The 71942-nt window shown below is 46.3% G+C and overlaps 3 protein-coding genes and 1 pseudogene across 3 annotated transcripts; 1 reads left to right on the top strand and 3 right to left on the bottom strand.

Moving 5' to 3' along the window:
• Window positions 1–16976: 16976 nt before the first annotated feature.
• On the bottom strand, window positions 16977–25220 carry LOC127328370 (F-box only protein 13-like; annotated as a pseudogene).
• Window positions 25221–32078: 6858 nt separating this feature from the next.
• Window positions 32079–33833, top strand: LOC127342140 (uncharacterized). Its single transcript, XM_051368083.2, has 6 exons — window positions 32079–32276; window positions 32356–32532; window positions 32617–32979; window positions 33067–33165; window positions 33259–33381; window positions 33456–33833. Exons 1-6 carry the CDS (start codon window positions 32253–32255, stop codon window positions 33726–33728), a joined length of 1059 nt encoding a protein of 352 aa, XP_051224043.1. The 5' UTR covers window positions 32079–32252; the 3' UTR covers window positions 33729–33833.
• Window positions 33834–35513: 1680 nt separating this feature from the next.
• LOC127314594 (exocyst complex component EXO70A1-like) lies at window positions 35514–40055 on the bottom strand. Its single transcript, XM_071820556.1, has 12 exons — window positions 39813–40055; window positions 39375–39580; window positions 39099–39278; window positions 38862–39000; window positions 38568–38780; window positions 37420–37625; window positions 37103–37303; window positions 36916–37015; window positions 36676–36803; window positions 36391–36582; window positions 35627–35723; window positions 35514–35540 (listed from the first exon to the last, which is right to left on the bottom strand). The coding sequence occupies exons 1-12, from the start codon at window positions 40053–40055 to the stop codon at window positions 35514–35516; spliced, it is 1932 nt and encodes a 643-aa protein (XP_071676657.1).
• A 22123-nt stretch (window positions 40056–62178) lies between these two features.
• Window positions 62179–63380, bottom strand: LOC127342136 (receptor-like protein 2). The gene has a single exon (XM_051368070.2). It carries the CDS (start codon window positions 63290–63292, stop codon window positions 62489–62491), a length of 804 nt encoding a protein of 267 aa, XP_051224030.1. The 5' UTR covers window positions 63293–63380; the 3' UTR covers window positions 62179–62488.
• Window positions 63381–71942: the final 8562 nt, after the last annotated feature.

Below are 71942 nucleotides of genomic sequence, written 5' to 3'. Positions count from 1 at the left end.
AATACTTCACTAGTTGAATTATAAAATAGGCATGAGGTATGGCAGGGTTCTTCTTACATTCCAAAGTGATACTTGGATTGAAATCCAAAAGGTGATCTAGGGTTTTAGTAGTGATCACCCAAGTGATACACCACTAGGATTAGGTATGAGCATAAGCTAGGGTTATGCTAAATTGGCTAGGGTTACTTCTCCTTTCTTAGTTTACAATTCTTGTATCAAGGCAATGCTAGGTTTGTCCCTAGTATGAGGATAAGCAAGGTTTAAGTACAATAGCAATACTCCTCTACACAAGGCATGAGGATTGGCCTGGGTTTAACTACTAGTGATATACTTATTATTTCATGTGATAGATAAGATCTATTAATCATATGGGTTTAACTTATCATCTATATCTACAAGGTATAATCATGCATTAGACAAGATCCACTCATTCCTCACTAATCCCTCTTTAATATTCTCCTCATCACACTCATCCTAGATTCTTACTTAAGAGGTGATGATATGATCCTCTAAGTATATGGTTTGCCTAGGGATTCTACCTTGCAATCTTCTGTAGCTTGTTCTTCAGGAAATCTAATAAACCTGCATCTTGTGGTATGCCTCCACCTCCTAGCTTCTTCATCTTGATCCTAGCTAATTCACATGGAGTGGCTCTATGTGTTTGTTCCCATGTATCATGGTACTTGATGAGCAAATGGATGAAGGGTGTGGCTCTATTTATAGGCTTGGGCAAGCTCTAGTATCATGACACCTAGGTGGTGACTCTTGTGTTGGTTTGATGAGTAAGGTGCTTGGTTGTCATGCCCTCATCCATAGCAATCCTTTGGGCATGAGGTGGCAAAGCTTGGAAAGCAAGTCATGTAGATATTTTCATCCTATGTGGCATAGAGATTATCCTCTCATATGATTTATTTTTAGATAGCCAAGTGGCATTTGGTACTAAATATCTTGTGGATGGTTTTATACTTGTGAATAGTGCACCATATCATGTATGATTGGATTTATGTTATAATATTGGTCAAAAGGTAAAAGTTGAAGGTTATTCCTCAATTTTGGATAGTTGGGTTTGATTTCACCAAGGCATGATCATACGAGTTTCAAAATACTCATAGTTAGTTTTATTCAAATAGTTTGGACTATAATTCGTAATGTAAATGGATTTAGTTTTATGATATTCCATATACTTAATAAGTTATGATTTAAATAAGAATGTGTGGCTTTTATGCACTTTAGACCCTGTGGTTTACCTTATTTGGTAATAAGTTTAGAAGTGAGTTAATTTACACACAAAGGTAGTTGCTAACTTTTAAGTGTTAATAAGTTAGGGTTTGATTCTTAAAGAATGTGTTGTTGTAAATATAATTCCATTTGATCTAATCCATAGATCAAATCATCTCTACCCAAAACAAGGTTTGAACAAAGATCACAGTGAAGATTATAGCGCTTGACTTGATGATCTACTTCAGTTCCAGCAAGTCAAGTGAAACTTCAGTTACTGTGGTGAGTTTTATTTGAAGCGCGAAAATTCCCCGGATTTTCTATGCATGAATGCAATGCACACTTTGGTGTTCTCTCATTTTACTGCCTCTAAACCTGGGATATTACAGCCTCTCCCCCTTAAACTGAACTTCGTCCCGAAGTTCGAACGCTCTCATGTTTCGGAATGTTGAAATGTCTTGAACAGATCACCATCCTTCAACTTCATGGTGATCACACTAGATATAGTGGAATATATCTCTTGTCCAGATCCTTCCTGGAGTCTTCTGATGTCTGGCACTGATACTTTCTTTTATTCTATGATTTCTTCCAACACTCTAAGCTTCTTGTCTTACTCTTCAAAGATTCTTGGATTAAAACATCTTATTGTGTTAATGGACTTTACTAATAGTTGTGGTGACATCTTCCTATTTGGGGTACTCAGAACTTGGTTCTACCAGTGCGGTAATCCGGTACTGCGGTGTAATATGGTACTACGAGTTACCAGCTGCGATACTCAAACCTTAATTCTAAAAGATTCATTTAAGGTAGGGTATTGTTTTCCCTTACTACCATAACGAAAGTAATGGTACTTAATAAGGTGTTTACAATAGGCATGGTCCTGGTTGTTTAGTCCTACGAATGGATTAGACTCATTTAGTCCATCCAATCATGGCTTCTAGTTTATACTAGTTATCCTCTTTTTGGTTTCTTTAGATTCCATGAAAAGAATCTTTCTACTAGGCTTATGTTTGGTCAAACTTCTTCGTCTTAAGCCTTCTTAAGCCTTGATTGTCCTTCGACATCTTCTTCAATCAACTTCATTATCTTAGACTTACTTGAGGTCTTTTACTTCTGAGTAATTATAACTTACCCACTCAAGTTAGGATCTAACTCTTACTTCCTTGAGATATGAACCTCGGATTCTGGTCTGACATCCTCCTGAGAGTACTTTTATATGGGTTCTTCCCATCAACCTTATAAAAATAAGATTGGACTTCCTTTCACTTCAGACCTTCTTCTTGGTACATCATTCTCCAGATATTATATCTTAATACTTCTCATTCAGCCTTCCTCTCCCCCTTGGAGTTTACTAATGATCTTCCAACTTCCTTTCTTCTAATCATTAAACTCCAAGGTTAGGTAGTTGGTTTAAGTCTGGTTTATATTTTGTACCTTTCTTAAGTCTCACGAAGAATTCTTTGCGGTGTATCCACACAGTTGTGGGTATCCATTATGAATCCTCCGACTAAATATTTACCAACTACGAGATACCAGCTGTGAAATACTAGCTGCGGAATCCCCCTTTCTTTTAGGGTAAAGAAATGTTCAGGCTGTGGGCTATCTGGTACCAGCTGCAGACTACCTAGTACTCGATGTGACTTATTGGATACCAGCTGTGGCTATGTTATGGTTTTAGGTAATATCTACCTACCAAATTTGTGGCTACTTTTATAGTTTTAGTCAAGATATACCTCACTTCACATACTTTCTCTTCATGATTATCCTATATCAGTTGCGGTCTTATTATACCAGCTGCGACTTCACTTGTCTATTTTCCTTCTTCTAGGGTTTGTTTTGCAAGATAACCACTTGTTGATACTATGAAAATAGTATTGTAAGTGACTTCACTTGCATTCCCTTCTTCCAGAATGAATACGGCTCTACTTCTACAATTCCATATTCACTATTTTCTCACTTTCATGATACTTCCATGTTGAAGTACTCCTTGATTAAGGATAGAAGTGAGTTTGATTGGTCCTTCCTTTAGAGTATTGTGGTTGCTTCCCACAACTTTACTTCCTCCTTCTAGTGAACCTTCATCTTGTCTTCCAACATCTTCATAATTCGTCACTTCCTCACACGAATACCTTTACCCTCTAGACCTATAACATCAAGTAAGAGCTTGATATTGCAACATGCATTTGCATATCAAAGTCAAACTTCATGTATGGATCTAGTCAATCAATAAAAATCCAATAAAATCCAAGAAGATTCAGCTTTGTGCTTATAATACACATCCTTATACGCCTGAATATAATAGTTGGGTAAGACATCCCTAAACATCAGGTTCAGATGTGTAGTATATAACACCACATAAGATAGGTTTAAGTTGTGATACTTAGCACAAATACGTGAATTTCTACTATTTGTCTCAACATTTATCTTAATTGCACATTTGCAATGAGACAAACTTGAAACAAAATGGCCTGGGATAGTTGAAGTTAACCTAGTTTTCTTTGGAAGTACTAAAAATAGTATACCATATATATGTGCTATTGAGGACTACTTCCTATAATACAATTAGTTCTAACATGTCTACTCTAAACACAAAGTATTTAGAATATACCACCTATAACTCCAAGATTTCTCTATGTGATATGCACTAAATAAGCCTTCTTTAAATTAAGGACTATGGTTCTAACATACTTGGTACAGTTATTAGGATTTTAAGGCCTAAGCTTTCGAACTATTCCTTAAATCCTACTCCTCATCATACTTCTGTTAACTTACTTATGATGTTCTACTCCCTCACATCATGATTCTCAAGTGAATCATATATGATTACCAACCTTACCATGAAAAGTATATCTGTATAACTCCTATTACTCTTCCTTACCTCCTATGATTGGCTCATCATAGGTATGTACTACCTTATATAACTTATCTTCATTACTTAACATCAGTCATTTGACATTTTAAAAAACTCTTACTTAGCCATACTATGTCTTGGTATACATCTTCCAATAGGATATCTTCCTTATGGTTGTATCCTCTCTTTGGACTACCATGTATTGTATACCCAATGTGGTCTACTACCATCCATTATCTTAAGCTTCAATGGTGTTCTAATTATTTGGAATGAAGCAAGTTAACTAATCAACTGTACTTAAGAAAGATAGATAAGAAAGATTGACTCAAGTGTGTCAGGATTATTCTCAAGTGAATACCCATCTCAAGTCATAAGAATAGTTGGCTTAGCACAGTTGCCTTAACTAAGACACTTCCTATAGACACTACCAAACCTATAGGTCTCCTTTAAAGGGTTTTAATCCTAGGGTCAAAGCATTTGCTCTGATACCAGCTGTGGTGACCCAGCGTACCACTGCATGGTGTAGTACACAAGTCGTTGACATAACACAAGTGAAACACCGTTCCACTCATATTACATCTCTCAGAGTGGTACAACAGAAACATATGCGAGTCCAAGGTATGTCTATAGAAGTACAAACGAGCTGTTTACATAAGATCAACACAACCTCCTACTTTACAGTGAGGTAAAACTTCAAATAAAGCTCCAGAAGAACGACTCGTAGTCTATCTTATTGCTAACTTAAGTTCAAGAGCTACTTGGCTTGCTATAGAAATCTAGCTACTTAGGTGCTAGGATTACGGAAAGGTTCCCTTCTATTACTAGTCTAGGTTTCCGTAATAGCTGATGCAGAAGTTGACTCCAGTGACTTCTTTGATTGGATTCTTCATCTTGTGGCAGTTGACTCCTTTGTATTCGAGTTCCACGGTAGTTTCTCCTTCAGGGCCTTGATCTAAGAAGGGGGTTCAAACGAGATAGAATGAGTACGAGCGTACTCAGCAAGTTCATATTAGGAAATATGTGTATCATGCACTAGCTACAGCCATAGACCAGAAAGTCATAGGCCAATGCAAGTTTTTGTAATCATTTCTTCAAAAGGTTTATTTTATTCTGAAAACTATGCCCGTCAGTCTTCACAGGTTGACTAGAACTTCGTGGAGTTCCTTTCCTGCCGCGTTCGCAGTTCCCTTCCCGGAACAGGGAGTGACAGTCACAATTCTTGATACCCTCTGCAGAGGTGCGTTACTTTACCCCACAAGAGATCTTAACCATGTTGCCGGCCGAGAGTATGTCCCCGTCCACACTTCCTTTGGTGTGAGGCCCAGTATAAGATCCAAGCCAATCACTGCCTTCTCCGCGACCCTGCAAACCCACCCTTTTGTCCAACCGTACACCTCTAGTAGACTTCCCCCGATAATACGGCTTTACTCATGGTGTACTCCGGACAATCCATCATAGATCGTAGAGCCATCATCACTAATGGATGGGGATTTAAAAGGCTATCCCAACCTACGGCAGTGCCTCCAACACCCCGCCGGCTCTACCAATCCGTTGGCGTGCAGAAGGGAAAAGATACAGCTGACTTCCCCAGAGCCATTATAGATCTTATGGATAACGCGATATGTACGGCGCTAGAATCACTGGACGGCATTGGTACTTAGTCCTAGATGAGTAGTACCCATGCAATGGAACCTCCACCATATCAACACATACCATGGTTCCATTGCCCACCACATAGTCATATTCATAATTGTAAAATAATACTTTGCTTTTCAATGCATGAGTGATAAGTATAGTACTTTGCATATAGTTTGATACAAATAATCAAATGACATGAGCAAGCGATGAACTTGCCTTTCTTGACTGCAAGATTATGCAGGCAAAAGCTTCGATATGTGATAACTCCAAATTCTGAAATACCATCATCGTCCGGTAAGGACAATGTTTAAAGAACTGGCAAAGATGCTATAATGCATAGTATGAGATGCAATCGTCCCGAGCGTAACCTAACCTCAATGATTTAGAATGTATGAGTTGTAAAGAGTTCTTTAGGGTTGGTTGCACTTTTAAGATGGTTCTCAAACAAGGTTCTTATTAGGGTTTGGTTATATTAGCATCATAATCAAGTGATAAGACATCATAACAATCATACACATAAAGAATAGTGGTGGAATAATATATAAAGAACAGTTGTCAATTTTAGGTTCTATAGAACATGGTTGATGATTACTTATACTATACTTCAAAAGAATAACTTTTGAAGAACATGTTGATTAAGAAATAATGAGTATTTCAAAAAAGGATTAGGGATTCTAAGGTTTGATTGACATTTGTACTTCAAAAGAATAACTTTTGAAGAACAGGTTAAATAAGAATATGAACTACTATACATAGGAGCTATGTAACTCTAGGGTTTACTATTGAGTTCATTTAGTTGCACTACTAGGAACTAGTTGGTTCTTAACTTGGAATGGTTTCTATATAGCAAGTATTGGTAGGTTTATTGCTATGGTTTCTCATATACATCATATCAAAGGATGGTTATTAAGATGGTTCAATAGGTTTGCTATTATGTTTACTATGGTTTCATATTTGCTTTACTAAATAATCTCTAATGGTTTCTAAGCTAAATGACTTATCATTTCCTAAGTAGGGTTTAGTGGAATAGGAGCATGTGATGTGAATTGTTACACAAGGTTGGTACTAGGTTCATCATTATGGTTCAACTAGGGTTTGATGGTTGAGGTTGATCCTAATGGTATGGTATATAGGAATTTTGATCAATGGTACTAATCCAATTAACAAGTTAGGGTTTATATCTAGGTGATACTAGTGAATCATATAGGTTTTAAATTGGAAATAAAGACATGAAATGATAATCTCATGTGACTTGGTTTATGCTAATGGATCATAAGCATGCATTCATTGGTCACATAGTATGGTTCTCTATGTAAGGTGAAATTCACATGATCACATGTGATAAGCAACTAGGGTTTTAGGGTTTAAAACATTTTGACATGATCGCCTAAAATAATGGGATCCAGATTCTAACTTATAATAAAACTAGGGTTTCTTAATTATGATACAACTCCTAAAATTATAGTTGGACATATAGGTATAGTAACTAATTACTTTGAATCAAAATTAAGAATGGTTTAGCATTTTCTTAATTTCCACAAGATTTAATAATTAGAATGATTCTTATTTAGGTTTAATTAAGAATCAGGGTTTAATAATTGTTATTAGGGTTATAAAATAATTAACTTGTTAACTAAAGATGTTTAAGTAAATAATTGTTGAGCTACCAAAATGATATTGGCTTTTAATATTCTTGCTTTATTGCTATTTAAAGAAAATAGAAAATAGTAATTTGCAACTAGGGTTTATGAATTACCACTAATAATTAAGTTAAGGCAATTATGGTAAATAAAATTAATCTTAACATTTTAATTAGTTACTGAATAGTTAAAATTTAAATTTGAAACTTCACTAATTATTGAATTCAGTTTGCATTTTAAACAATTAGAAAGACATAATTAATAAAGATAAAAATAAGTGAATTTTTATTTTGACACACATTTTTGTTTTATATTTTATTTGAATAGAGTTTATTTTTGTGAGCATTTTGATATATTATTCATATTTTTCTGAGTTGAAATGAATTTTGTATGATTTTACAAATTTTCAGCATTTTTCTGGAATTTGAAATAAACAAAAACTAAATGTACCGGTTCGTTTTCTACCCATACACGCAGACAGGTGGGGCTTTGACCAGGTCAGCTGCCACGGGGCAACGACCAAGTCAAAGTGCTCCCGGGTCCCACGGCCACGTCACTCTTGCCAGGCGGCTTGACGCCGGCGGGCAGTAGAGGACGGCGCCGCCGATTTACGACCCCCGGGGACACGCGACTAGGCTTAATCGAACGAGAACAACAAGGTAAAGCTAATGGTGATGACGCTTTTCCAAAAGGAGCAGCGGAGCATCGCCGGCAACATGCTTCTGCGGCGGTGTGCTCCGGTGAGATCCCGAAACCGAGATACAGAAGAATCTAGGATGCTCAAGTGGGCTCTAAAGATGCGCTGGCTCACCCTGAGGATGATGGTGTGCTCGACGGAGGCGTTGATGGTTGGAGACGACGGCAAGTCCATGGATTCCGACGAACCCGAGCGGAAGGGATCGAGTCGATTTCGCTGATAGGAAGCTTCCCCCTTCGATTCCTTCTGCCAGGAGACTCTCTGGAACATGGTGGTGCTGCTCAGCTACCTTCTGGACCCTGAGGTGGCCTACAACTTTGAATTCATGCTCGACTCCGGCGAGGTACTGTGGAAGATAGCGAGAGATTGAGAGGGATAGAGAAGATCTGGAGGGGTGGATGAGATCAAGAAGTGCTCGGCGGTGTTTTCCCCCCTATTTATAGGCTGAGGCTAGGTCAGCATCGTCTGTGCATCGCCGGAGACGGTGCGGATACGGTGACGAGGATGAACATGAACTGGGCACGAATCTTGGCATATTTGGGATAGGCTCGGACGTGAGGAATATTGGAGAAGGTTCTGGAATGTCTGACGACGTCCAGGGCGTCCCTATCCATCCACGGTGAGGTGGACGGCTTCTCCTCTGCGCTGTCGACGCCGGAGAAGAGAACGAAGCTCGTTTTCTTTTTCATCGAAACGATACGGTACTTCGGGCTGAGTTTGTTCGTGGGCTGGGCTGGTGTTGGGCTAAGGCTAGTTGGCTTTGGGCTGCTGTGGTGCTGGGCTCGACCGAAGAGGTAAGTCTGGTAAGCCCCTCTCTTATTCTTTTTCTATTTTCTGTTTTTATTTTCTGTTTTCAATTTGATTTGAATTCAGATTTGAATTCTGTTTTGTTTTGCAGGTTTTAAATTACTTGATTAGCAAAACAATTTGATAACCATACTCACTGCCTAGTTTTGATTGTTGTAACAAGTATTGAAATATTGATTAGATGGATATTTTGTGAGGTCATTCTAAATTGAGAATATATAGGGTTTATATGTTTATTTCAATTATTTTTATTTAAGAAACCAAATATAGTTCAATGGTTTGAAAATTTATAACCTCTGCATGATAAACTCATGATTAGGTTTTACTAGTACTTAGTAATATGGATTGTTCACATATTTTAATTATGGCTAGAGTTTCATATAATTGGTAATGAGGTTGGATTTTATGTGGATAGTTATTTCAAAGGGTTTAAGAAGATGATTTTGATATTGGTTTCACTCTACTCACCAAATGATATTTAGTCCTAAATACATATGGCTTAGTTTATAGTTGTGATCCATGATGCACAAGTTAGGACATATTATTTTATGTGGAGTGGAACCTATGTGAAAGGTTTAGGGTTTTGGGTAATACTTCACTAGTTGAATTATAAAATAGGCATGAGGTATGGCAGGGTTCTTCTTACATTCCAAAGTGATACTTGGATTGAAATCCAAAAGGTGATCTAGGGTTTTAGTAGTGATCACCCAAGTGATACACCACTAGGATTAGGTATGAGCATAAGCTAGGGTTATGCTAAATTGGCTAGGGTTACTTCTCCTTTCTTAGTTTACAATTCTTGTATCAAGGCAATGCTAGGTTTGTCCCTAGTATGAGGATAAGCAAGGTTTAAGTACAATAGCAATACTCCTCTACACAAGGCATGAGGATTGGCCTGGGTTTAACTACTAGTGATATACTTATTATTTCATGTGATAGATAAGATCTATTAATCATATGGGTTTAACTTATCATCTATATCTACAAGGTATAATCATGCATTAGACAAGATCCACTCATTCCTCACTAATCCCTCTTTAATATTCCCCTCATCACACTCATCCTAGATTCTTACTTAAGAGGTGATGATATGATCCTCTAAGTATATGGTTTGCCTAGGGATTCTACCTTGCAATCTTCTGTAGCTTGTTCTTCAGGAAATCTGATAAACCTGCATCTTGTGGTATGCCTCCACCTCCTAGCTTCTTCATCTTGATCCTAGCTAATTCACATGGAGTGGCTCTATGTGTTTGTTCCCATGTATCATGGTACTTGATGAGCAAATGGATGAAGGGTGTGGCTCTATTTATAGGCTTGGGCAAGCTCTAGTATCATGACACCTAGGTGGTGACTCTTGTGTTGGTTTGATGAGTAAGGTGCTTGGTTGTCATGCCCTCATCCATAGCAATCCTTTGGGCATGAGGTGGCAAAGCTTGGAAAGCAAGTCATGTAGATATTTTCATCCTATGTGGCATAGAGATTATCCTCTCATATGATTTATTTTTAGATAGCCAAGTGGCATTTGGTACTAAATATCTTGTGGATGGTTTTATACTTGTGAATAGTGCACCATATCATGTATGATTGGATTTATGTTATAATATTGGTCAAAAGGTAAAAGTTGAAGGTTATTCCTCAATTTTGGATAGTTGGGTTTGATTTCACCAAGGCATGATCATACGAGTTTCAAAATACTCATAGTTAGTTTTATTCAAATAGTTTGGACTATAATTCGTAATGTAAATGGATTTAGTTTTATGATATTCCATATACTTAATAAGTTATGATTTAAATAAGAATGTGTGGCTTTTATGCACTTTAGACCCTGTGGTTTACCTTATTTGGTAATAAGTTTAGAAGTGAGTTAATTTACACACAAAGGTAGTTGCTAACTTTTAAGTGTTAATAAGTTAGGGTTTGATTCTTAAAGAATGTGTTGTTGTAAATATAATTCCATTTGATCTAATCCATAGATCAAATCATCTCTACCCAAAACAAGGTTTGAACAAAGATCACAGTGAAGATTATAGCGCTTGACTTGATGATCTACTTCAGTTCCAGCAAGTCAAGTGAAACTTCAGTTACTGTGGTGAGTTTTATTTGAAGCGCGAAAATTCCCCGGATTTTCTATGCATGAATGCAATGCACACTTTGGTGTTCTCTCATTTTACTGCCTCTAAACCTGGGATATTACACTCTCCTTCCGTCCTAGCCTCGGCATCGCCGGGCCAGCGATGATGGAGACGGATCTCGCACTGCTCCTCCTCAAGGTTTGGGATCACGGCACCAAGGGCGGCGGCCCTGGATGGCGGTGGCACCGTCGACCTGGTGGCAGGTGGCGGGCGTGGTCCTAGGGTCTCTCTTGCGTGAAGAGGAAGACCTACCGGAGGCCTGGACTCGTGATCTAGCCGGAGTGTTGAGTTCCGGAAGGCTCCGCCGGCAGATGTAACAGTGCTTTGTGCCTGGAGTTTGCTGGATCGGAGGTATTCGGTCGTGCGCACCCATGCGTTTATTCCGACCGTTTGGTTCTGAAGGGAGCGGCGCGAAGCTCTTTTTCTGTGTTGACATCAAGTAACTATGGATCCATGATGAAAGTCGGAAGAAGAGAATTTCATGAAGGCCGGAGGGGAGGACTAGCTAAGGGAGGTTCAAGTCTCCGCGTTGTTGAGGGGCTTGCTTGGTGTCCGGACTTCACATCAGCGGTATGAAAGTGGGGGCGACAACACATGTGAAGCGCAGAGTCCTACCTTTCAGGGTGAAAACCCAAGGTCTGGCCTTAACTGGTTGTGCCTGGCAGTGACCTTGGTGGAGGCATTGTTTTGAGAGTGGGGACTATCTTCAGGGTGAAAACCTAAGATCTTTGATCGGGCGACGACAGTGTTGGAGCACTGTTCCCTTCTTGGAGGCGTCGTTTTTTGGAAAGTCTGCAATTCAGGTGTTGTCATGGTGGTGGATGTATTGCTGTTGTTAGGTCCGTGTTACTGTAGCGGGACTTTTGTTTCTTAGTTTTCTTTTTCTTTTTTTTGGCTGTGTGCATCCGTAGTGCCATTAGGGTGGTGCGTTGTTGCAGAGGCTGGGTGTAATTGGTATCTCTCGATATTAATATATTCCCTTTATCGAAAAAAAAAGCTGAACATTCTTACTGAATGTGCCCTGTGATTTCTATGCATCGCAATTGCAATACCCAAAGACTAAAATTGGAACATGAACATCAATTACAGTAAAGTATTTTCTGCTGGTGTAAAGCTCGATTGCTGAAAAATGAGGAAACAATTTCCCGCAACACACCCGAGTGTTAGCTTACTTTGATGTGTTGCAAGATCTTATATTGATTTTTTTTGCATATCTAACTCCGAGTCTCCATCAAAAGGAAATGAAATGGTACTTGAAAGTACTCACCTGAGACATGGAAAAGAAATAAATAGGCCAACCGTAGAATATTCTATTGGTTAAGCAGAAAGATAGTAGGCCAGGATTAGGATTGGAGGAATCGAAGGAATTGTAATGTGACACATTTGATGACGGTGGAACCATATTCGTCCTATCCAGCTCACCGCGGAACCAGTAGCCGATAAACGTGAAGTAGGCGTTGGACGCGAATCTGGAAAACACTCTAGCAAATTAGATTTCCAAGGGAGGGTGAAGAGATGTGATACCGAAGATGAATAAGAGAAGGGGCAGCTCACGTGGATTTTGAGATGACAGTCGGAGGAGGGTCGCTGCCATCTATAATCCAACCAATTTGGAGGGCTTGAGGGAGCAGTACATCGAATCAGGAGCGACGTAAACGGATGCTGAGCGACTGTTTATGTCCGCCGTGACCGAAAATGCGTTTGGACTCTCCTCCAGCGGGGCGACGCAAAGTGGCCGGGCCATCCGCGGTGATGCAAACCTGGCCCATACCCGGTCCTGCAAGTCAGGGACAGCGAAATCGACCGCTTCGATTTGCTTCTTTTTCCTCCTTCTTTACTGCACTAGTGCGACGCCACCACCCCAACCCCACCCGCCACAGCGCCGCAGTACTCGCCATCCGGCTCGGTTGTCGCCGCGCGGGAGAGCAGGATCGTACTCGGGATTGTCTCCGGCGCGTACCTGCCTACTGTTTTGGGGCCAAACGTTGCCGTTTGCGCCGCCCTTCCGCGCCGCCCACGATCTATTCGGTCAATTGCGCCGGTAGGTTTCTTCTCCTGTTTTCGGTGCTACTGTGCGCGGCCATTGATCCACAGTTCGTACCCACGCAGATGGAAATGTTGTAGATGCTGCAGAAGTTCCGCGCGGAGGTCGTTGACTCCTCTTCCGACGAGGAGTCCGATCAGTCGATGCAGACATTGGCAACTACTGCGGCCTCCATGATCCGCGAGTTCACTTCAAATCAGGGGCCGGTGCACCGGGGCTCTGTCAAGGACCGCTCAAAAAACTTGCTGCGCAACAGAGTGGAAGGGCAGCTCCGGCTCCACAAGGACTACTTCCACTCAGGATTTGGTGTGCTCCAAGCTCGGTGGACAATTGTCCATCACCCGGCAAGAACATGGTCGCTGAAGACCATGCATGAGGTGATGACATGCTGCGTGATCATGCACAACATGATCATTGAGAACGAGCGTCCTGATGGCCGCAATGAGAACCACTGGAATTTCCAAGGTGAGCTAGTTGTGCCACTCCCTGGAGATTTATCTTAGGAGAACTATCTGCATATGAATGTAGAAGTCACTGACGAGAACGTGTGCAAAAGGCTGCAGACGGATCTGATTGAGCATCGGTGGGCATTGGCTGGTCATGAAGACCATGCCTAGAGGAATACCATCTTATTTTCGTGTAGAATTTTTAAATTTTGGATGTAAGGACTATGACTTCATTGAAACTCTTTATTTTTTTGTTTTCAAACTTCATGCCGATGCGGAAATATGTCGGCCCGCTGGAGGCACCCCCAGAAGCAAACGGACGCTGTTGTGGGTATACTTCATGGGTGTACCATCGACAGTGCCTAGATCCGGCAAGCCCGGGTGGCCCACAGATGGTGATGTGGCATTTGACCCATCGGGCGGCCCAGTTGCTGTAGATCGTGAAGGATGAAGTCCAGCCCAGGAGCAGAGAGCCGGATCCCAACCGACCTACGAAGGAGGCCGGATCCGTGGAGGCCCGTAAGGTATCCGGATCCGGTACGACATAGATGGAAGGTGGATCCTTGACGTACACGGTTAGACATTGTACCGTAGTTAGGCAACTTGTAATCCGGCTAGGACTCTCCATGTAAACCCTAGATCTGTGCGCCTTCATAAGCTAGATCCTAGGAGCCCTAGAGGCACAACCACAACTCATTGTAACAACACGAAAGCGCCCACATAATTCCAGACAAGCAGCAGTAGGCCCTATCTTCGAGCAGGTGTTCCAGAGCTGGGTAAATCGCGTACCACCGTCCCGAGGACTCTCCGCCCTATGGCCCCTACTTCTTCTCCCCCTCGTGAGGATCCCTCCTCCAGGGTACCGTCGAATAGGCAACGACAGTTGGCGCCCACCGTGGGGCCTGCGGCGTCAGTAGGCCGGAACCAGGAGGGTTCCGCCCTAGGAAGCTATGACGAATCCATCGCTGCGGGGCGTGTCCTTTACACTGGGAACTTTCCGATCGTCCCACGGGACGAGTGCTGGATTCCGGCTAGGACCGACCCCATCAAGCTCTCCATCGTCCCAATCAGCGGCATTCACATCTTCATCGGCGAAACCGTCGATTCCGACGGAAACGCCCTGGTAAGTAACGCTGACGCGACCGCCGCTGAGCAGGACGCAGTCGCGAAGATCCGATCTGAGATGCTGGAGCTTCCTATGGAGGATTCCGCCTTAGATCTGGAAAGTTCAAAACCCACCCAATCCGCCCCGGAGCAGGAAACAATGGTGGAAGACCAATGCAGATCCGCCTGGGTCTCCCATGTGTTAGAAAAGCAAAGGTGTCACTTCGTACACTTCCTCGCACATACCGCTGGAACTGCTCTTCCTCAGGAAGAAGCCGGACCCATGCAGGATGAGGCTGCCGGAGCCGGCAACGCCCCGGAACAGCAAGAGGCTATCGGAGAAAGCGAAGCCCCCGAACAGCAAGAGGATGTCGGAGATGCAGAAGAATCAATCCTCGGCAACCTAAGTCCAACTTCCGACGATGCTTCATCCATGAACACGGAGGAATTCAACAAGGACTTGAAGGAGTTAAGAGGGCGAAGAGGAAGCTGAAGCGGAATCTGCTCCACCTAAGCAGGTCCTAGCGACCATAACTGGGTTAGGCGAGGATGCTGACGAAGAAGAGACTCCTACCGGCGTAGCCCTCCCGAGACCGTCCACTTCGGATACTCCGCCATCGCGACCTCGTCGCCGCGCCGCGTTAGAATCCGGAGAAGACAACATCTCTGGGGACAAGGATTACCTGACCCCGGAAGAACTCCTGGAGCAAGCAGGCATAGGATCCTTAATTCACACAGAAGTACTCAACAAGCCTATAACTCCGGAGGAAGCCGCAGATCCGGTAGCTCTAGAAGCTGCAAGAAAGGAGATGTTGGCTACCGCCAAGAGAATTTCCACCACCGCAGTGGCGATGCTCGAAGAAAGGCAAGAGGCTCAAGAAGTAACGGATGTTTCCTCCAAAGAGAGCGCGAAGCTGTTGACTCCTTGCAGAAGGCCAAAAAACTCCGAGAACATTGGGAGTCTATGATGAAGGACGCTCACAAGGAAGCAGACTAGATCCGACGGGACGCCATTAGCCCCCGCAAGATCACCTTCGCAACCCCCTCTAATCAGCAGCCACTCACAACTCCAAAGGAGAACATGCAGAAGGCCGCGGAGATTCTGGCCAAGAACAATGAGGAAATCGACATCAACTACCTCCGCACACTCGTCGCTTCAGCGGTACGGCAGCAGAGCAAGGCAGACACTTCGCGCAAGTTGGAATCTAACCCAGAGTTATGCGTGTCCACTGCGCAAAAGGACGCTCCAGAAGCAAACACCGCGACGACGAATCGCGCACCGGGTCCTCGGAGCGCAGAAGGAGAACCAGAGAACACCAAAATCAGATCCTCGTACCGTCAAAGACGCCTCCGTCAGACCCGAAGAAGGGAAAGGATGCGATGTACACTAGCAGGGACAAGTACCGGAACCCGTCACCCCCGCCCAATGGGTACCCGCGTCCTCCACCTCCTCGCCGCCGTAGTCTAGCCGGAAACACTAGACCTCACGGGCCTAGTGGAATCAACATCCGCGACAACGTGGTCCCTCAGAGGAACAGGAACAGGGAGCGCACGCCGGAACCCCATCGGAGCCGGAACGAGGAGCGCGACCCGGAGCCTCGCAGAAGCCGGAACGATGCAGGCGACCAGCACCATGGTGAAGGTAGCCATCGAAGCCGGAGTCAGCAGCGCGAAGGTCGAGGAGAATCTAAAGGCGGAAGCAAGAGGTCGCATCGGCCCCCTCGCAGGTCTCCCTCCCCACCACCTAGCGGTGGAGGCGGAGGTGGAGGCGAAGGCGGAGGCTGGAGATCTCGCTTGCACACAAAATCCCCCCGCAATGGCTCGCGTGACGCGCGGGAACATCTCAACGAATACAGAGCTGACTACATCGGCCCAAAGTGCTTTGGCAGGATGATCCGAGAGGAACCAAAGCCAATGATGAACCTCAAGCTACCCGGAAACCTGAATTATTATGATGGCAGCGAAAGGCCGGATACCTGGATCGAGGATTACTACAATGCAGTATCCTTCGCCGGAGGAACCCCTAATATAGCCTACCGCATGCTCCAGCTGTACCTTGTGGGTCCAGCCCGGATCTGGCTCAGCGACCTCGAGAAAAACTCCATCTTTTGCTGGTTCGACCTGAAGAACGCCTTCGAAAAGCACTTCAGGGGCACCTACAAAAGACCTGCCACGACAAGCGACCTACATGCATGTATCCAGAAGAAGAGTGAAACATCAAGAAGCTTCCTCACCCGTTGGTTGCAAACCAGGAACGAGTGCGAGAACATTGATAATCGCACAGCTATGCATGCCTTCATAGGTGGATTGCAGAGGGGAGGACTGCTGCGGCACAACCTCACCTGCTTGGTCAATGCGAACAAGTTGACTTTGGATGACATGATCACCATCGCCAGCGATCACACCGCCGCCGCCGACGACGCAGGAGGAGATCTCGCAGCCACAGTCATACCCCTGCATCAGCAAAAGAAGAACCATGATAACGGCAGCAACAGCGGCAGCAAGCGAAAAAATCCCTCTGATGACCAAAGAAGCAGCGGATCCGACTTGATCGCCATGGCTTTCCAGCGAGGAGGTCAAGGAGGCGGAAGAGGCCGCGGCCGCGGAGCCGGAGCCGGCAGGGGCCAGCAACGTGGTGACGAGGTCACCGCTCCGGAACCCGCGCTCCCCAAACTTACGAAGAATACAGAGACATGCCTTGCTTAGCCCACATTGATCCGGCTACCAGCAAATCCTCTCACACCAATCGCAACTGCAAGTGGATCAATGATCTCAAAACTGACCCGGAAGTAGGATACAAGCAAGTCCGCAAGCACCGTCCACGCAGCAAAGGAGGCAAGGGCAAAAACAAGGACAAGAAGAAAGACAGTTCCGAGGCGATGGACGAGGACGATGCTTCGCCGGATCCCAAGGAAGGATCCGCAGCTAACAAGTTCAACCCCTTCGTCAAAAACGGTCTTTCTCGCGTCCGCCGCGCGACGCAAACGAACGCTCACGGACACCGATTTGCGTAGCGCTGCCCTTATGAAAAACAAGTGCCCACCGTCCTCCTCCTCTCCCCACCCAGTCACACAAGAGGCATTTTGTATCTTCCAGTTTCGTCCCACGCCTCTGCAGATTTAATTAATCCAAGTGACATAGTGATAGCTATGATACGAGCAACTCGCCATACAAATAGTGCAGATTTACTCCAAGTGCCTTAACCTGACAATAAATTCCGCAAGGACGAGACATGTAGCATTATGATCAACACATCTATGGTGAAGTCAAGGTGAGCTTCCGGCATATCTACTGAGGGGATCATTTTAATGTTTAATCTTCACACGAACAGACCGTTGCTTTTGTACCTGTTCGCTCTATTGTTGATGGAAGACTATGTTAGTTAATTAGGCACAATTTTTATGATTAATTTTAGAATATTAAACATAACGACGACAACTACTAACATGTGAAACTCGAACATACTTGGAGGACTTTCTCGACGGACATATCGAGAAAATGGTGGTGCTTCTCGATGCGAAAGGGCTCAAGGATAGGAGGAAGATGCAGCATCCGGGATCCAAAGTTGGATGGCTTTACATCCCTTGGAACCGCGCTTGGCCACATCATTCATGTGAGATTACTTTGAGGTACCGACATGTTTGGCTGATCTCTTTCGTCATCGATACCAAATGCGTCGATCTCTTTTCAATTAGATCTTCAAAACTTGCAAGGCGAAAAAACTAGCTATTTTAACGCAAGAGGAATGCAGCCAGGTTGCCTGGAATTAGCGCGCATCAAGATATATCCACGGTGATGAGAGTCCTTGCTTATAGCTTTCCCGCCGACTACACCGATAAGTATCTACACATTGGTGATTATACGACCCTGGAGTGTGTGCGTAGGTTTTGCAAGGTTAATAATTCGTGTCTCCAGTCCGAAGCATCATATAGTTCCCACTTAAGAAGATACAGTGAGGTTGATAGCGATGAATGAGGCTCGAGGTTCGCCGGTAATGCTTGGCAATATTGACCGTATGTATTGAAATTGAAAGAACTGCTCGAAAGTTTGGAAGGGGATGTATTGGGGCAAGAGTCATGATGTACAAACACAGATAGAAAGACCAGACACGAGCACTCTCTCTATTTTTTTGCATGCTGGGTGCCCTGCTTGGTACTTGAGGGCTCCATAACAATCCCTGCTTACGTCACTACAGGAATGGCGGGATACGCCGACGGCCAAACCCTACGCCGAGGGCTTTTTATCGGGGCCGTCGGCGTACGGCCTCGCCGGGGCAGCGCCGGAAGACGCCCGTCGGCGTACACTTGCCGTCGGCGTAGAGGATGCTACGCCGAGGGCAGCCGTCGGCGTCAACCTGGCCCTCGGCGTAGGCACTAGCGTAGCTGCTGCTCCATCGGCGACGCGACGGCGCGCTCACGGCGTCAGGCTAGACGCCGAGGGCTACCCTCGGCATAGGGCATGGCCCCCCCTATGCCGACGGCCACCCTCGGCATATAGTTTTTTTATTTTTTCTTTTTTTTCTCTCTCATATTATTTTATATTATGTTTCTATTATTTATTTACTAGTATGAATTATGTAAAGAAAGGTTCTATTTTTTAAGAATTCGACGATGCATTGCATATATGTAGGTCCCACGGGTGACGCTCTTCGCAGACGGGTCAACCGGAGCCACTAGGCTGAACTTCTGCTATCTATCTACATATGTCCTTAAACATTTAGGAAAAATTCCATTGCTAACCCTAACTCCAACCCTAACCCTAACCGAGGCCATTCCCGCCCTAGGGTTTCCCGCTTCTGCGGGCCAACTTTCTATTTTGCGAACATTTTGGTAACCCTAAACCTCACCCGGATCCTATCCCTAACCCTAACCCTAGGGTTAGATCTGCGGGGTCCCCTCCCTAGGGTTTGGCTAACCTTGCATGTGCCCGGCGTTGACGATTTCCACATACATGGGCTAGCACTTGGTAAAATCCAGGATCTGTATGTGCAAACTCCCGGCACGGCTCAAACGGAGCCTATTTTATGGTAAAGTATGCCCAACCTATGGTTTCCATGTACATATGTCCTAAACAAAGCAAAACAAGTAAAAAAGTCCATTGGTAAACCCTCGCACGGAGAAAGCTATAGGGGTAGATCTGCGGGGTCCCCGCCCTAGGGTTTTCCAAGATACAGACCACCGGAGCGTCGGAATCGCTGGAAAACTTGTGTGTGTCCACATGGAATGCACAAAAGTGATTTGAGATGGTTCTATATCCAAGGCTACCCCCCCAGGTGTGTCCGGCTTCTCGGACAGGGGGTTCCTACACTTAGGCAGATTCTGCGTGTATAGGGGGGAACTCCCTCGGAGTTGAACCGGAGAGAAACTTGGGATCATATGTGATCATCCTAAATGTTTCCACATGTACCTATGACCTAACCAAGCTCAAATGGAGGCATATGCCCACCGGGGGACCCCCGATGGGATGCAGTCAAAGGGGTAGACCGCGCGGTCAACAGAACTAGGGTTTCGTCGGAAATCGAGCGTCGGATCTAGGGAATGGCCCCAGAACTTGTGTGTGTCCACATGGCATGCACAAAAGTGATTTGAGATGGTTCTATATCCAAGGCTACCCCCCAGGTGTGTCGGCTTCTCGGACGGGGGTTCCTACACTTGGGCGGTTACTGCATGTATAGGGGGAACTCCCTCGTACGTGAACCGGAGAGAAACTTGATATCATATGGGATGATTTTTGTTTCCACATGTACCTATGACCTAACCAAGTTCAAATGGAGGCATATGCCCACCGGGGGACCCCCGATGGGATGCAGTCAAAGGGGTAGACCGCGCGGTCAACAGAACTAGGGTTTCGTCAGAAATCGAGCGTCGGATCTAGGGAATGGCCCCAAAACTTGTGTGTGTCCACATGGAATGCACAAAAGTGATTTGAGATGGTTCTATATCCAAGGCTAACACCAATTAGTCACCGGATTCTCGGACAGGGGGTTCCTACACTTGGGCAGATTCTGCATATATAGGGGGAACTCCCTCGTACGTGAACCGGAGAGAAACTTGATATCATATGGGATGATTTTTGTTTCCACATGTACCTATGACCTAACCAAGCTCAAATGGAGGCATATGCCCACCGGGGGACCCCCGATGGGATGCAGTCAAAGGGGTAGACCGCGCGGTCAACAGAACTAGGGTTTCGTCAGAAATCGAGCGTCGGATCTAGGGAATGGCCCCAGAACTTGTGTGTGTCCACATGGCATGCACAAAAGTGATTTGAGATGGTTCTATATCCAAGGCTACCCCCAGGTGTGTCTGGCTTCTCGGACAGGGGGTTCCTACACTTGGGCGGTCTGCATGTATAGGGGGAACTCCCTCGTACGTGAACCGGAGAGAAACTTGATATCATATGGGATGATTTTTGTTTCCACATGTACCTATGACCTAACCAAGCTCAAATGGAGGCATATGCCCACCGGGGGACCCCCGATGGGATGCAGTCAAAGGGGTAGACCGCGCGGTCAACAGAACTAGGGTTTCATCGGAAATCGAGCATCAGATCTAGGGAATGGCCCCAAAACTTGTGTGTGTCCACATGGAATGCACAAAAGTGATCTGAGATGGTTCTATATCCAAGGCTACCCCCCAGGTGTGTCCGGCTTCTCGGACAGGGGGTTACTACACTTGGGCGGTTACGCATGTATAGGGGAACTCCCTCGATCGTGAACCGGAGAGAAACTTGATATCATATGGGATGATTTTTGTTTCCACATGTACCTATGACCTAACCAAGCTCAAATGGAGGCATATGCCCACCGGGGGACCCCCGATGGGATGCAGTCAAAGGGGTAGACCGCGCGGTCAACAGAACTAGGGTTTCGTCGGAAATCTAGCGTCGGATCTAGGGAATGGCCCCCAGAACTTGTGTGTGTCCACATGGCATGCACAAAATTGATTTGAGATGGTTCTATATCCAAGGCTACCCCCCAGGTGTGTCCGGCTTCTCGGACAGGGGGTTCCTACACTTGGGCAGATTCTGCATGTATAGGGGGGAACTCCCTCGTACGTGAACCGGAGAGAAACTTGATATCATATGGGATGATTTTTGTTTCCACATGTACCTATGACCTAACCAAGCTCAAATGGAGGCATATGCCCACCGGGGACCCCGATGGGATGCGATCAAAGGGGTAGACCGCGCGGACAACTTAACTAGGGTTTCGTCAGAAATCGAGCGTCGGATCTAGGGAATGGCCCCAAAACTTGTGTGTGTCCACATGGAATGCACAAAAGTGATTTGAGATGGTTCTATATCCAAGGCTACCCCCCCAGGTGTGTCCGGCTTCTCGGACAGGGGGTTCCTACACATGGGCGGTCTGCATGTATAGGGGGAACTCCCTCGTACGTGAACCGGAGAGAAACTTGATATCATATGGGATGATTTTTGTTTCCACATGTACCTATGACCTAACCAAGCTCAAATGGAGGCATATGCCCACCGGGGGACCCCCGATGGGATGCAGTCAAAGGGGTAGACCGCGCGGTCAACAGAACTAGGGTTTCGTCAGAAATCGAGCGTCGGATCTAGGGAATGGCCCCAGAACTTGTGTGTGTCCACATGGCATGCACAAAAGTGATTTGAGATCCAAGGCTACCCCCCCAGGTGTGTCCGGCTTCTCGGACAGGGGGTTCCTACACTTGGGCAGATTCTGCATATATAGGGGGAACTCCCTCGTACGTGAACCGGAGAGAAACTTGATATCATATGGGATGATTTTTGTTTCCACATGTACCTATGACCTAACCAAGCTCAAATGGAGGCATATGCCCACCGGGGGACCCCCGATGGGATGCAGTCAAAGGGGTAGACCGCGCGGTCAACAGAACTAGGGTTTCGTCAGAAATCGAGCGTCGGATCTAGGGAATGGCCCCAAAACTTGTGTGTGTCCACATGGCATGCACAAAAGTGATTTGAGATGGTTCTATATCCAAGGCTACCCCCCCAGGTGTGTCCGGCTTCTCGGACAGGGGGTTCCTACACTTGGGCAGATTCTGCATATATAGGGGGAACTCCCTCGTACGTGAACCGGAGAGAAACTTGATATCATATGGGATGATTTTTGTTTCCACATGTACCTATGACCTAACCAAGCTCAAATGGAGGCATATGCCCACCGGGGGACCCCCGATGGGATGCAGTCAAAGGGGTAGACCGCGCGGTCAACAGAACTAGGGTTTCGTCGGAAATCTAGCGTCGGATCTAGGGAATGGCCCCCAGAACTTGTGTGTGTCCACATGGCATGCACAAAATTGATTTGAGATGGTTCTATATCCAAGGCTACCCCCCAGGTGTGTCCGGCTTCTCGGACAGGGGGTTCCTACACTTGGGCAGATTCTGCATGTATAGGGGGGAACTCCCTCGTACGTGAACCGGAGAGAAACTTGATATCATATGGGATGATTTTTGTTTCCACATGTACCTATGACCTAACCAAGCTCAAATGGAGGCATATGCCCACCGGGGACCCCCGATGGGATGCAGTCAAAGGGGTAGACCGCGCGGTCAACAGAACTAGGGTTTCGTCGGAAATCGAGCGTCAGATCTAGGGAATGGCCCCAAAACTTGTGTGTGTCCACATGGCATGCACAAAAGTGATTTGAGATGGTTTTATATCCAAGGCTACCCCCCCAGGTGTGTCCGGCTTCTCGGACAGGGGGTTCCTACACTTGGGCAGATTCTGCATGTATAGGGGGGAACTCCCTCGTACGTGAACCGGAGAGAAACTTGATATCATATGGGATGATTTTTGTTTCCACATGTACCTATGACCTAACCAAGCTCAAATGGAGGCATATGCCCACCGGGGGACCCCCGATGGGATGCAGTCAAAGGGGTAGACCGCGCGGTCAACAGAACTAGGGTTTCGTCAGAAATCGAGCGTCGGATCTAGGGAATGGCCCCCAGAACTTGTGTGTGTCCACATGGCATGCACAAAATTGATTTGAGATGGTTTTATATCCAAGGCTACCCCCCAGGTGTGTCCGGCTTCTCGGACAGGGGGTTCCTACACTTGGGCAGATTCTGCATGTATAGGGGGGAACTCCCTCGTACGTGAACCGGAGAGAAACTTGATATCATATGGGATGATTTTTGTTTCCACATGTACCTATGACCTAACCAAGCTCAAATGGAGGCATATGCCCACCGGGGGACCCCCGATGGGATGCAGTCAAAGGGGTAGACCGCGCGGTCAACAGAACTAGGGTTTCGTCGGAAATCGAGCGTCGGATCTAGGGAATGGCCCCAGAACTTGTGTGTGTCCACATGGAATGCACAAAAGTGATTTGAGATGGTTCTATATCCAAGGCTACCCCCCCAGGTGTGTCCGGCTTCTCGGACAGGGGGTTCCTACACTTGGGCGGTCTCGCATATATAGGGGAACTCCCTCGTACGTGAACCGGAGAGAAACGTGATATCATATGGGATGATTTTGTTTCCACATGTACCTATGACCTAACCAAGCTCAAATGGAGGCATATGCCCACCGGGGACCCCCGATGGGATGCAGTCAAAGGGGTAGACCGCGCGGTCAACAGAACTAGGGTTTCGTCAGAAATCGAGCGTCGGATCTAGGGAATGGCCCCAAAACTTGTGTGTGTCCACATGGAATGCACAAAAGTGATTTGAGATGGTTCTATATCCAAGGCTACCCCCCCAGGTGTGTCCGGCTTCTCGGACGAGGGGTTCCTACACTTGGGCGGTCTGCATATATAGGGGGAACTCCCTCGTACGTGAACCGGAGAGAAACTTGATATCATATGGGATGATTTTTGTTTCCACATGTACCTATGACCTAACCAAGCTCAAATGGAGGCATATGCCCACCGGGGGACCCCCGATGGGATGCAGTCAAAGGGGTAGACCGCGCGGTCAACAGAACTAGGGTTTCGTCGGAAATCTAGCGTCAGATCTAGGGAATGGCCCTAGAACTTGTGTGCCGGAGAGAAACTTGATATCATATGAGGACATTACGGTGCCGGACTTGGTCAGGAAGAAGACCGTGCCGTCGTCTTCGTCGGCGTCGGCGTCTACGTCGTTGTCGTCGTTGTTGCCGCGCGGGGCTGGTGTGTTGGCATCGGCGGGTGAGTCTGGGTCTGGCTTGCGAGAGAGCGGGACTGGGACGGACCAGGAGTTGGTGGAGGGGTCGAACGCGGACATGGAGAGGTCCGTGAGCTTGCCGAGGATGAGGACGACGCGGTAGGGCGAGCCGTACATGGCGACGGCCTGGAGTGGGGCCGGCGGCGGGGGCGGGAGCGCGCGGGAGGCGCCGGTGAGCGGGTTGGCGACGGTGAGCGCGCCGGTGTCGGGCGCGCGGTAGAGCACGAGCCCGCCCGCGGCGGCCACGGGCACCGGGCCCGGGGACCGCGGCAGCGCGCCCAGGACCCCTCGCCGGCGTCGAACGCGACGGCGTGGCCGGGCGCGCGTCTGTCGGTCGGAGTCGGACGGCATGAGGAACCAGGGGTCGCGGGCGGGGACGCGCGCGCACGCGGCGAGGAAGGCCGGCGACCCCGCGGCGTCGCGCGGCGCCGGGACACGCCGCGGAGGCGGAAGAAGCTGGCGGGCGGGAGGCGCGCGAGCACCCGCTCGAGCATGTCGAGGAATTTAAATAAAAAATAAAAAATAAATTGAAAAAAGAAAATAAAAAATAAATTGAAAAAAGAAAATAAAAAATAAATTGAAAAAAGAAAAAAAGGGGGGCTATGCCGAGGGCTGCCGTCGGCATAGCCTTGGCCCTCGGCATAGGCTATGGGCACAGGCACGTTTAGGGTTGGTCGAGCCGGACCACGCGCCCGAGCCCGAGCCAGACCCTTCTCCCCCGCGCGCCTGAGCCCGCCGCCACCCATCTCTGCTCCTCCCCCCGCCCGCCGCCACGCTCCCCGCCGCCGGCAACCACCTCCCCGCCGCCCGCCGCCCTCCTCTGCTCTCCCTCCACCTCTGCAAGCACCTCCTCGCCGCCACCTCCACCTCTCCCGAGCTCCCCTTTACCTCGTGCCGCCGCCAGCAGCCGCGCGCCGCCGCCAGCAGCCGCACGCCGCTCTCCTCCTCGTCCTCGCGCCCAACCCGCAGTCCCCTGGCCGGCCTCCTCCTCGCGCCCCCGCCCACCAAGCTCCCTGGCCGGCCTCCTCCTCCCGCTGCCCGGCCATCTTCCCTGCAACACACGGTAAGAACTCCTTTTTTTATTTGTGTATTAGTTTTAGTTCTTGAAATTAAAATGTGTAAGAAAATAGTAATTGAAATGTGTAATTGATTTGAAATAGAAAGAAAGAAATAGTAATTGAAATTGAAATTGAAAGAAATTGAAATTGAAATTAAAATTGATTTGAAAATTGTAAAGAAATAGAAATGAAATGGAAATAATTCAGATGAACAAGGGCTACAACTAGGGCTGATTTGGAGTCATGGCTGCCATGCCATGAGCAATGTTTGTTTGCCCATTAATCGGCCCGTGAGTTGATTTCTTGAAATGATGCATATACTGTTTGGGGGTCCAATTATAGCAGCTATATGTTAGCTCAAGTTGGCAAAGCAAGGATGAAAGCCTGGGTTCAGATATGGTTCAATTTCGACCCCGTGGTGTAAAAAAACCACATGGTGTAAAAGCAATTAGCAATGGGGAATTGATTGTCAGACTAAAGTATTTGATTGTCACTTGGTGAATATTGAATACTCTCTCCGTCCCACGAAAGATGTCCTAGATTTATCTAATTTTGGATGTATCTAGAAACTATCTAGTGTCTAGATACATTCAAATTTAGACAAATATGAGACATTTTTCATGGGACAGAGGGAGTACTTCTAGTTCAGGAGGTGAGTGATCGCGTAGCACCTGATGAGTTTAGCTATTTGTGCATGATGAGTTTAGCTATTTGTGCATGATGAGTTTAAATATTTGAAAATGAATATGTTTAATAATGGAAATAGAAATGCACATGTGAATTTTTTCTAATATTGTGAATTTGTAATAGGCCATGTGGTGACCGCCTCGTCATGAGCACCCCGGCGTGACGATCCCGGATCTTGACGCGCTTCTCGACGGTCGCCGACATCGACACTCGTTTGTTGGACTACTTCCTCTACAGCCGAGGGTGAGCTAAATTTCCAACTTCTTCTCCGCATTTTCTTATGTCACTAGATTCATTTTCCAAGTCCAGTTGCGTAACCTAGGTGTCACTTCCCGTCCGCGAGCGTTACGCGGATAAATATGCATTAGTGGTCCGCATATTTTGAACCGTAACGCTTGCGGCATTTACGGGACAGTCGGCGGATGCGTAGTTGTCTACGTTTTCCATGTTCTACTCCGGTCCAAGTCAGGATTTCGGCGGCGCCTCCCCGTTGTTCTCCGGATGCACATCCTCTCGGCTTTTTGCCGAGACGTGTATCGGGAGAGCAGCGGGGAGGTGCTGCCGAAATTCTGACTTGGACCGGGGTAGAGCATGGAGAACGTAGCCAACTACGGATCCGGCGGCTGCTAGGAGCCCACCTAGTAGAGATGTAGGTTGATGCATGCGTTTCGCCCGGTAAAATAAATAAAAATATGATGCATTTAATTTCCTATTTGATATAAATGCTATGTCTGTGGTTTGGCTCCCAATAAAGCAGAGGATGGCTGATAATGGATGGATGTACAATGAGCGTGTTAGTGCGACTGAGAAAACAGATGAGTGGACAAGGAAGACCCATTTTCTAGTGAATGAGTTAGCGCGTGGTACAAAGGGGCTGGCTCGGGCACTTTGCCCCTGTGTTCGCTGCGTGAAGCGTCAACGTCGTGGGAAGGATGAAATGTATAGACACCTTCTGCAATATGGGTATATGCATGGGTACGTCACGGAAATCGACTTTGATGAGCGCGAACGTGACAGAGGTGAGGTGATGCGGCAGCGGCTCAATGGCAATGAGTACGATGGAATTAGAGACTTTCTAGATGATCTCGTCCATGCCGATGTCCCGGATTCGCCACCTCCAGAACCGGAGGCGCCGCCAGAACCGGAGGCGCCGCGAACCGGAGGAACCGAGCCAACCGCGAAGGCCTTCTATGATATGATTGCCGCGGCTAAGAGGCCTCTGTACGAGGGCGCCGCGATTTCTCAGCTCGATGCCATCTCCCAATGTCTAGCCGACAAGACCCGGTACAACACCACCCGTGAGGGCTTTGAAGCAAGTCTGAAAACAACTGGTAACATGTTGCCCAAAGATCATTGTCTGCCTCAAAGCCTGCACGCGACGAGGAGAATGATGAAGGACCTCAACATGGATTATCAAAGGATAGACCGTTGTCCCAAAGGCTGCGTTCTATTTTGGAGACAGTATGCGAGAGGACAAATCTTGTCCCATCTGTAAGCAGTCTAGGTATGAAGAGGTAACGGGAAAGGATGGTCAGGTGAGGCAGTCAAGCACCGCAAAGTCGATTCTTCGATATCTCCCATTCATAAAAAGAATCCAGCGGCTTTACATGCACGAGGAGACAGCCAAACAGATGACGTGGCACAAGTATGGGAAGAGATTCGTGGACGAAAACAAGAAGTTGAAGATGGGACATCCATCCGATGGTACGGCATGGAAGAACTTCGATACAAAACACCCGCTTAAGGCAGCCGAGGCTCGGAATGTCAGAATTGCGATAGCAACAGATGGTTTCAATCCATATGGTATGTCGACTGCCAATTACAGTTGCTGGCCCGTGTTTGTTATTCCGCTCAATCTCCCTCCCGGAGTCCTAATGACGAGGAAGACCATGTTTCTTTCGCTGATCATTCCAGGCCCTCATTACCCGGGGAAGAATTTGAGTGTCTACATGCAGCCGATTGTGGAAGATTTGAACCACTCTTGGCACCACGGGACATTGACGTACGACCGAGGCATCGAAGACAAACTTCTGCATGAGAGTTTGGTTGCGGTATACCATGCATGACATGCCCGGGTACGCCCTAACATGTGGATGGTGTACAGCTGGTAAGTGGCCATGCCCGGTGTGCGAGCATCGGCTTGAGTTCCTTTGGCTACGAAGGGTCGCAAGTATGTTGCGTTTGACACGAATCGACAGTTCCTCAAAAGGAGGCATCCGTTTAGAGAAGACAAAAGAACTTCAAGAAGGGCAAAGTTGTGCATGAAAAAAGATGTGCCGAAGTTTGATGGTACACTTGTTGAAGCCGAGCTACGTGCTCTCGTGCCGGCAGCCGACGCCATGTGGCCATCAATTTGAGGGATATGGTGTAACTTGCACAAGTTTGGACTCACGAGGCGGCTTTAACGAAGCTCGAGTATTACAAGCACCTCGAACTTCCCCATAACATCGATGTGATGCACCTTGTAAAGAATGTCGCGGAGTCCGTCTTTCACACATGCACTGAACATTCCCGGGAAGTCAAAGGATAATGTCAAGGCTAGAGTCGATATTGAGATCCTCTGTGATAGGGAAAAATTACACATGAAGCGTCCTATTGGCCGTCAAAAGAATTGGTTCAAGCCGCATGCCAACTTCTGCCTTGATTCCATCCAAAAGAAGGAGGCATTCAGGTGGCTCAAATACGTCGTGATGTTCCCGGATGGTTATTGCTCGAATATGAGTAAGGGAGTTAATCTTTCGACGGGAAAAGTCACCGGGCTCAAGAGTCACGACTATCATATATGGATTCAGCGGCTCATGCCGGTGATGCTTCGAGGGTATATCCCCGAGAAAGTCTGGCGAGTGCTTGCGCAGTTGAGCCATTTCTTCCGCACGCTACTGTGCTAGCGGATATGTCCCGAGGTTATTGCAAAGCTACAACATACGATCAGGAGTTGCTATGCAATTTGGAGATGATATTTCCGCCAGGCTTCTTTACTCCGATGGCACATCTCATTGTGCACCTCGCCAACGAGGCACTCTTGGGTGGTCCGGTGCGGTTTCGTTGGCGATTACGTATTGAGAGAGAGTTTAAGTATATTCGAAAGATAACTGGAAACAAGGCCAAGATTGAAGCATGCATAGCTGAGGCAATATGCCTTCGGGAGATGGCAGATGCCGCGACAACGTACTATCCCGATGATGTTCCCACTCAGCATAACCCGGTCACTCGTTACAATGTCGACGTGCCCGAGAATGACCCCAAGCTAAAACTATTCCAATTCCCCGGTGGCAAGGCTGGTAAAGGAACAAAATATAAATTGGAGAACGAAGAGAAGGATTGTATAATGCTATATGTGCTTATGAACATGGAGGAAGTGATCCCATTCGTAAGGTAAAATGGTGAACAAATTACTTTGCAGCTAGTAACCTCGTCTCGGTCTAATGCTTATTTACTCCTTTCAGCAAATTCACGGATGAAATGTGGCCGTATGATGAATTGCCCGACCCCTCGGAGATGGACACTCTACTGAAAGAGGGTGCTCCCGGAATTAATAAAAACTTTGTGACATGGTTCATGGAAAAAGTAATTTCTAACCTTTCCTCTTACATTGCAACATGTGACTTGTCCCTCTTATTACACGTAACTAATGCACACAACAAATTTGAAATGTTCTTGTAGGGCCGTGAGAGAAACGTTGATATGATAGATGAGTTGAAATGTGTTTCCCAAGGTTGTAGCCGTGAGGTGACCAAGTATGAGAAGTACGATGTGAATGGGTTTCGCTTCCACACAGAGACGCACCAGAAGGGCCGGGCGAATCCCAAAACGATAAATACTGGGGTCTTCACCAAAGGAGCCAACAACTTTGATTACTACGGAAGGTTACAAAGTGTATACGAGTTGACATTCAATCGTACGAACGTGCAACTCAATATCGTCGTGTTCAAGTGTCATTGGTTCGACCCAATAGGTGGACAGAGAAGTGATAAGTCCATTGGGTTAGTTGAAGTTAAGCCTTCAACCACCTATAGCGGAGCCGATGTCTTTGTTGTGGCTCACCAAGCCAAGCAAGTTTATTATTTGCCCTACCCATGCCAGAAAGCGGAACTCAAGGGTTGGGAAGTCGTCTTCCAGGTATCGCCACATGGTAACCTACCGATTCCCTACGAGGATGATTACAACAACATTGACCCCGTGACATACGAGGGGATTTTCTATCAAGAGGAACAGGACTTCGGGAATATATTTTAGAACCGTTTGTTCAAGAGGACCTCGGGAACGATGCGAAACTTCGTGGTGAGTCGGTGGTGGATCTAAAGGACATATCTATCTTTGGAGAAGTTACTTGAGGCGAATGACAATTATGATGAGCCTCCACCCGTCGACCCTTCAACTTTGTACTCACAAGATAGTGATAGTGATAGTGATCCAGAGAAAGAGAAAGAGAAAGAGACGGAGTATGAGAGTGAGCGTGAGAGCGATGATGGCTGGTGAGGGTCTTTTATTTTTAGTATTTATTTGTCAACATGCTTCTTAATTGCATTGTGCATTTTATTCTTAGTATTTATTTGTCAACATGCTTCTTAATTGCATTGTGCCTTTTATTCTTAGTATCTACATTTTATTATGTCAACCTGCTTCTTAATTGCATTGTGCCTTTTATTCTTAGTATCTTCATATAATATGTCTTTGTGCTTAACTGTTTTATTCTTCTCAATGCAGGTGACTGAACAATATGAGCAGCGGCAAGGCAGACTCCGAGAGCTTGCTTAAGACGCTCTCGCAGGTGAAGAGGAATATTCCTAGACCACCCACTAGACGGAGTGATCGAGCCCCGGTGCGCAATCCGCGTTACGACGATGGTACCGATGGAGGACGAGGACGAGGAGGACGAGGAGGACGAGGTGGAGGACGAGGAGGACGAGGAGGACGAGGTGGAGGACGAGGTGGCGCCGGGGTACACATGGACTTTACCGAGCCACCCTCCGCTTCTGGCGACGTGGCTCCTGAGTTGTTCCTAGAGGGTCCGTCTAGTGGGGAGGTGGAGATGGAGGCAGAGTCTACACACGAGTCGGACTCTAGGGCTGAGTTGGAGGTGATGGAGGATGGGGGTGCGCCGAAGCCCTTGAAGCTTCGTGGAGAAGCTAGAGTCCCCGATGCGAGGAAGGAGCCGAAGACCCATGATGACAAGGCCCTTATCATTCCTTCGAGCGATGAGTAAGTGTACTACTTCAGAAATTTCGAACATGTATTTTCATCTTGGGCATAATAAACAATTTGGCATGTGTACTAATGTGTGATTTATTTGCAGCAACTGGACATGGGATGCCAAGCCCCCCCGCATGCCTAACAGCTTGCTTGGGGCTCTGATTAAGAAGTTCTGGCCCGGCAGATACACTCCCCTTAGCACGGTCCCCGGTGGCGCGACGAAGCTAGCCACTACTTGGGCGGACTATGAGGATGCCCCTGCCGTAGGCTTCGCGACAGCTGCTGAGGCTGTGACCACCAAGTTCTGGGTAAGGCATATATTTCTCGAGCACCGTTCATAGTTAATGACCCTAATGTGCTAACTCATGACTTTCACAACTCATTTATGCATGACTGAAGTGCTTCTACCGTGTGGACCCGGAGCATGACACGCAGGCGCGTCTCACTTTGCGTGGCGCTTGCGAGAGGTTGACACCGCAGCAGTGGTACAACCAAAAGTTCACCAGCGCTAGTGCCTTCTGGGCTAACAAGGGTAAGAGGGTCAAGAAGGAGTACTATGTTGGTAACCAGCCTACGGATGAATGGGCAATGACCATTGAGGAGTACATGTCGGTGAGTAAAATGTCAATGAGATTCTACATTGCTGCTAAGTTTTCATTGGATTATCTTGAGTTGAGTATTGCGTTTTCAGGTTTGTCCCGAGTGGGCCGAGCAGCATAGGGAGGCATGGGAGGAGCTGATTAGGGCGAGGTGGCTCAGGGAGGATGAGGAGTTTGCAGCCGTGTCGAGGCGGAACATGGAGAACCGAGGCACCGGTGGCACACACTGCGCGGGAAACCGCGACTACACCCGCTACAAGGGGAAAATGGTATGTATATACATGGAACGACCTTCTTTCATTTCCCGTCATGTTACATTTGTGGTACGCATAACTTTTCTTTTCGCGATGCAGGTGGCCGAGGCAGCACCTGGGGTGGTGCTTCATGATGCCCAGATATATGACATGATGCGGACGAAGAAGAAGCCCAATCCCGCATTGCCTCAGCCACAGTACTACGGCAATGCCAAGGCCGCCAAGGAGGACTACTGCGACATGGTCAAGTCTCGTCACCCCGAGGTGGATGACCCCTTGAGCATTCCGGTCGACGAGGAGTCGTTGGTCCTGTCGGCGCGCGGGCGTCCGCATGGCCGTTACCCCTTTCTGAATAAGGCGGTCAAGCCTACCCCAGCCACGAGCTACACGCGTCTCAAGCATACCCTCACCGCCGACAGCCCCCAGCCTCGTCCACGGCCTGCTCGTCCACCCGCCTACGATGTAAGTTTTCCTCATTTTCATCCTCTTTCCGGTTTTCCTTCCTACATGGCTAAGTGTTTACGAGATTCATTGTTTCTGAAATTGTAGCCTGAGTTCGAGGCGGCCTTCGAAGCCTGCAATGAAGCGTATCAGCAGGCCGCTGCGCAGTGGAATAGGCAGAATACGGCCTACATGGCGTACATAGGAGTAAGTCTGAATCTTTCTTCTCGCAAGTAGATGACAAGTCTCAGTTTGATGCTTTATTTCTGCAAAAGGCCTAACTTGTAACCTATCTTGCAGGAAATGATGATCTCTATGTCTACTGGTACACCGCCACCGGCTCGAGTTACCGTGGCGGGGGACATGCCTATCATGCCATCGAAGGCAGCTTTCGCTGCGACTTACTACGGATCCACACCGGAGGTAAGTTCTTTGCCAAACCGGTAGTTACCACTTTCCTTTGCCTCGCAAGTTGCTAACATGTAGGGAACACGTAGGGAACGGGATGGTCCGGGAACCAGGCATCGCCGGGTGGGCGCGAGGTCACACCGGTTCATGAAGGTGGTCGGTCTCCTGGGCGTTCTGCTGGTGCCTCTCCGTCGACTACTCCTGGGACTACTCCCGGTGCCTCTCCGTCGACTTCTCCTGGGCGTAGCACCGGTCCTTCTCCAGGTGGTTCTTCTGCAGCTTCTACCGGAGCGCAACCCCGGGCTGCTCGTTTCGCCAACGATGTGGGCGGACACACCCCGCCCGGGTCCTTCCTCCGCTAGTCGGCACCGGGCTTCTTGCTTGCCATCATGTGCTACCTAGTACTATGTATTGGATGACATGGCACTCTCCTCTTGTATGCTATTACATGCACCATGTATGCTACTATGTGGATTTCATGCTATTTATGTGAATTATGGTGATTTTGGATGAATTTGGATGCTACTATGTGGATTTCATGCTATTTATGTGAATTATGGTGAATTTGGATGAATTTGGATGTATTTGGATGTATTGGACCTGCTGAACTGAATTTAGATGAATTGGAACCCAATTTAAATAGAAAAAACCAAATAGTAGGGCATATGCCGAGGGCAATGCCGTCGGCATAGGGCCATGGCATGACCATATGGTCGACCCTATGCCGAGGGCATTGCCGTCGGCATAGGCCACCTCACCTGGTCGCGCCACGTAGCCGCCCAGCTGGCAGCGCCACGACGGGCCACGTCGCGCACGCGTAGACGCCCAGCCTGCATGCCCCATGCAGATGCCGAGGGGATTGCCCTCGGCGTAGACGCCCCGATGGAAGCTCCACGACGCGCCACGTCGCTCACGCTTTGACGCCCAGCCTGCCCTATGCCGAGGGCTTGGCCGTCGGCGTATGGTGGCGACCGTTAACGGCGACGACGCCGTGCCACGAGACGCCGAGGGCTGGGACGCCGAGGGTGAACGCACACCGTCGGCATAGGCGGCGTACGCCGACGGCAAGGGCTACGCCGACGGCACGGTACCGTGTGCCGAGGGACCTGGACGCCGACGAGGTACGCCGAGGGCTGCCGTCGGCGTAGCCTACGCCGAGGGCCAGGCATGGCTACGCCGAGGGCAGCCGGCCGTCGGCGTAGCACCCCGTTCCTGTAGTGCGTTTGAGTTCTCACGTGCGAAATCAACAAATATAGTTACTAGCAGAACGGTTCATGCAATTCAACTTCCATAGTTTTGGAGGCATCTCTAGCCTTTCTCATGTAGTGCTTTACACATGTGGCTATCCCGGATACACTTAGTTTTAGAGGCGTCTCCGGACTTTCTCATGTAATGTGTTACACACGGGGTGACCCGAATACACTTGATAGGAACCGTTTAGGAGTAGAACTTCTGGAGGTGGTACTTTTTTAGATCGCTGCTCTATATTCCAAGAATTGAGCATCTCGTTCCTGTCCACACCAGGCTGGAAGACTTGAGTCACCCTAAACAGCCCTTCCCATCGGTAGACAGTCGCTCTTCCCGCAAAGGAAGGGTGTATTGAACAATGGCGTATGCCCAATAATTAATAAAGTGTGGCAATGGTAACAATATACACCATGAATGGTTCATATGAATTTAAATAGAGGCGAGATGACATAGAATTCCGGTCATGCACGGATCATGTTTTGGCAATGTATTTTTTTAAGGTTTTCCTTGCACCGTCGGAATTGGATTTTTTTTTACTATTCCGCTACAAAACTCAGAATCTTCTTTTTCAAACTTTACTGGAGAAAACATCTCATAGGATGATGCATGTTTTCTCAAATCAAATCATGGGCAGATTATGTAGTCAATTTTTCTATGAAAACCTGAACTTAGTTTGGACCTGCATACCTCAATAAAGATTGAAAGATTTAATCACGTCAAATCGTTAACATACAGTGAATGTAGACAGCAACTGGAACAAAAGGCCCAGGAACATGCCAAATTTATTGGAGCCAAAAGGTAAATCTGCAAAAAAAAATGTATTTCCTTGTTGAAAACGAAGCCATATATATTACAGACATTGTAGAGGTGTCGAACAAATATTCAGGTCGGAAGACTCATTAAATGTGCCCATCATCATCGTCGAACTATAACACATTGACAATTTACAGAAAATAGCTTCTAACTTACTGTTAACTAGAATGCATGGTACAACCTTGTTCACTTACTGTACCAACTTCTTTCCAAAAAGATTGCCAAGTGCTAGCTCAAGTGCTTCTGGAGTGTACTTGATATATTTCGAAGGATTCTTACTGTTCTCGACGAGAGGCCTGGATGACGAATACAAGAATAAGGCAAGCCCATAATATTGCACAAGTTTATAAGTTAGAAAACTATTCCTAGGCTTTGCAACTAGTAATAACAAAACGTGGCACTCTGTGCTTCGTGTTTTGCAACGGAACTGGGCTATGTGTACACATAGTAAACCGGATTTATGAAGATATGAAGAACATGTACATGATTCGGATGATACTTGTGTTCAAAGAAATACACTGTGCACACTTATTTATGATCAAATATTTCCTCATTTCCCAGAAATTTCTGAAAACTAGATCTATAATCTGAATTAATGGAACATGATATAATAATACTGCACATCCAAGAACTATCCATTAGCCTAGCTACCATGGCGAATAGTGTGATGTTTTTTTGTGCGAAGAAAAAATAAGGATGCCATTGATGTTGACCGATGAATTGATCATTTGCCAAAACTGTAACTCTTCTGTAAAGACTCCCAGATCTACCAACCAATGGAGAAAGCACTCATGTAACCACCAGTTCATCCAATAGCACCTTTATGGTATATAACATTGGTCCTAAAACTCTCTCGGAAAGGAAAGGTGAAAACAACATTGTCCAGGTTTTATTCAAAGTTCACACATAAAAATCTAGTAACCTGGTTAATGATTAGGAAGGAGAAATCTAGTAACACATTACGGTGAAAGGAAAGTAAAAGATAATCGAGTAAGATGGGAAAAATACCCAAATCGCTTCACGAAAGATGTATAAGCTGGTGACAGAATCTCGGCAACCGCAAGGATAAGGTTATCTCGTAATTCCATATCGGGAATAGCCCAGTTAATCTGTGTCTCACAAACCTCTTCAAATTGCTTGTTGAAAGACCTGAATCTGATAATATTTGGAAAAAAATCATAATATATAGCAAGAAAAAACATCATAAGCAGAAGTATAGTATAGAGCACATTAAAATCTTGGTCTAACCTAGCCTTGATCACAGATGTTGAAGTTGTACCGCTATAAGAACCGGTATTTCCAATACTTCCAAGAATACCTTCCGTACTAGAACCTACCGATGAAGTTAGACCTTGAGCTGAGAGACACTCCAGTACCTGCAATTAATGAAAAAACAAGGGTGAAAAGGTAAACGAACGTATTCATGAATGGAGATGCACACGATGCGGGCATGCATTGTGTTGCCGAGGTGGAGTATTTAATTGTGACCTTTGCCCAAGCAACTCTTTTGTATTGAGTAGCATGTTGCTGCACGATCTTTCGTCGTCTTGGAATCCAGTCATTGCCAAATAAGTCCCTGACTTCTGAACTGAGAGCAAGAAAATTACCATTCAATTCAATTAATGAAATCTCAATTTATCACTTTTCTTTGGTTGTATGCTTCGTATATATGTACCTTCCGATAGACCTAACAATATAGCTGATGTTATTCATTAAGAACAAATTTCCGAGAGGAAGATCCTTGTAATGCTTTGCTTTTACTTCTAAATTGGTTTCTAGAGCATGTATAATGCCAGTGATTTCAGAGGCCAGCCCGAAATGTTTTTCGCCTCCATTACTGGGTTCTTGAAAGATCAGCTTCAGAGATGACTCATAGCTGCATCAATTTTATATCTGTTTAAAAAATGAAGATTTTTTTGCAAATGGAGTACACTAAATTTTAACGGAGTTCATGTCCAGAAAAATATATTCAATGCAACATCTTTCACTCACTCAAAAAGAAATTTGATGTAATTTGCAATATAGCTGGTAATAGGATGCACATCGCCGTCAATAGTTGTACTCTTAGGCGACTCCTTTGGAATGTTGTCTTTGAAGTCACTGAGAGTCTTCTTAGTTGCGCCTGCTAAACATTTGACCAAACTAATTGCATATTTCCGGTTGTCAGAGCATTCATTGCCCGCAAAGACTGCCTCCACCTTACAATAGACAACAAATGAAACTACACATTCAAAATTAAAATATTATGCAAATTCTTTTCCTTCACACGCATGTGCACATAATATATTTACATATGGGTTTCTCATGAACAAACCCAAAGAGTTATGTCTCACTGTTCTTTTATCAAGTACAACAGAAAAATACAATTGTGCTGCCGCTGAGGCTAAGATACCATTTAAGACAACTACAGCTAGAAACTTTCAATAAAGGAATTGTCCCATACATTTTTTCTTTCTGTTTATTGAATCAAGAATAAAAACTAATCATATTAAGAATTTCAGTCACTACACATAGTAAAAAAAAATTATGCAACATATTCAGAGTATATCTCTATCATTTTTCAGGTCCTAATCATCAACAATAATTTGCAAGTACCAAGGGAAATCAATAGTTACAAGATATATTCATCGTAGATATTACATACAAATTTAACTGAAGGATTAAGTGCACGCATATATAAACCAATGTTCTGGCATGTCCTCCTTTAAATTGTTCCGACAATTACATGATTCAGGTATATGTTGTTTCTTAGTCTAAACATATATGACTATGTGCGGGAATATTCTTTTACTTCCAAGTCATCATATGGATTTGTTTGACAATGGTATTTTTCTTAAAATTAACATAGGCACGTCTTTGGTGTGTCCTAGGCCCTACATTTTCTTTGTAAAGTTCTAAATCCAAAACTGTGACACAAATAAAGGGTCGAGGAACATTCTCAAATAGGCCAAAAATCTATATTTATTGTATAATGCATGTAATAAGCCTCATAATTTGTTTTTTAAACTATATGCACGATACAAGAATTCTTTCGGGAACAACATACTCTCGGCATGTACTACAAATAGTGTCATTCAACGCATTTACTGTAATAGATAAATGGACTACCAGTAGTTGCACATCTGCAGTAGAAAGTTTACCTCAGACTGAATTTGCCATGTTGCCTCAAACATATTTAGCAGAAAAAAAACTTTCTCTGGTAATGATTTGGACTTAGCAATAGATTGTCCAAAACTGAGTAGCGTCAGGAGGCTTTTGGACGTTGCAGCAGCAAAGCAATGGTCTTTGAATCCATGCCTTCCCTTAAAAAGTTGATCACACAATAGACGTTCACTAGCAAAGAGTAACTTTACCTATTGATAAGATATTCAGTTATTATTCAGAGACATCATTTAGAGTTCAAACCTTATGTGATCAGAATTCAAGAGAATCACCGCAATTTGCAAACACTGGATCCACTGATCAACTTTAGCACTCAGGTTTTCTGCCTCCACGGTCTCTACCTCTTCTACCGTAACATATTCAACTCCCAACTGCTTAAGGGTAAGTTCCAAAGTTGAACTACGAATATCTCTGGCATAATGAAGAAAAATGGTATGAGTACACAAATCTTGAAATTTAGTAGCAAGTGCAAGTATGTTAGACAATTTAGAACTTCTAGAAGTCCGCACCTGTATATTTTTAGGATCTGGTTATGACGACCAAGTTCAACTGATTTCTGAACTAACTTTGAGAGCAGAGGCATGTAACGGGAATCAACTAGCGTCGGAAGAGCAACCAGGTTTAGAGGATCTTCGGCCGATGAATGACTTGGAACAAAGTTGAAAAGAAGCTCGAGCTCTACAGGTTTGCTATAACCAAACGTAGGGAATAGTAGAAATAATTTCCCATCAGAATGTTTATAAACACGTGATAAGCATGCATCGAAGCAAAATTTATAACCTAACCTGCATTTGGATAGTAGCCTGCTGAACTCATTCTCTAGCTCAACAGCTGCTTTTGGAAGCATTTCGTTAACACGTCTGAGCACGTCGTCACCGGCTTTACAACGTATCTTTGTAGTGAAGAAGTCTTTGGCGCCTCTGAGGTTATCAACCGTCTCAAGATAGGCGCTGATACCAATGCTCGGACCAGTTGATATCACGGGCTCTGCCTGTACAAATATGAAGTTGGACGAAATGTTAGCATGATCCAAAACCATGATAAATTGACAGGGATGATATATTCATGGCAAACACCCAATTTTACTCATTTTTCAAAAAAACCATGGGCTCTCCTCATGAGATATCATTTTTTTCATCTTCGGAATCTACCCATTGATGTCGTGTACAAGTAGACACGCAGACGAAAGACGAAGAGAAAAGAACGGCGAGCAGCGTAGGTACCTCGTGCACGAGGTCGAACTGCCGCACCATGTCCTGGACCGCCTGGATGCTCCTGGCGACGTTGTCGTGGAGTATGCACGCGTTCCTTGTCCTCTCCTGCGCGGGGCGCACCGCCGCATCGACTGCAGCCATGCGGCCGCCCACGGAGGCGACGGCCTGCTCGCGCACGGCCTCGCTCCTCCACATCGCCTCCCGGAGCAGGGTCGCCTTCCCCCGCAGCAGCGCCACCTCCGCCATCGCCATGGTTGATCGAAATTGTGGAACAGGATTTCCTTTTGAGAAAAATGGAAGTTGTCGAACAAAGTCGAAGCAAAAGGATGCAACAAACAAATTCAGGGTTTGTGTGTATCTCGAGAGTCTACGCTTTCCTGCTTATCTCTGCTGCGAGGTATAACAAGACTTCATTTGGATGGATGGTCGTTTTCGTCTGAAACTTCAACGTTTAGAGAATGCTTGCTTGCTTCCGGCAGTAACCAACAGTATAATACGGTACATGATTTCCAACTAGATACAGAAAATCACCGCAAATAACCATACAGGAAAACTTCATACACATATAGAAAAAATTGGAAATAGTTCTTTAAATCCTGGAGCAATACCGTTTTGTAACCCCCTCTCGGTAGTAACTAGTAAGGCTCCTTTTTACCGGCAAAAAAGAAAGAAACAATTGAAAATAAAGAGAAATTACAGATTACTGCCGAAGCAGGTTCTTGTTTACTATAAGGATGCCATTCATCTGTTATGATTACGAAGCTAAATCAGCTATTGCAATACTTAGTACAAACCTGGTCTGTTGACGTGATTGTCCGCGCCGCATAGCTAGCTTCTGCTGCAAGGTTCCTGTTCCTAATACGGTTTCTTCTGGTGACAATGAGAGGAGTACAGATCCTTGTGAACCAGTCGTATACGTGGAAGAACGGATGTTTCAGACTCAGTAGTAGGCACACCAACACCAGATTAAAGATTCAGAACTTTCGTCAACTCCTATTATAAGATTCAGAACAAAAACCACATACAAGGAATACTGACAGAGTGACAGGTACATTTATTCGATCACTCTCACGACGTCGCCGTCTATGTCCGTCAACCACAAGGCGGTGCTGGTTCTACAGGAGAAGGAGGTGGCGACCGTGAGGAGCAGCTGCTCCACGCGGCGTTTGTGGGCGTCAAGGAACGCCGGGCTGGAGATGAGCTAGCGTGCGCCACCCTCTGGACACGCACCGGAATCTGCACGCAGGCTTCACCGCCACCCATGACAGTAGGATTCCGATTCGATCGTAGAGTATGCCTTGTCCGGAACAGGAACCCACCAATGAGTTCTCCATAATTAGGAAATAGAATATTGGGTTGGTATTTATTTTCACGGAACTTTGAGGTGCCGATATGAGTGTTCGGGTTCCCTCCGTAGCTATATATACATCTCTTCTCTTCCCCTCGTCCTAACCTTACAATTCTACACCCAGCAAATCCAACTTCTAAATCGCTCCGCCAGATCAATCAGTCCTACTTACAAACCAATGGGGTTGCCACTCGAGGCGTCGGTGTTGGCAGGGAACGCGTCGAGGGAGAAGATCATGGATCACGACGACAGGGCGGCGCCCGGCGGCCAGAGGCGCCGCAGCTCTCGCAGTCCGACATCGGTGTCATCATGGTCCTGCCGGCTGAGGACTTCCCGCCTCTGGACTTGAGCAATTTCGATATCTACCGCCCTGGCGATGGGCTCGATGGCTAGGTGATTCTTCCCGGCGAAGAAGGCGACGAGAGGCCATCTACTACGGTGAAGAGAGAAGACCTGGCCTCTCTACGGTTGACGCCGGCACAGCCGCGCAGGTTAGGTTTCTGTATACCAAAAAAAAAAATTACGTAGCGTGAAGCAAATCCATGCATGTATATATAGCAATCACTCTAGCGTTGCCTGCTCTTGGTCATTGATTTGGCCGTAGAGTTCCTAGGCCTGATTCACCAGGGAACGCTACAGCACGGTAGAGTTTTTCGGGGCACTTATAAGTGTCCTAAAAGGTACAAAATATGTCTCCAATGTTAAATGTAGATGGGCTGCTGCCCAATAAGACAGCCCCTGTAGTCTACAATTTCTGAAATCTCAAGGCCCATCACGTTGTCAGCTTGGGACAGCCTTGGGGTACAAAATTTTGTCCCACATTGCTAGTTGGCAGAGAGTTGGAGTGGTATATAAGGGCTGCTGTTCTAGTCCTTCTAAGTGAGTGAGATTAGAAGGAGCCCTCGCGCACTCCTCCTCCTCCGCCCCGCCTCGGCTCGGCACGTCACGTCACGTCACGTCACGTCACGCATTTCGTGACTCGAGTTCGAGTTCGAGACACACTCAAGGAAGCCTAAATTTTTGCTTGGTGCACCAACTGTGTTGGGTACGTGTCGATCTGCATGTGCATGCTCGCCGCGTGTCCCTGGCTTCCTACGCGTGGCAACGCGGTCGGGCCGGCTCTCCTCCCAGGCTATACAAGGAGAACGATCAGATCTGGAAAACAGTGCTCTTAGATCTCTCTCTCTCGTGAAGTTCCTTTTGCTGAGCTACTTTCTAGTCTTCCCCATCCCGGCGACTGCGTGACAGCCGTCCGGGAGAGCAGGCCTCCGAAACTCCGTCCGTTGAGATCCTGCACCGGGAGACGGGCGATAAGGTTTTTGGGGAGCGTCTCAGCGCGACTGCTCGCTGCTGTTCGTCTTCTTCATCGACGGATCGACTCCTTCATCGACAGATCCGACTGCACCATGGGCGACATCAACAACTCCCATGGTGGTTCTGGTGCTGGTGCTGCTACTGGTGCGACCTTCCCGGTCGCGATGTACGTGCTTTTCCTCTCCTACCTTGCATTGCTACTTGTTCCATGTTCAGATCTGATGCATGTGCTTAGTCTGATGTGTGTGGTTAAGTATGCTTGTGCATCTGTAATGTTGCTTTCGGTAATTAAACTCACACGGAAATTGCCTAATAATCCAACAATCTAAAAACCTTATTTCCTTAGGCAATTTTCACCGTCTGGTTTTGCTGCTGCGCTCAAACCGAGCCCGTTTACGGGTTCTCATTTCAAGAGATGGCAGAATAAAACCCTCTTGTGGCTCACTTCTATGGGCGTGCACCGAGTTGCGGAAGGTACTCCCAGAGGTCCGCTTACTCCTGACGAGGATAAAGCGTTCGGGGATGCCACCGTAATCTTTGTGGGTGCCCTCCTAAGTGTGCTTGGAGATAAGTTGGTTGATTCTTATCTGCACATCCGAAATGGGAAGGAACTGTGGGATGCACTGGACGCTAAGTTTGGTGCTGCCGATGCCGGAGGTGAACTGTATGCTATGGAGCAGTTCAATGACTACAGAATGGTTGAGAACCGATCTGTAGTAGAACAAGCTCATGAGATACAGATCATGGCAAAGGAACTTGAGCTCCTCAAGTGTGTGCTACCGGACAAGTTTGTCGCGGGATGCATTGTCGCTAAGCTTCCGCTTTCATGGAGGAACTTTGCCACTTCCCTGAAACATCAGAGGCATGAGTTTTCTGTTGAGAATATCATGGGCTCTCTGGATGTTGAGGAGAAGGTGAGGGCAAAAGACAAACACACTAGAGGAACTGATGGACGTTCTGCTGCCAATATGGTACAGAAAAATGCCCACAAGTCCAAGGGAAAGAACAAGGGAGTCTCCCAGACTACCAACTTCAAGAAGAAGGGGAAAACGGAGAAGAAAGATCCTTGCTGGGTGTGTGGCGAGCCAGGCCATTGGGCTAATGGTTGTCCACAACGCAAAGGAAAGAAATGTCAGGCTGGACAGAACTCAAACTCTGTCAGCATGGTCATTGGCAACACAGAGGAAGGAACTACAGGGTATGGTAATATGTTACCTACCGTTCTTTCGGTGTTTCAGCCCACGGAATGGTGGGTTGATACAGGTGCCAATGTGCATGTGTGTGCTGACATCTCCATGTTTACCTCTTATTAGGCCCGAGGTTCCTCAGTAATGATGGGGAATGGGTTACATGCTACTGTTCGTGGTGTTGGCACGGTAGATCTGAAGTTTACTTCGGGAAAGATCGTGCAACTGAGGAACGTGTTGCATGTCCCTTCTATCAAGAAGAATCTCGTTAGTGGCTCCCGTCTTATGAAAGATGGGTTTAAGTTGGTGTTTGAGTCCAATAAAGTTGTACTGTCAAAGTATGGAACTTTTGTTGGAAAGGGATATGAATGTGAGGGAATGTTTCGCTTCTCTCTAGAAGACTTCTGTGATAATGTTGTGAACCATGTAAGCACTAGTGTTAATGAAACTAATGTTTGGCATTCACGACTTTGTCACGTTAATTTCGGTTATATGACGCGGCTTGCTGATATGAGTTTAATTCCGAAATTCACCTTTGTCAAAGGCTCTAAGTGCCATGCTTGTGTGCAAGCAAAGCAGCCTCGCAAGCCTCACAAGCCTGCGAAGGAAAGAAACTTGGAACCACTAGAGCTCATACATTCAGATCTATATGAGATGAATGGTGAGTTGACAAAAGGTGGAAAGAAATATTTCATGACTTTGATTGATGATTCCACTAGGTACTGTTATGTGTATCTACTGAAAACCAAAGATGAGGCTCTTGATTTCTTTAAAATCTATAAGGCTGAAGTTGAGAACCAACTTGAAAGAAAGATAAAAAGGGTTCGGTCCGATCGTGGTGGAAGAGTACTTTTCTAATGAGTTCAATTTATTCTGTGCGGAACATGGTATAATCCATGAGAGGACGCCTCCCAATTCCCCACAATCCAATGGGATTGCGGAAAGGAAAAACCGTACTCTAACAGATTTGGTTAACGCCATGTTAGATGTTTCGGGTTTATCCAAGGAATGGTTGGGGGAGGCTATATTGACTTCATGTCATGTCCTGAACCGTGTTCCAACCAAGAATAAAGAGATTACCCCTTATGAGGAATGGGAAAAGAAAAGACCAACACTCTCCTACCTACGAACTTGGGGTTGTTTGGCTAAAGTGAATTTGCCAATCACCAAAAAGCGAAAGCTTGGACCAAAAACCGTGGATTGTGTCTTTCTTGGCTATGCTGCCCATAGCATTGCTTATAGATTTCTTGTGGTGAAATCTGGAGTGGACGACCTGAATGTTGGCACCATCTTTGAATCAAGAGATGCTACATTCTTTGAGGACATATTCCCTATGAGAGATATGCATGGCATGTCTAGTTGGGAATCTGATCCGATACATGAAACTCCTATGGAGTCTGATGAGGAATCTGATAATGAGAGTTCAGATTCTGATGAAGATAACAATGAAGCTCCCACAAGGAGTAAGAGACAAAGGACTGCAAAGTCTTTTGGTAATGATTTCATTGTGTATCTTGTGGATGATACTCCCACCATCATTTCAGAAGCTCTTGCATCTCCTGATGCGGACTACTGGAAGGAAGCGGTTCAAAGAGAGATGGATTCCTTCTTGGCTAATGGAATGTGGGAGTTAACTGAGCGTCCTTATGGGTGCAAACCTGTAGGATGTAAATGGGTATTTAAGAAGAAGCTTCGAGCTGATGGTACTATTGAGAAGTACAAAGCTCGGCTTGTAGCCAAAGGCTATACGCAAAAGGAAGGCGAAGATTTCTTCGATACCTACTCACCTATGGCGAGATTGACCACCATTCGAGTACTACTGTCATTGGCTGCCTCACACGGTCTTCTCGTTCATCAAATGGACGTTAAGAAGGCTTTCCTAAATGGAGAGTTGGACGAGGAAATTTACATGGAACAACCTGATGGTTTCGTACTAGAAGGTCAAGAAAGAAAGGTGTGTAAATTAAAGAAATCTTTGTATGGTCTTAAACAAGCTCCCAAACAATGGCATGAGAAGTTTGAAAGAACTTTGACATCTGTGGGCTTCGTTGTCAATGAAGCTGACAAATGTGTGTACTACCGCCATGGTGGGGGTGAGGGAGTTGTCCTATGCTTGTATGTGGATGACATACTAATTTTTGGGACAAGTCTCAAAGTGATTGAGGAGGTAAAGACCTTCCTATCTCAGTGTTTCGAGATGAAAGATCTTGGAGAAGCTGATGTTATATTGAACATCAAGCTATTGAGAGATGAGAATAATGGGATTACACTTGTGCAATCTCATTATGTTGAGAAGGTGTTGAGCAGATTTGGCTATGCTGATTGCAAATCTTCTCTCACACCTTATGATCCTAGTGTCTTGCTTCGAAAGAATGAAAAGGCAACTAAAGATCAATTGAGATACTCTCAAATCATTGGTTCACTCATGTATTTAGCTTCCGCTATGAGGCCCGATATCTCGTTTGCCGTGTGCAAACTTAGCCGGTTTGTGGCCAACCCAGGAGATGATCATTGGCATGCTCTTGAGAGAGTGATGCGCTATCTAAAGGGACCATGAGTTATGGAATTCATTATACCGGGTATCCAAGAGGACATGAAGGGTATAGTGATTCCAATTGGATTTCTGATGCTAAAATGAAGGCCACAAGTGGATATGTTTTCACTCTTGGTGGTGGCGCTGTTTCCTGGAAGTCTTGCAAGCAGACCATCTTAACGAGGTCAACTATGGAAGCAGAACTCACAGCATTAGATACAGCTACTGTCGAAGCGGAATGGCTTCGTGAGCTCTTGATGGACTTGCCTATGGTTGAAAAACCAATACCGGCCATCCTTATGAACTATGATAATCAAACTGTGATTATTAAAGTGAAAAGTTCTAAGGATAATATGAAAAGTTCCAAACATATCAAGAGGAGATTGAAGTCTGTCAGAAAACTGAAGAACTCCGGAGTGATAGCATTGGATTATGTCCAAAGTGCTAAAAATCTGGCAGATCCTTTCACAAAAGGACTATCAAGAAACATGATAGACCTTGCATCGAGGGAGATGGGTTTGAGACCCACTTGAGTTGCCGAGGGGGTAACCCAACCTATGTAATCGGAAATTACGTGAACTAGGACCTGGGAAAACAAACCGGAGTAACTGAGTTGAGAGAAAATTTAATACTCCCACTCCGCTGCAGATGCAATTCTCTCATAGCTACTGTAAGGCAGGTTGACGATGTCTTAATGTGTTCTGAGCGGCTCTCGATAAGCGAAGACGTTGTCCTACAGGGCGATCTTTTGAAGAACACACCTATATGAGTGACACTACTGGTCATAGTGTGGGAGATTTGGGTGAATCTCTAGTAAGCTCATGAAGGGCCGAGGAGTATGACTTATAAGCTCCACCCGAGGGGAAGGCTATGGTAGCCTAGTACCGTGCCGGCATTGAGCGAAACTTGCTGCACAAAGACTGACAATTCAAGGCATAGTCCATTGTTCAGTTGTAGTCAAGCGTAGCACCTTGCCTAGGTGGAAGTTCAACTTAACAGTCTCCACTGAAGTGCAGGTATATTAAACAGTAAATGGAACTAATGTGTCATCTGATGTGCATATGAGATCTGGTGGGGGATTGTTAAATGTAGATGGGCTGCAGCCCAATAAGGCAGCCCATGTAGTCTACAATTCCTGAAATCTCAAGGCCATCACGTTGGCAGCTTGGGACAGTCTTGGGGGACAAAGTTTAGTCTCACATTGCTAGTTGGGAGAGAGTTGGAGTGGTATATAAGGGCTGCTGTTCTAGTCCTTCCAAGTGAGTGAGATTAGAAGGAGCCCTCGCGCACTCCTCCTCCTCCGCCCCGCCCCGCCTCGGCTCGGCTCGGCACGTCACGCACGCACATCGCGTTTTGTGACTCGAGTTCGAGTTTGATGATGTCGTGGCTTCCGAAGCTTCGGCTCCTAAGGCAGTCCCCGCGGCCCAGGTTTCGACAGCTTCCTCCCTTTCTAAGGGGAAAGATGTCCCTTCAACTGCTGCCGCCGCGCCTCCTTCTTCTGTAAGTCCTTTTTGATCACAACGCGAATTTCCTGGTGTGTACCTTGTTTAATGATTCTTCGTCAAATATCCTCTTCTCTTTAGGACCTGCGAGGCGTTATATCCTCTTTGGAGGCCTTCGCCTCCCAATTCACTTCTCTGGAGGCGGACAAGGTTCGGCTCCAAAAGGAAGTCAAATCTTGTTCTTCGAAGTTGGATGGCACGGTCAAGATAGCTGCTGAAGCTCGCCAAGAGGTCGACTCCCTGAAGGAGGAGCTGGGCAAGCTGAAGGAGAAGCTGAAAGAAGAGGAGGCATCCAGGCTGACTGCCGAAGCTCGGGCAGCCGAAAAGGATGAACTCCTTCGTCAATCTTCCTTGGCTTTGCTTGGTAATTTCTTTTATGTTCCACTATCGATTATCGCACTTGTAATTTCGATCTTTTGTCAGTGATCGTTTCTATTTAGATCTCTTGCAGAAGCTGCCGACATCCCCGCCAGCGCCTTGGACAGAATTCCAAACAACTCTCCGGCCAACGGCGTGTCGATGACTCTCGCCTCCCACCAGCTTACCTGAGAGCTCCTTGAAAAGGGAAAGGGTGCCATGGCAGTTGATCTTCCCCAAGATCAATCAAGACAAAACTCTGGGGCAGTTGATCGATGCCTTCGCGGTTGACACCAAGGAGGTTATCGAGGTATTCAAACGCACTTCGCGTACCTATGGTGCCCTCCTTGCCTTCCAACTTATGATGGGTCACGGCTTCAAGGCTGATATCGAAGAGATGTCCAAGGAGCTGCCGAAAGAGCAAGACGGGCGGTTCATTGATTTAAGCGTCTTCAAAGTGTCAGCCCTAAAATGTGCACGCCAGCTCCTTGAGCTGGTTTCATCAAGGAAGATGTCGGCTGGCCCCAGCTTGTCGACTTAAACCCAAGCCATTTGATCTTTGTAACAAACTTTTCTGTGAAACAATGTTCTGTCGCAAAACGTATGTTTGTAATAAACTCCGTGCTAGCAATGTTGCTAGTACACCCTTGTTATGATATTTTTACTTGCACTTCTCCCGATGGGAGTATCTTCTGATGCTGATGCGAAGCGATCCATCATGCTTTTAACACTTTTCCTTGCAGGTATTCCCAGTGCCTGCATTTTTTAGACGATCCTTCGGACGCTCTTTCTGAATATGATCGGATCCAACGTATGAAGGATCGGATCACGCAGTTGGAGAAGGACCTACGCAACACCTATGCCTTGGCCTCCATTATCAAGAAGAAGGGCGAGATTGCAGCCGACGTAGAGCGCTATGCTTTTACTGAACTGCATAAGGCCACTGAAAGTTTAAACTGTAAGTTCTCTGGTCCTTTGGTCTATTACTTGTTCATCAAAGTCGTATTGCCCGATCTTCTATTTGATTTCTCTGCTAGTCATAGCATTGAACCGTGCGGAAGAAAACAAGCGGATACACGAGCGTGTGCACGCATTGACCCAGCTGTCATCAGCCGAAGAAATTTTCTGGCGAGAACACTCGAAGGCTTCGGCTGTTGCACAATTTCAGGATCGGGTCCAACAAGTCCATCATTTCTTCGACAAGTGCTACAAAGCCCTGAGGGTAATTTGGAGGGCGATGTTCCCTTTAAACGCAGTCCCTCCCACGCTGTTGACTCTGATGTCTGAGTTTGGGAATACCAAGAAGATCCGGGACTTGGTTAGAGCTCAAGTTTTTGCCGGAGCCAGATTTACGCTTGCCCTTGTTCTTGCGCGTTATCCCTCAGCGAATCTGTTGTCTATTGCCAACGCGGTTGGTGACTTGGAGACGCTGTATCCGAAGGTGTTGTTGCCTGCCAACATAGTTGTCGACAAACTTGAGAAGGATTCGAAGGTACCTGAAGAAAAGGAAACTCCGCAAGGGTGATTCAGGGGTTAAGGTTTTGTAAATAGATATTTTGACTATTTCATCCAACTGTTTTGGATTGTTTTAGCCGAGGCTCTTCATTTGGTAGATACATGTAGATGTACTTTTACCGTATTAATGCCGTTGGCAAATTTTGAGGGAGCAAATCTTAATTGCCCGTTTAAATACATGTGTATTCGTTGGTCAGCAAATCATTTGAGTGATCAGCTCGTGTTGCAGGTTTTGCTAAACCTTTTGTATGCGCAACATTGCTTTCAACCGATATATATTTCGACAGCCACTCCCGAATATTTCGGGTGCAATGGTTCTGCCAATGAGCCCGTTGTTCTTTGATATTTCCATAAGTGAAATATCGAATGTGGGTTGTGTTTGTATGCATTTCCGAACTCTTGCTATTTACGGCGCTCGTAGAGGCATCTATAGCAGAGGGGAAAGATAATGTCCTTGTTTATTTTGCATCCTGTAGCACTCGTAGAGGCTTTTTTCGGAGCAGATCTTTTGCCGCACGCTATGCTGCACCGTTTCTTATCCAGGTGGCGTACACAGTGTGTTCGATGGTGCGGTATAGGTGCTCCGATTCACTGCAATGCTTTTCAAGGAATCGAAACTTAAGTTCTCATTAATAGTAAAACCACGAGACTAAAGGGCGAAAAAGGGAGAGCCCTGTTTAAAAAGAGAAGGAAAACTAAACACTAGTAGGTTGCTCAAGCAAGGAAGGGGTTCTTCTCATCTTTTGTCTTGTCCACCACGTTAGTGGTTCTCGAAGCGTCGTTGATTTCATCGGGGATCTGGGCAGCAATTGTCAGTGTCTTGCTGTCTCCTATGTCTTCTGTACCATCAGCTGCCGAAGATTTTGCTGCCGAAGCTTGAGCTGCAAGGGTCTGTGCTGCCGAAGCTTCAAGGGAAGGGTCGGCTGGCTTCTTCTTTGCTCCTCTAACGCGTTCTTCTTCCTTATTGTCGTGAGACGATGGCTTCGAAGGAAGATCAGTGATTTCCTGCCGCAGCCCAAACTTTGCAGCAATCCTCTGAAAATCTCGGTCACAATTATCCGAGCGTGAGAAACTTCCATAGACTGTAATGTTTGTCCCGTTGCTCCCAGGCATTTTCAACTTGAGGTATGCGTAGTGTGGTACAGCCATGAACTTGGCATAAGCTGGCCTCCCGAGTATGGCGTGATACTGCGACTCCCAGTTCACGACTTCGAACTCGATCTTTTCCTTCCTGAAGTTGTCTGGTTTGCCAAAGATGACGTTCAAGTAAACTTTGCCAAGAGAGTACGCCGGTGAAGTGGGGAGAATCCCATGAAAGCAGGTGTCCGATTCTTCCAGCATCCTCATGGTGATCCCCATACTATTGATTGTGTCGAGAAATATCAGATTTAGTCCACTTCCACCATCCATGAAGACTTTGCTCATCTTGAACCCCCCGACCTGCGCCTCGACTACTAGGGCAGCGTGTCCTGGTTTTGGTATGGTCATCGGGTGATCTACTCGGCTGAACGTAATGTGCTGAGATGACCACTCGACATACTCATGGATGTTCGCCATGATGCTTTCTGCCAGGTTGATTTCTCGAGTGAGCTTCTTCATTTCTCTTCTTGAAACACCTGTCCCGTGGATCATGCTCATCTGCCCTCGTGGTGGTGGAAATGCCTCGTTGGATTGATGAGGTTGAGCCTGCTGGACTTGGTACTGCGATGGAGGTGGTGGTGGCTGCTGGCCTGCCTGCTGGATGAGTTTGTGCATGTCAATGAACTGTCGACAGTCCCTGAGCAAGTGGCTTGACTTTATTTTGCCGTCCTTAGAATCAGTATACGAGTGCAAGTAACAGGGAGCGTTGATCTGCTCGGCGTAGGGTAGTTCGGGTGCCCTCTGTGGTCGTGGTTTGTAATTACCACGGTTCCCAGAGTTGCTCCAATTACCGTCCTGCCGATCGTCTCGTCTGTCGTCATACCGATCGTCCTGCCGATCAGAATATCCTGCAGCTACCAGGTTACTGTCGTCATAGCTGCGGTTTTTCCTCTTCTTGTGGCGATCCCTTCGTCCACCCGAGTCATGCTTCGGCTGGTCGTCGTCTTCGTCGTCACTGCGTTGTCGCGGCTTTCGTACGTTGTCCTCGCCATCAGCCCAGCTGTTAGCGATTTCCATTAACTTGGTTATGGTTTTTGGCTTTTTGTGCCCGAGTTCTTCTATGTAGCTTTCACGTCGGATGCCATCGCTGAAGGCGACGATTGCTCTGTCAACAGATACATCTTCGGCAGCGTTTAGGAGCTTGGTGAATCTCCCGATGTATGCGCGCATCGATTCCTTCTGTTTTTGCTGGCAATGCCGCAGCTCTTCAATCCCGACGGGCCTTTTGTATGTTGCTTGGAAATTAGCAACAAAAGCCTCTACTAGGTCGTCCCATGATTTGATGGAACCCTTCGGCAGACCCCTTAACCAGGCTCGTGCTGAATCCTTTAGGTAAAGCTGCAAGCATTACATTGCTGCTATCTGATTCCCCTTCTGCAGAATCACAGTCTGCAAGTAGTCGTCTATCCAGGACCTCGGCTCCTGCTGCCCATCGTATTTGGCGGCGTCAGTAGGGGTGGGTTTGAACTTTCTGGGTGGCATCGCCTCGTGGATTTTGTAGCTTAAACAGTCGGCTCCCCTGAGTTCGCCGTCGTTCTCCTGACTCTCATCCGAAGAATCGCTGTCATACTCCTCTCTGGCGGCGCGTCGTCGCCTTGCTTTGTCGATCCTGCTCTGGGTGATTTCATCCCGAGCATCTCTCGCATGGTGCTTTGAGCCACTAGCTTGTAACGCGGTCTTTTCCTTCCGTGGAACTAGGTTATCTCCCAATATCGCGAGACTTTCTAGGGCACCTCGGTGAGGTTGAGCCATAGAACCTTCAGGGCTCTGATTGATGAGGTATGCGGCGAGATTGGCGGTTGCTCCCACGACGGTTTTTGGCCGTGGCATGCCCGCGGTGTCCGTGGTCATGAAGGACTTGGTTAGATTCGACGTTATTTCTCTAGCGCCATCTTCCGAGAGCCTGGATAGCCTTGAACGGTGCTTGCCTGCCCCTTGAGTGCTTCGAGAGGCACTGCCTCGTGAGCCTCTCCATCATTCACTAGATTGGTCCGCAGCCGATAGGCGACTCTCGTGGGTGGCTTGTTCTTTTGATAGGCGCTCCCGATTTTTCTCCAGTATGGAGCGATAAGCGTTGAGGGTTCCAACCGTGGCTCCTGCAGGGAGCGGTGTGTCGTTTAGCACGGCTGCCCTGGCTGCTGCCCACTCCTCTTCTGCGATGGTATGGTCGCTGTTGTCGTTGCTGGCGTTGTTCGCGAAACTAGCTCGCCTGCTGGAGCGGGGGGTGCGATCCCCGTCTCCTCTGTTAGCAACATAAACTTGGTGGTGCGCCGCTCCTCGGGTGAGACCTTGGATGGTGCTGTCGACACTGTCCTCTCCCGATGAATACTGGGCGTTGCAGATGAACGGTGTGTCGCTCGACCCTAGCCCGTGTCTGGTATCGCAGTTCAAGCAGTAGTATGAGGTTAGCTCCGAAGATGCGGGGTTGTCGGACCCGACCGACATGGAAGACGCTGAACGGGGAGCCGAGGACGCGGGCGAACTCGTCGGGCTTGTTCGACCAGCCGAAAGGTCGAGTGACGATGACGCGCTCGGACTCGTAGATACGGAAGTGGGGGATTCCAGCAGCCGAAGGATTCCCTCTGAATTGACGTTGTAGTGGACGCTCCCGAAGGTCATCTCCATGTTGCCTTGTAGATCGGAGAAGGTCGAGCGAGATGAGTCGCTGTGCGGGGTGAATTCGTAGGAGCCGAAGCGGATCGGGCTTCCCAGACTTGGTGATGATAGTGTCGATGAAGCTGCTGATGACATGACGGGTTCTGCCGGCGTCCGATCTTGTGCCGACAGGGTTCCCACAGACGGCGCCAATTGTCGAGGGTACTCCTCGGCAATGCCCTCCGATTGGGGCTTAGGGTTGATGGAATCCTGCAAGCTGACACGAGACATCGGTTCACAGACAAGCGGGGAGAGCGATTTACGCAGGTTCGGGACCCTCGATGAGGTAAAACCCTTACGTCCTGCCTGTTTGTTCTTGATTATAATGATATTGGGTTACAATGGGGTGTCGAATAGTTCGGCTGAGCGAGAGGCTAAGTGCTGCGGCGACCTAGCTCTAGATTTTTGGTGGCTAAACTGCTAAGATTGATTGTCCCTCGGCAGCCCCTCTCCTGGCCTTTATATAGGAGGCCAGGTCTCAAGAGGTCTAACCGAGTACGACTAGGTTTATAGTAGTTTTAAATATAATCTTTCCTTGTTCGGCTGCTTCCTTGTCTTGCCCGCCAAGGAATCTTCTGGTGCGCATCCAGGCGGCCCATCTTGCCTCCAATTACTTTCATGGGCCTCCAACTAGTTAATACAGGATAGGACAATGTCGGTTAACCGAAGGGTAATGCCCACGTCAGCTAGCTCGCCCCGCCAGATCCTGCGTCTCCGTTTTGTGCATCACCAGCAAGAAGCAGCTCCCAAGGTAGATGCACAACACCCTCTTCCTGCTATTAATTTGTGGTCAGTAGTTCTCCATCCTGCAAAACATGAAAATCATATGAAATATTTTACTCGATGGACATTTTATCGAACACCTATAACGCATAGGTGGTCAAAGAAAATGCTCTGGCTATACATAGCAATCTGAAAACAAAAAACCGGAATTAGCAAATATATGTCAACAAAAAATTCTCCAAACCTTAGGAATTGAATTATGGTAAATACAAAACACCAAAAATAGCAGAAATTATACTGAATCATAGAGAATATTTAGAGAGGAGGAAGTGTTGGATTGGTTGATGTGTAAGAAGTAATAGAGGGCGTGGGAGTGGGGAGACTTGAGATTGCTTTGCTGTTGGATGCTTCCGTCCTATCCTATCCCATATGAAGCGATAGAAATCAACGACGACTGGAATGCTTATTGCCCTCGTTGAACTGGATCCCCAAATACGCATGATGTGAGAGGATATAACCATGTCAACGCAGAAGGGTGAGAGTGATCTGAAAGGACCGATGATATCTGATGGAGCAAGACTAAAGACAGGACATTGTGGTAGTAGAAGAGGCGCTGACTGCTCGCCTACGTTTCAAATGAAGAAGTCAAAGTGGACAGGGAGGAAACGGAGCGGGCGGGAATAAAAGATGAGAAGTCGATGAGTACATGTGGAACATTTTTTTTAACGGGAGCCTGTAGGCCCTATCCACGGGCTACCCTAGCTAGCGATCGTTTGCTTAAATCAAATTGAGCGATCGGTTTAGGACATGATTTTTTTTCCATTTTAGGAACGTTTTGGACTGTAGTGTATCCTATTTCAGGAAAGTTCTGCATGCATGTAGAAGGGAACAAATCTGATGACGTAAGCGAGAATCTTTCTGAATTTGAAAATTCAAAACGTTTTATCTCACAAACGACAACTCCGATTTAAGATCTGTTTTCACCTAAGAGTCGGTCTCGTCAAGATCTTCAAAACTAGCACCCATGTTTATATGTTTCGATAAACTTTTTTTCGGGCTAAAAGTTATCAACCCTCTCTATCTGAATAATCAACCCTTTCGTACTTGAGTGATCAACGGTGAATATATAAAATTATCAATCTGGTGTAGGCTATTGAGGGAAAGTTCTGCATGCATGCACAAATAGACGAATCTGCTGATGTCAGCGGAATCTTTTCCGAATTTGAAAATTCAAAACGTTTTATCTCACAAACGACAACTCCAAATTAAGATCTGTTTTCACCTATGAGTCGGTCTCGACGAGATCTTCAAAACTAGCACCCATGTTGATATGTTTCGAGAAACTTTTTTTCTGGCTAAAAGTTATCAACCCTCTCTATCTGAATAATCAATCCCTCCGTACTTGAGTGATCAACGGTAAATGTATAAAATTATCAATCTGGTGTAGGCTATTGAGGGAAAGTTCTGCATGCATGCACAAATAGACGAATCTGCTGATGTCAACGAATCTTTTCCAAATTTGTAAATTCAAAACGTTTTAACTTTCAAACGACAACTCCAAATTAAGATTCTCTTTCACCAATAAATCCGTCTCGACGAGATCTTCAAAACTAGCACCCATGTTGATATGTTTCGAGAAACTTTTTTTCTGGCTAAAAGTTATCAATCCTCTTTATCTGAATAATCAACCCCTCCGTACTTGACTGATCAACGGTGAATGTATAAAATTATCAACCTGGTACAGGCTATTGAGGAAAAGTTCTGCATGCATGCACAAAAAGACGAATCTGCTGATGTCAGCGAAATCTTTTCCAAATTTGAAAATTCAAAACGTTTTATCTCACAAACGACAACTTCAAATTAAGATTCGCTTTCACCTATGTGTCGGTCTCGACGAGATCTTCAAAACTAGCACCCATGTTGATATATTTTGAGAAACTTTTTTTCGGGCTAAAAGTTATCAACCCTCTCTATCTAAATAATCAACCCCTCCGTACTTGAGTGATCAACGGTAAATGTATAAAATTATCAACCTGGTGCAGACTATTGAGGGAAAGTTCTGCATGCATGCACAAATAGACGAATCTGCTGATGTCAGCGGAATCTTTTCCAAATTTGTAAATTCAAAATGTTTTAACTTTCAAACGACAACTCCAAATTAAGATTCGCTTTCACCAATAAATTCGTCTCGACGAGATCTTCAAAACTAGCACCCATGTTGATATGTTTCGAGAAACTTTTTTTCGGGCTAAAAGTTATCAACCCTCTGTGTTTGAATAATCAACCCCTCCGTATTTAATTGATCAACGGTGAATGTATAAAATTATCAACCCAAAGTTAATTTTATTTTAAACATTTTAGCGAATCTTTTTTAGTTTAGAAGCTATCAATCCGGTGTCTTGTTATTTACCCATAGTAAATATAAATAACTATCAACCCTAAAAATCTAACTTCATTTCAAATATTTTGGCGATTTTTTTAGTTTACAAGTTATCAACTCGGTGCCCCGTTATTTATCAATGGTAATTATAAAAAACTACCAACCCTAAAAAGTATTTCATTTAGAATATTTTAGCGAACATTTTTTTATTTTACAAGCTATCAACCTGGTGCCTCGTTATTTGTCAACGATAAATATAAATAAATAATAATCCTAAAAGTATTTCATTTAGAATATTTTAGCGACTCTCTTTTAGTTTAGAAGCTATCAACCCGGTGACCCGCTATTTATCAATGGTAAATATAAATAAATATCAACCCTAAAAAATTAATTTAATTTAAAATATGTACCAACTCTTTTTTGGTTTACAAGTTATCAACCCGGTGCCCCGTTATTTATCAACGGTAAATATAAATACCTAGCAACCCTAAAAATAATTTTCATTTAGAAATATTTTAGCAACTTTTGTTAGCTTACAACTTAAAACAGTACTTAATTTGAGTAGCAAGTGGTAGTTCATTTGAGTTGCAAGTGGATCTTCCCACCCGTTATTTTCCCCCTTAAAAACCACTGGCCCGAAAAAGGGAATTGCAAAAGGATCCAATTAAATATGAATTACCGTACGAAAATAAAACCCAAAAGGGAATTGCAAAAAGAGAATTGAGAGTTTGCCACGTGCTGAAAAAAAGAGTGAGATGCTATGTGTATGCATGCAACAACTTATGAAAGAGTGCTCAAAAGTTGACTCATTAAATGCAAATCCATGAGATGCTCGGTGCATGTGCATGCATATAGTGTGAACGCTCTTGGTTGCATGCAACTTGCAAAGTAGTAATACAAGCTGTTAGTGTGAACACATGTGAACGCAATTAAAACACTACGTGATAAAAAGGGAATTGAGTCGCGCTTTCGCGCGAGCGCTCCACGCCGACAAAAACTGATCGCTCGAGCGAGCGATTGCTAGGGAGGGGATTCGCCTATCCACGCACGAACTTTGGGACTGACTGGGCATGTCACGGTTGGACGGCATAATGGATGGATGGAGATAAAAATCCTACGGCTCAGATTAGCTGATGATGTGGATATGCTGCATGTTAGGATAGACACACTAAATGATCTTCTAGTGGGGTTTTGCTTTGTAAGATATATAGATTAGAAATAGGATTTTAGTTTAGTATAAGATTTTAGTGTAGTATAAATTAGAAATAGGATTTTAGTTTTGAAAACGTAGTTTATGATTCGGATATGTTAAAAGTAGGCCCATATAGCAAAAATAAGATAATGTGCTGCAAGGAAAATTTAAGTAAAAGTGGTGAAATAAATTATTTTTTTGCACTTTAATTCTTTATGATGAAGTAATATTGTTATACTACTATTGTAAAAAATTCATGTTCACTTGCATGAATATTTTATTTTCTCGCTATGCAGGCGATGCTTCGAGGTGGACACGGGGGGTGGCGTCGCGGGGGTGTTTGACGGGGCATCCCGGATATTCTTCGACGATTCTCTCACGCGTCTAGGGTATATCAGCGTGGGAAAACACGGCTCCCCTCGCTGAAGGAGTGGCCCTACAGCCATGTTGTTCAAGAGCCCGCTGGAAGGAGGTACATGTTAATTTTGGCATTTCGTTATCGTATTTTTGTCATTATCAAAATTATTATCACATACATATTGATGTTGTCGTTTCGTGGTGCAGTTCGTTCAAGTTTGAAGACCCATCGCAGAGGCCGCCACGTGGGTACGCGAACATCCTTGGGGGCCTACTTAGAAGGTATTTCCCTGGGCTAGTCGATCTACCTACTGGTGGCCGCGACGTAGCTTGGAGGTGGGCGCACTACAGGCTCGCGCCAGATCCTCTTGGCCGTGGTAGCATGCAGGACGTGGTTGTTGGCAAATTCTGGGTACGTGACTTTTGACTTCTTACCATTCATACAGTCTCCTTGGTTGACAGTACGTGCACTAATGCCCCTTGTTTTACCTATGTGTATGGTTGCAGAGATACTTCCGGAAGGCCGAGGGTAAGGAAAATGCGTGCGATGATGTCCTACACCAGATGTCAAGGACGAGGGTGACTGGCATGCACTACGAGGCACGTATTCAGTGCGTCCGCAACTGGCACGCCGACCACTTCGTCCATATGACTAAGGAGGACGCTCGCGACACGCTCATGTAGCCGTGGCAGTACCTGCAGGTATTTTCATTTTTGTGTTATTGATTTCTTTATCGCCATATAGTTTATTTTACCATAACGGGTTTATCTTGTATGTAGAACCCTCCTCAGTACGTCGGCAACGACGAGAAGTGCTTTCTGGCGATGGTCATGTGGTGGACATGCCCCAGTACCTCAAGAAGCACGAGGAGGGCAAAAAGAAGCGGGCAGAGATGCGAGGTGGATCACATATCCAAGGCAGCATCCCCATCTCTCTTCACCTGCAGAACGAGGTGAGCAAATTAATGGTTCCTTCATTCTTTGAATTCACGTTATATATTGTTAACTCCGCAAGGGTGTGCCACTTCACTTAATTACATGTTCTCTTTTGCAGGAAGTCGGGACAGGAGTGAAGCCTAACATCTTTGCCGTGCTAAAGAAGATGAAGCAAATGAAGGCGTCGCATCCTGAGACGGGGTCCTTGTGGGTTAACCCGCAATCCGAGACCCAGTGTAAGTCCTATGTCTCCAAGTTCAAGCAGAAGCACGGCGAGAGCTCCAACCCAGAGGCCGAGGACTTTGATGCTGAGGTTGCGGTGCTTGCGGGAGAAGGCATGAAGCATGGCCGCCTATGGCTTGGTGACGGGTGCGTCGACCCAGCGACTATTCCATCTCTCCGCCAGATCCATCGTGGTCGTAAGAGCGGCCAGCCTCAGGTAGAGACCCGGCCACGGGCTTCAGATCTAGCCGTCAAGCGGTTACGGGTATGTTCTTCCTAGGGCCTCTACATTTCCTTTACATGCTTTCCATTGAAATGTTAATGACATCGCGGCAACACAACGTAGGCGGAGATGGCAGCGAAGGAGCAGGAGGCCCAGGAGCAAAGGTCGCAGATAGAGCAGCTGATTCTGGACTACCAGCAGCAGCAGGCACAGATGATGCAGCAGATGCAACAGCAGCATCAGATGATCCAGACGCACCAGGCACAGATGAACTGGCTGATGAGCCAGACCAGTCTGTCTTCTCCACCGGGGAGTCTTCCTCTTCCTCCTTACTCCTTGCCGTGGATGCCGCCACCGTCCACTCAGAGCCCGGTGACCACACTTACACCGTGAACAACACGAACATCATCCGGAACCTGATCCCCGGTGAGTCCTCCTACACTCTTGTGCCCAACCCGCTTCTTGTACTTGTTCAAGTGTTCAATATGCAAATGCAAATGCTAATTCCATCAACCTTGTAGGAAGAGGACAAGGCAATGACGATAATGCCGACGGAAGCAATGGAGGAGGACAAGGTTGATGCCATGGTCGTTGTGCACTTGTCTTTGTTGTAATGGATTGTATGGACTTGTAATGGATTGTAATAATGGACATTATTGTTATTTAACTTGTGTGGATGGACTATGGACTCTATGTAATGCATTGTATGCATGAATATGTGCGTTTGATGTATTTGTGGTGTTCCCATAGTGTTTGGTGATGATATGTTGAAGATTATATGTTGTATATGCTCTATTGTCAATTGCTATTTTTGAAATGCAGGGAATATGCAAAAAAACAGCAAAAAAAATGACAAAAAACAGGGTCCTTATGCACACAGCAAAGGAATTTTGGTCACTTTGCCACGTGGCGGCAGGCTGTAGACCTGAGAAGTTCCTGGGGAGTGACTGGAGGGGCCTTTGCCGTGCGTGCTGGCGCACAGCAAAGCCAGCCGCACGGCGCAGAGCTGCCGCACGGCAACGCTGGCCAGCACGGCAACGAGCAGGCCGCACGGAAACGCTGGCTCGCACGGCAACGTTGGCCCGCACGGCAGACCCTAGCCTGCACGGCAAACACTAGCGCGCACGGCAACGGCCTTTGCCGTGTAAATGTTCGATGCGCACGGCAACGTCCCCGCTGCCGTCGGAGGCTTTGCCGGGCGGTCTTTGCCGTCCGTTCGTGCACGGCAACGCCTTTACCGGGCGTACAGGGTCCTTTGCCGTGCGATTGACCAGTTTTCCCGTAGTGGCGCTCGTAATTCGTCAAGAGTATCGTGGTCTTTTTTTAGCACGGTACAAGCATCGTGGCCTTCTTTTCACAGGCTTAACAATGAGGAGCTTTTTATTTATTGGATTTTTATTTAACGAGTTGATCTCTATAACATTCGTTTACATTGTTGAAGCATTATAAAAGTTACACAAAAATTATTGCTAACTTAATCAACGGTCATGAAAAATTAGATTAGACGGAACCGAGATTCAATTTGAGAAATGATGACCGTGTCCTGGGCCAATTTCTACATGAAACTGGGTGGCAGAGTCAACGAATGGAGGCAGTTTGGGCTAACAAAGAACTTTTTACCCGTCTAAATGGAAGTCAAGACTTTTTTGAATATACATCTAACGGTGGACGATGATTTTCGTGGGGTTGTCGTAGAAATTGGGCCGGTGACACAGTCGTCGTCCTATCTATTCCACCCACAGTAAAGAAAAAGAGAATTCTCCCCCAATTTAGAAATGAAGAGTTTGTCACCACTACTGTAACCATCTGCAACATGTGTATTCTCCCAGTGGAACCCTGCCTCAGATCATCGGAGACGGCAACTCCTTCGAGTTGCATATCACGCTCCTGCAACCCCTTAGGCCTTGTTTGGTAATAGTGTTTCAGTGGGGATTAGTGGGGATAATACTCTAGAGTATTGGGTGAATCACTGCTGTCACCCAATCCCCACAAAACCCCATCCCCAATCCACTAGGTAGGGGTAGAGTATTGGGGATTGAAAAAATTACACTAAAAATTTGGGGAAAAGTGGGGAAAAGTGGGGATAAGTGGGGATTAAACTCTCTCATACTCTAGCACCAAACATGCATTGGAGATAAGTGGGGATTTAAAATTTGGAGCGGATTATCCCCACTAATCCCTACTATAACTCTAGTACCAAACAAGGCCTTAGTGCGGCAACGAGACCAACTGCGAGAGAAGCGCTGGCCTAAGTGACACCTCTCACGACCTAGGAGGTCGTCCCCAGTTAAGCCGCCGCTGGCTACACATATGGCTTGGAGCCCCTCTAGTGCCAACGTTGACTCCAGCGGCTCCGAAATTCTTCAGTTGTGGCTTCTGTTGTGGCCTGTGAATCTTCTGCTAGGGAGAGGTGGTAGAAAAGGAACAAGAGAAGATTCATCGTGCTAGGTGCTCCCGGTCCCCAACATATGTCAGCTACAATTTATTTTGGACTTCAGTTTTCTGATATTTAGACATGGAGCCTAATATTGGTGTAGACTGCAGAGACATGGCAAAATTCTGCAGAACATTTTTTTTTTGTCAAAAGTAACACAATCAGCATAAGTGTAGTAGCAATCTACAACTGTAGAGTAGTTTATTATGTTTCCTTTTTTAGATCTATGTGTTTTGGTGTCATCCTCCAGAATTCTGCAAGTGTCATCGATTATATTTTGCCAAATTTGTACAAAAGCAAACACACTTGGTGTACATCATCTGCAAACCGTGGTAGTCATTCAGGACGACATGTATGTAAGATATTGAAGGGAAATTCTTATTCAGAGTAGGAAAAGCTAGGATGCCACATCCCCATGAGGTTACATAACACGATCGATTGACCCCACTAATTAAGCTAGTGACTGTGGGGGCTACACTGAACTTAGACAAGCTAGGAGCTAAGCTCCGTTACAGAAGAAGGAAACGACGGTACACTTATACTAGATCATTAACCTCATACAGGACACAGAAGATTGACCCCACCAAGTGCTTGTGAGGTACACCGAATTAAGTAGGACAAGGGGGTGACCGGAGCTCCGATGGGAACAATACGTACGCTTACAGACTTAACCCCCTGTCACGACCTTGTTGCTCCCAGATACGGTATGGTAGCTCCCAGACACGGTATTGTTGCTCCCAGATACCGTATTGTGGTTCCCGGACACGGTACAGAAGCTCCCCGACACATTATTGTCATGCCCGGAGACAACATTGTTGTTCTCGGACACGACATGGTTGCTCCCACGCACGACGTGGTTGCTCCCAGCCACAACATTGTCACACCCTCTTACGATGGTGTTGTTGCTTCCGGACACGGTGTTGTTGCTCCCGCACATGACAATGTTGTCGTTCCCGGAGAGAACGTTGGTGTTTCCTGACACGACGGTATTGTTGGTGCCGGTTATCGTGTTTGGTTCTTCGTCGAGGGTTCTGCGGCTACGCTCCTCCACATACAATAATGGCATGTCAGTGAAAGGCGTAGCAAATGAGCGAGCGGCGGTGGCGAGGCCCTCGAGTCGTATCTGCAGACTCTCGGGTACCTCGCCAACCAACGAGTTGCCGGAGAGATCCAGGAAGGAAAGGTGGTCGAGCTCCGCCAAGGGTGCTCCTGGGATGAGCCCCGCAAGGCCGCGGCCGGGGAGCCGCAACGCCGTGACGCGGCCGCTTGCGGCGTCGCAGCCCACACCTTCCCAGCCGCAGCACGAGGCGCCGGACCACGCGGCGCGGAGGGGGACGCCACCGCCGGTGAGGTTCCCGGCGAAGGCCCGCAGCGCGTGGAGGTCGTCGGGGTGGCACGGCGTAGTGTCGCTGCTCGCCGCCGGCGAAAAGAGGAACGCCAGGAAGAGCAGCAGCAGGCAGCACTTCGCCATGGATTCAGCTGTGGTATGCTACAGCTCAGCAAGAGCCCTTTTGTTTTGGAATGCAAGTGATTCGCAAGTGTTGGTTGTTGAAAATTGCATGGGTGGTGCATCCTACTTATAGTGGCTGAGTACTAGCTAGAGTCCGTGGTGGTGCAGTACGTGTCCGCGCGTGGCTCAAACTGCTTGCTTGCGTGTGTTTGTAAGCATAAGCAGTACTAGTCCGTGACTCAAATTTGGTTTTTGTTGTCATCAGTAGACAGAAATTCGTCGGTGGCATGCATTCAAGATGCTGTCAATTCAGAAATCCCTCCCGTGAGAAGAGACTGCCGGCTGGCCGTATGCAGCACAGAGACGAGTCGTGTCGCCCATGCCTAGGCATAGTAATAGGATTGAGACAGGATATTCCACTCTTATTGGGCTCCTCGTGTACTATTTTATGTACTCGCTCAACCGGTAGCAATTATCGTAGAAACGAAATGAACTATCTGCCCACCCCAGTACACTATACTGTCTACGACTACGACAGCCTAAGACATAAACTCTACTGTTTAGGGTGTGCCGAACTCTATTGTTTGGAAGCTCACCGCGAATGGGACTTACTCTTGCTCGTCGGCCTAGCTACAAGGCTCAATTCGCCGGTACCATCCGCTCTTCCTTGGAGTTGGTCGTTTGGAAGAGAGACCAATCATGTTGATTCCTACATGTCGGCAAGAGAGAACAAGATACCTGATCGATGCATGCCGCAAGCTGAAGAATCTCTCTCACGGGACCAAAATACCAAGCACATCACGAATCCACGTGGGAAGACGTCTTGTCAACCTACTAGCTAGCTAGCTAATGTTCACTACATGTCGGGTACTAGCTAGAAAAAAGAAAAGCTCCCGTGGTGAAGTGCATCTGTGCATGAGGTGTACCTACTAGTAGTAGTCACTAGATAAGGTATAGACTATGTGTCGGAAAACCAAGGGTGCGTTTGGTAGGGTGAACCGTTTCTTGCGCTCCAGGAGAGAGGCATAGCCTGTCTAAAATGAGCTCCGGGTCATATTCTACATTTTGTTTGGTGGCATGTGTTGTATCACTCGGTACTCCGGTACCATTTTATTTAGTTGCTCTCGTGTCTTGATTTAGCCTAACCTCTTGTCTGCATCGTGACATTACCTATCACCTCTCATCTACCAAAACCGTCACCACACCGCCGTTCATGATGCCGGACACAACCACGACGGCACATGGAAATACCACCATATCGACGACGCCAACGAGGGTTGTTACTACCATGGATTACCACCTCTCACCTACCTTCACCATGTCATCGTCCACCAACCAGCCCATTTTTTGCTCCAGGTCTGGCTGGACCTCATGCGAGCTACCAAACGCGCCCCACAAGCTACTCCTCCTGTCCCATAATTGTGCGTGAAAATAATATAAATATCAATGATAAAAAATGCATATAATATAAAAATATATTTCATTATGAATTCTAACAATATTAAATTGACATTATATATGTTCATATTTTTATTGTTATATTATATGTGGCCAAACTTTATTAACTTTGACTTTCACCAAAATTTGTACGCAACATACTTTGGGAAGGAGAGAGTATGAGCTCTAATAGTGGGCAACTGCAGGACGCTTGGATGAGGGCTCTCATCTCCCTCTCCGCTCTTGCTAAATCTAGGGCCTGAGAGTCCCCTGCTACGCTCCGAAGCATCTCCCATCTCCTCCTCTGGCGGCTTAGCCTGTCGGAGTGAGGGGAAAGAGGGAGAGGGATTGTCGGCCTATAATTAGTAGATCTAGGGGATCCGGTGGTTTTCTGGTAGTTTGGAGTATGGCATCAATGTCCTTTGGACGGACCAGGCGCATTTGGCTCGCGAGTGCTCCGACGGTCAGAGCAGACGGCGAGCATATCCAAGTCCGAGATCTCGTCAAATAAGGCCAAGTTAGTTGCCGATTGCGACCTCTTCATCGGTGATGATGCAACGCTTCTTCTGCTTCATCCCACCGACCGTGGATGTGAGGGGGAGAAAGAGGAGATCGCGGTTGTGCGCAAATATGAATGTGGTAGATGTGCTCCCACTGGGGTGCTCAGGTGTGGCACTAGGTGGTCGCCGACGAGGTGCCCCATCGTGTTTTCGTGGAGGAACAAGATAAAGTACATCTTGGAGGTGAGTCCCCTATATAAGGCCAGCAACCTTGAAGTGAAGGCTTGTTGGGCGGTGAAGCTCTACAATGTGGTGAATTAGGTATCTGCTGCAATGTCGAGCTCACCACGAAGCGGACATGTTCGCCACCACGACCTTCGGCCGCAAGGGAGGCTTTTCCATACACCATGGTGGTGTTCTGATCAACCTCCTGTTCGGGGGCCCTTCACTGAGCTTCGCGTCAGAGTCAGCGCCTTCCTGTTGTTAAGTGGTTCGTCCCTAACAGTGTCAAGGGGGGCGATGATCGATGGAGTCTCACTGTTGGTAGAGACCAAGGAGTCTCAGAAACGTAGGGTAGGAATGGTATTTGTTAGGGAACACACAGACCCAATAGGGCTAGCCACATGTATTTATAGTACGGCTAACCACCCCCTTTAGGTTTTGAGTGGGCTGACATGGCAATCCAAACAATCTCACACAACACGCAAAACACATTGAGGATTTATCCAGGTTTAGGCTGCTAGCAAACTCTAGCGACCCTACATCCTGCGTGTTTGATCTTGTTGATGTAGTTATTCAGGGATTACAATGCCAAACTGTTTGCCGGGGAGAGCCCGTCAAAGTCGTTCGAGGACCGGTAGAGTTGTGGTGAGAAGACTCTCTCTATAGCCCTCGGTATCATTGGAATCCAAAACCCTTCTCAAGGGGGTTTGTGTAAGGGCATTTTACCCTTATCCATTATTTTGGTAACAATGACACCGTTGCTAGAATATTTGGTCTAATACATGTCAATGAGATTATTCTCAGGTATTGGCCAAATAGGTATAATGGTGTATCAATGGAACAAGAACATAAAGGGAGACCCCCCACTTCGACAGAAAAGAAGAAGGGCTGATCACCAACTGGCCGGTCCCAGCGCCAGTCAGACCGGCCGTGGCGCCGGGTGGCCCGGTTCCTACCGGGACCAGGACCGGTGCACACCGGGCCAATTCCAGTATCGCCGACCCCTTCGCCCGGTGCTGGCCCGGCCTGAGCTCCGGTCTGGACCGGACTGCTCCGGTCTGCCGCCCAGTCGACCGGGCTATGGACCGGACGCTTCGGTGGCTCGACGAGTCATGTCTCGGTCAAAGCCCGGTCCCAGCTCCAGTTTGGACCGGACGGGCGGGTCACAGGCCCGATCTGACCGTACTATGCGCCGGACGGCCCGGTCCCAGACCCGGTTAACCGGGTTCCTCAAACAAAATGCTGAGGTGTCAAGTGGCAACGGCAAGATTTCAAGTGACACTATAAAAATCCCTTCTCCTACCTCTGAACAGTTAGGCAACACACTACAAGCTATTCTTGAGCTCTCTCTCTCATACTCCATTGTTAGAAACACCAAAAGCCCCAGATATCTCTCCTCCTCCACCCAAACTCAAATCCCTCCAGGGAAAAGATAGAGGAGGACCCGATCTACCGTTCTACCTTGTATTCATCAAGATACTTGCTCTCTAGGGTTCCTTGGAAACCTAGGTGGGCAAGAGTGGTCCGGAAGCATCCGGGCTGTGGATTTGCTCCTGACAAGATTGTGAAGGCTTGGAGGCTACCTCAAAGTCTACCACAAGTGAGTGAGATATTCCTTCGTGGGATAGGCTTCGGAGAATAGGGTGAGCCTTCGTGGCGTTGGGGAATCCTTCATGGAACCTCCACCCCTCCAAACGTGATGTACCTTCTTGCAAAGGAAGGGAACACGGGAATAAACCCTCGTCTCCGCGTGCTATCGGTTATCTCTAACCGAACTCCTTACTTGTGATATAATTGCCTGGGAGAGCCTTCGTGCTCGAGTTACTAGTATCATCATATAGGTTGCCTCACCTAGTTTGCATTAGGCTCACCTTTATATTCCGCAAAGCCTAATATTGCAAAGAAAGAATTAAAATTTGTAGAAACCTATTCACCCCCCCCCCCCTCTAGGTTTACCATCTCTGAACTTTCAATTGGTATCAGAGCCTGGACTCTTTCTAAGGGCTTTACAGCCTTAAGAGTGAGATGGATAAACTATTCGAGGGTCTGGATGAAGATTCTAACCTTTCGGTTAAGGAGATGAAATCCAGATTCTTAGCATATGAGGCTGAGATAAAGAAAAAGGAGGATGAAGTCCAAAGCCAAATGGCACAAATGAGTGCCATGCTTAAGAACCTCTCGAGTGGGAGTGCTAGTGGGCCTTCGGTCACTTTGGATACTTACAATGAAGTCAATCATGACTATCCCAAAAACACTTCACCCATGCCGCATATAAACCATAGTGGGAGTGTTCCCCATTTTGATGGAACTCACTTTGCTTTTTGGAAATCCTCTCTGGAGTCTCATATTCGCAGCTGCAGTGTGGAGTTGTGGGAGATCATTGTTGATGGATACCGGAAGGCACAAAATCCCATTCGGTTGACCTCCACCGAATTCTACAACCGTCAACTCAATGCTTCTGCACGTGACAAGATTAGGAGTGGCATCAACCGCAAGCTCCTTGATCAAGTCAATGACATTGACTCTGCTAAAGAGTTGTGGGATCGGATTGTAGTACTCCAAGAGGGAACCAATCTGATCTAAGCAGCTCTCTATGAGTCAGCAAAGACCGAGGCAACTATGTTCATGATTATAGAAGGAGAATCCTTGGCCGATGCCTATGGAAGACTTGGTGCTCTTAGAGTGAAGGTCAAGGGCCTTGGATGTGAAAAATACAACGATGGTTTTGAGATGAATGAAGAATTCATAAAGTCCAAGGTCATTGCCATGATTGCAGTCAAGCAAAAGGACACCAACCTTGCACTCAACTTGCAAATCCTTACCAAGCAAGTTGATCTGAACGCAGATGATCTAGTCTCCTATGTGGCAGCCAATGACAACATGGCCAAGACAGGAGAAAGGCTCATGGCGATGAACCATGTTGATGAATCCTCACACAACCTTGCCTTGAAGGCTAGGGCTGACCAAGAAAGAGAAGAAGCCCATGAAATCGAAGAAGGTGAAGAGATGACTTCAACTAGTGACATCGCGATAGATTTTTCCTTTGCCAAGAAGTACAAGAACAAGCTCCCAATGTCCTTCAATGAGAAGAAGAAGAGAACATGCTACAACTGTGATGAAGATAGTCACTTTGCAAATGAGTGCCCTTATGAGAAAAGGGTAGACAAGCCAAAGTTTGTCAAAGGGGTCAAGCCAGGATTGAAGCCAAACCCAATCAATGAAAGATACAAGAAGAACAAGGGAAGAGCCTTTGTTGGGGCTGAGTACATCTCCGATGAAGAGGAAGAAGATGAGGAGAAGGAGGCCGGAGTGGCTGGTTTGGCTTTCTCCAAACCCGGGTCACTCTTCACATATGACTACTCCAAGGACTACTCCACGGAGTCCTCAACTCCGGATGATATTGGTTCATCCTTCATGGCAAGAACAACTCATGATGATGACTCCGATGACTCTCTCTCCCCTACAATAGTCGGCTCTTGTCTAATGGCAAGGGAAACAAAGGTAATGGAACCCCCACCTTCCCTATCTAGTGTTCTAGATGATGAAACGGAAAATCAAGATGAGATGGCTATGCTAAAGGAACTTTACAAAGTTAGATGCACCCTTCGTGGTGATGCTCTTGTCAAATTTGATTACTTGATGGACTCCCTCAAAGAAAGGGACGAGTCCATTGAGGAATTAGAATATCATTTTAATGATGTAGAACGGAGATTCAATCTCCTAAGACAAGAGCTGAAAACGAAAGGTGCATATCTCAAAGCCTTAAACAACAAATTGAAACTTTTGAATTAGATAAAGTTAAGGACCTAGAAACTATTGAAAGGGCTCAATTATTGGCCGAAGAGCTTGATGCTTCAAAGAAGGAGCTTGAAGTTTCTCATGCTTCTCTCACTAGGGATCTTGACCACCTTGAAAAAGCTAACAAGCTTGTTAAGGATGAGCTCAAGAAAATTGGAGAGAACCATGACCTACTCCAAGAAACCTACAAGAAGGCTCTTGGATCAATGAATGATCCCATTATTGCTGAAAATGTTGCTAGTTCCTCCACCTCATTTACTTCTGAGCATGCCAAACTTGTTGAGGAACATGTTCGTTTGCAAGAGGAACTATCCTTGCATGTTGAGACCAATACATATCTTGAATCCTTGGTGACCAAATATGGTCTCAACTATCATCCTAATGAATCGGCTTGTGAGCAAGCAACTATTCTTGAGGAAAATGCTAGGTTGACAAAGGAACTTGCCAAGTTCACCACCGCCAAGAATAAGATGGGATTGGATGACCTTTTGAGTAAGCAAAGGTCAAACAATCAAAAGTATGGCCTTGGGAATGCTCCCAAGCCCTACAAGAAGAACAACTACAAGAAGGAGAAACCCGCTCAAGAGAAGAACAAGAAGGTCACTAATGTTGGCAAAGCCTCAAAGGGCAAAGCCACTAGTGGTGACCGCACGGGACCTAACAATCACTATAATTTATTAGTTGATTATTATGGTGATGTTTATGCTAACTATGTTGGCCCTCGTAGTGGCTATGCTTATAGAGTGTACTCAATTTGGGTACCAAAAGATCTTGTTGCCATTACAAAGGAACCCATTAATCGATGGGTTCCTAAAAACTCTACTTGATTTTGTAGGGGTATTCCTCTGGTGGTCCAAAATGGGTGTTTGATAGTGGATGCACCAATCATATGACCGGAGGAAGAGGTGTGCTTGACCAATTCATAGAAGATATTAACAAGAAGTCAAGCATCACCTTTGGTGACAATTCAAAGGGAAAGGTACTTGGGTATGGCAAGGTGGCAATCTCTAAGGACTTGTGCCTTGAGACGGTCATGCTTGTTGAATCTCTTGGCTACAATTTGCTTTCTATATATCATCTTGTGGATGCCGGTTATAATTCATATTTTACTAATTATTGTGTGAAAGTTTTTAGGAGTGATAATCTCAAATTGGTCCTTGTTGGATATGTGGAGAACAACCTTTACGTGGTTGACCTCTCGAAAGAGAGCCCCTCTCCCTCCACATGTCTAATGGCGGCCAAACATGACAAAGGTTGGCTTTGGCATCGCCGCCTTGGTCATGTCAATATGAGGAATCTCAAACAACTCCTAAAGGGTGAGCACATTGTTGGACTAACCGGCATTTCTTTGAAAAATATCGTGTATGCAGTGCATGTGTAGCGGGAAAACAACTCAAGAAGAGACATCCTATCAAGAGTATAGTCACCTCCTCTAGGCCTTTGGAGCTCCTTCACTTGGATCTCTTTGGACCGTCACATTATGATACTCTTGGTGGGAGCAAGTATGGACTGGTCATTGTTGATGATTATTCAAGATACTCTTGGGTCTTTCTCCTTAAGTCTAAGGATGAGACCTATAGAGAATTCATCATCTTCGCCAAGAAGGCTCAACGCATGTATGAATCTGAGATCAAGGCGATAAGGACCGACAATGGCACAGAGTTCAAGAACTACACTATGCAAGAGTTTGTTGATGAGGAGGGCATCAAGCATGAGTTTTCAGCTCCATACACCCCTCAACAAAATGGTGTTGTTGAAAGGAAGAACCGGACTATTATTGAGATGGCAAGAACTATGTTGAGTGAATTCAATTCACCCCATAACTTTTGGGGAGAAGCCATCTCTAAAGCTGTCCACTACTCCAACCGGCTCTTCCTCCGCCCCCATGCATAATAAAACTCCATACGAGCTTCTTACAGGTAACAAGCCTAATGTCATGTACATTCGTGTCTTTGGATGCAAATGCCTTGTTAAGAACAATAAAGGGAAGCTCGATAAATTTGAAACTAGAACTATTGAGGGTACATTTGTTGGATATGCAGAGAACTCTCATGCCTATAGATACTACAACAAGTCCATTGGGGCTATTGAAGTATCTTGTGACGTGGTGTTCTTGGAGGATAATGGCTCCCAAGTGGAGCAAGTTATTCCATGTGTTGCAGGAAATGATGATGATCCTTCTAGTGCCATCAAGCTTATGGGCATTGGACACATCCGGCCCACAGAAGTTCATAATGATGATCAACATGATGAAATAGAAGTACCAAGCTCAGCCCAAGTAGAGCCTAGCTCAACTCAAGCTGAGCCATCAAGTGCAACTCAAGATCTATCCTCTACTCAAGATGAGCCACATTCCGAAGAACAAGAAGAAAGCCCTCAACCCACTGAGCAAGACGATGATGCTGATCAAGAAACATCCTCAACTCATGTTCAAGCTCAAGCTGTCCCTCATGATCGAGTACTAGCAAGAGATGAATTTTTTGATCACGAAGGAACCATTCGGAAGATCAAGGCTGCAACAAGGGCAAGTGACATGAAAGTAGATCAAGTCCTTGGTAGCATCTCAAAAGGAGTGGTAACTCGTAGACACCATGCATTACCTATCACTTATTGTCAATACCATGCTTTTGTGTCTAGTTTTGAGCCACTCAAGGTACATGAAACCTTGGTTGATCCAGATTGGGTAATTGCCATGCAAAAAGAATTGGAGTGTT

Source organism: Lolium perenne, chromosome 1 (assembly GCF_019359855.2).
Source record: "Lolium perenne isolate Kyuss_39 chromosome 1, Kyuss_2.0, whole genome shotgun sequence".
Classification (NCBI taxonomy): Eukaryota; Viridiplantae; Streptophyta; class Magnoliopsida; order Poales; family Poaceae; genus Lolium; species Lolium perenne.
Note: the sequence above shows the minus strand (reverse complement) of the source record. Positions and strands in the feature narration are given on the sequence as shown.

Excerpts from the sequence above, each read along its gene's own strand:
- LOC127342140 (XM_051368083.2), top strand. The coding sequence starts at position 32,253 with ATGACCATTGAGGAGTACATGTCG. Across the intron at positions 32,980-33,066 it reads CTCGTCCACCCGCCTACGAT|CCTGAGTTCGAGGCGGCCTT; the intron begins GTAAGTTTTCCT and ends CTGAAATTGTAG. Across the intron at positions 33,166-33,258 it reads CCTACATGGCGTACATAGGA|GAAATGATGATCTCTATGTC; the intron begins GTAAGTCTGAAT and ends CCTATCTTGCAG.
- LOC127314594 (XM_071820556.1), bottom strand. The coding sequence starts at position 40,055 with ATGGCGATGGCGGAGGTGGCGCTGCTGCGGGGGAAGGCGACCCTGCTC. Across the intron at positions 38,781-38,861 it reads TCCAGTGTTTGCAAATTGCG|GTAAAGTTACTCTTTGCTAG; the intron begins GTGATTCTCTTG and ends TCTTATCAATAG. Across the intron at positions 37,304-37,419 it reads TACATCAAATTTCTTTTTGA|CTATGAGTCATCTCTGAAGC; the intron begins GTGAGTGAAAGA and ends AAATTGATGCAG.
- LOC127342136 (XM_051368070.2), bottom strand. The coding sequence starts at position 63,292 with ATGGCGAAGTGCTGCCTGCTGCTGCTCTTCCTGGCGTTCCTCTTTTCG.